This window comes from Furipterus horrens, unplaced genomic scaffold (assembly GCF_987537825.1).
Source record: "Furipterus horrens unplaced genomic scaffold, mFurHor1.1.pri manual_scaffold_13, whole genome shotgun sequence".
Classification (NCBI taxonomy): domain Eukaryota; kingdom Metazoa; phylum Chordata; class Mammalia; order Chiroptera; family Furipteridae; genus Furipterus; species Furipterus horrens.
This window is the reverse complement of record NW_028327183.1, coordinates 19,427,814-19,488,761: the sequence shown is the minus strand read 5'-3', so window position 1 is coordinate 19,488,761 and position 60,948 is coordinate 19,427,814. Positions and strand designations below refer to the sequence as shown.

General features: G+C 41.7%; 1 protein-coding gene, 1 long non-coding RNA gene, 1 other non-coding gene and 1 pseudogene across 3 annotated transcripts; 2 read left to right on the top strand and 2 right to left on the bottom strand.

The window, feature by feature from the left end:
• The first annotated feature begins 270 nt into the window (after positions 1-270).
• LOC149994197 (uncharacterized) lies at positions 271-42,386 on the top strand. The gene is made up of 7 exons (XR_016507859.1): positions 271-516; positions 3,464-3,578; positions 6,415-6,609; positions 36,814-36,918; positions 38,618-38,789; positions 38,895-38,990; positions 42,124-42,386. It is a non-coding gene; the product is annotated as an uncharacterized LOC149994197 (long non-coding RNA).
• On the top strand, positions 4,857-4,991 carry LOC149994199 (small nucleolar RNA SNORA42/SNORA80 family). The gene has a single exon (XR_016507934.1). It is a non-coding gene; the product is annotated as a small nucleolar RNA SNORA42/SNORA80 family (small nucleolar RNA).
• On the bottom strand, positions 8,658-54,801 carry LOC149994196 (leucine-rich repeat-containing protein 37B-like). The gene is made up of 11 exons (XM_090261100.1): positions 54,620-54,801; positions 44,163-44,234; positions 40,533-40,604; positions 35,258-35,338; positions 24,905-24,976; positions 17,803-17,918; positions 15,745-15,885; positions 15,366-15,493; positions 10,959-11,005; positions 8,951-9,005; positions 8,658-8,873 (listed from the first exon to the last, which is right to left on the bottom strand). The coding sequence occupies exons 4-11, from the start codon at positions 35,275-35,277 to the stop codon at positions 8,757-8,759; spliced, it is 696 nt and encodes a 231-aa protein (XP_090117226.1). The 5' UTR covers positions 35,278-35,338; positions 40,533-40,604; positions 44,163-44,234; positions 54,620-54,801; the 3' UTR covers positions 8,658-8,756.
• Positions 37,477-38,711, bottom strand: LOC149994198 (heterogeneous nuclear ribonucleoproteins A2/B1 pseudogene; annotated as a pseudogene).
• Positions 54,802-60,948: the final 6,147 nt, after the last annotated feature.

Genomic DNA, 60,948 nt, shown 5'->3' with positions numbered 1-60,948 from the left:
TCTTTCCCTTGGACCCTTCAGCTGCGAAGAGAGGGGGGGGGTCTGCTGCATGGGCAACAGCAGACCCTCCGTATTACCCTGCCCAGGCTCTGTAGCTTCAGCTTCACGGGAGAGGACACTCCAGCGTCATCGCAAGATGTCGATTCAACACGGGAGGAGACAGATACCGTGTCACTCCCGAGTCGGACTGCACAGCCATTCTCGGAGGTGCAGATAGACTCTTAAGAAGCTACACCATCGTCTCTCGAGACGAACGGCTGCCGACGACGAGACGCAATGAATGTGGCTTTTATTCTGGTTTACCAACTATATTCATGCTCTCTTCTTCAATTTGAGATATGAATATAGTGTAGAAACGGTTCGTCAGTCCTGCGGTGATCCTACGAAAAACATCATTCGAGAGCCTGCATCTGACTTTGAGGTTGGAGAATTCTGGGGCTATAATAGCCTTTTCCGTTTGGACTTATTTGCAAATGAAGGATACTTGAATTGACAAAATGATCCAGTCATTTTAAGGTAGGAAAGATTTGATGCTGCGGCTTTTGTCAGGAGGAAATAATGTCACCTACCAGAAGTTTATTTTAAAGTTTATACCTTTAACAAAGATGAATATTGAAATGCATACTAACCATAACCGTAGCATATGTTCTGAACCATTTCATTTCAGGAGTCCTGTGCAGTTAAGTAAGTCAGTCAGAAATGTGTTTGACATCTAGTTAGTAATTCCATAAAAAGGAAAGTACTTCTAATAAGTACAGTAAGTTCCAATTTACCTTTTGAACTTCTTGCAGCCTCACTATTTGAAAATCAAAGAATAGTGAAAATCACATACTTTTTTTTTCACTTGACATTGTTCATATTTGGGTGACTGACTGGTTTTACAAGGTTAATTTTACAAAATGATTTTCAGATCCTTCTAGATAATAAATTAAAAGTAAGGGAATAGACAAAAACTTACAAAACAAAGTGATAGAGTTGGTGTGTTATTTTCAGGAAAAGACAAGACAAACTCTCAAAGCACATAAACCCCATCGTTGGAATAAACTTTACACGTCAGAAGTTTCGGTCATCATTACAAGGTGTTTTAATTTGATGATAAAAAATGATGATAAAAACGAGGGCTTGAATATTTAAAAGGTCGATTCATCCCTAGCCTGTGTGGCTCAGTTGGTTGGTGTGTCATCCCGGTAATTAACCGAAGGGTTGCAGATTCGATTCACGGTCAGGGCACAGGCCTCGGTTGCAGGTTCGATCCCCGGTCCGGGTGTGTATGGGAGGCAACCAGTCGATGTTTCTCTCTCACATCAGTGTTTCTCTTTTCCTTCCTCTCTCTCTAAAAGCACTGAAAACATGTCCTCAGGTGAGGATTAAAAGAAAAGATTCAAATGTGTTTTGAACTGAGAGGTTTCAGAGTGTTTTAACAGTACAGAAAGTGTTCTTCAAAACAATTTTGAAAGCTTTTTTCCTTGGAGTGATTTGATAAACTCTTAAATGTCACCTATTCTGAGCTTTGTTCTTGAGCATGCTGGGTGAGCTGCTGTTGTATCAACCTTTACTATTCTGTGTTCTTCGGAAGTTCTCTGGGAGAGTAAAGAAGTGGAGAAGGAGATCATTGCATTTTTAATGTAGGAAAAAAGCATGTTTTTGTCAACTTTGGGGGATTAGTTTAGTTCCATTTTAAAACCTTTTAATTATTTTTGTATTTTAAAAACATAATTCAACAAAATAAACACTTTGTTGCCTTTTCACATCAATCTTACCAACCTACGAAAGAGCTGTTTTATACCCTTAGTTCTCTCTTTACTGGAGTATTAGTAATGTTGAATCTTTCTGGTGGGAATCTGTGAGTTTCTTTTTTAATGCAGTTTATCCTACCTCTAGTTTTTTATTCAGGCCATCCCTGATTATAACAACTTTTCTCATACTTAGTACAGAAACAGATTCCTGTTGTGGTGTTTAATTGTCCCTTATTTAGCAACATTTACTGAGTCTGTGCCTGGCATTGAGCTAATATTAAGAGAGAGGAAGATATGGTTTTTGTCCTCAGGAACCTCAAGATGAAATGGGCAGATAAAAACAATTTATTATTCTATAAGGTAGTGCGGTCATAGCAGTGTCAATAAATTGCTGCGGGATCATGAAGGGGAAGCTTTTAATGACCTTGTTACTCATAATATTTAATGACAGATTGTTCAAGATTCTGATGTAGTTTTATATGTACATATTAGAAAGGTACTTAAGGCTTTTCTGTAACTATATATAAAGATATATCTATTTTATTAAAAAAGAACGTTAAAGAATTTTATCTTGTGCTTGCTTTTGTCTTAATGGCACTCATATTAAAAATGTGCAAGGTTGACCATGGTTTGATTAGTCATTCAAAGATACTGCTCTTGAGAAAGTCTTACTGATGTCCTGTTAGTGTATGCTGTCTGGGCGGTGTGCACTCAGGATGGTGGTTGAGTAAATCCCTCCTGCCCTCTGAGGCAGGAGTGTCCTTACGAAAAGCAGATACCTGCCGCAGATAACTGCTAGAAGGTCAGTAGATCCTTACACTAGGAAGAAAAGTGGAATGGTAGCTAACATAAGGCTGGCAAGACTGGGACTAGGATTTAGAGACTTCCAAATTAGTCTTGCCTTTTATGACTCTTTAGAAACCTCTTTACGTTACTGTAATTTTTTTTCACTGTCAGTGGAGTCATGTTTGGCTGTGTAAGAGAGTAGTTCTTTTTGTTTGTTTATTGTTTGCTTTTGCTTTAATAAGTATTCATTTTTTAAAAAACTACTGATAACTCCTGTAACTTATCCATTCATAGACTTTAATATAGATACTTTTTTTCCTTAACTATAGCTGACATATACCATATTATGATATATGGAGAGTTTTGATTTTTAAGCTGCTGTCCGGAGGGGTTGGGATTATAGGTTATTGAAAACACGAGACTCTTGGAGGCTTTAAAGCAGTCCTGGGTGGCTGACCTTGTAATTGATCTTTTTCCTGAGGAGCAGGGAATGTGGGAATGTGAGATGCAAGAAGGAAGGGAAGGGAGCAGGGCCAAAAACACACCGCCTGTTTTGCTCGGGTCTGACCTAGTTAAGAAAAGGGAAAGGGAGCGTTAGCTTCCTCCCTCCTGCGTAGTTGGTCCTGTTCTTCCTGACTGGTGATCAACATTGAATTTCCGCCTGGTTATTGTAATAAATAGGCTTTAATAAGTTAACCATGATGGGTAATGTTAAGTCTTTAGAAAACTACAGTTTAAGTTTAGACGGCTGACTTAAAGATGACTTCAGAACCTAATTTTATTATGATTTATGAACTATATGTATAAATGGCGAATATGAGGAGCTCTGAGTTCATTTTTAACTTTGGCCTTACAATGCAAAATTTTAGAATTTGTATAGATTCAAGGCTTGGTTGATATATTTTACTGTTTTATTTTTCACGTGCAGCTATTCTTTTAAGGTTTCAGGTTCGTTCACCAACTTTCTTTCAAAGATGCTGGGACCGGCATTGGTGTATTACTCCACTGGAGGCTGCACAAACTCGCTATGTCCAACAAATCAGTAATCTTAAAGAGGTAAGCAGAAAATATGTATTTTGGTGGTTTAGTGTTTCCTTGTCTTCTTGGCCTGTTTAGCTTTGTGATTAGATTTTGGATATTTACTGCTGTTTGTAATTATGTAGAAAAATCCAGTTATCTTGTTCTTCATGCTTACCTTCCCTGAACCTTTATTTCTCTACTGTTCAGTAGTCCCCAGTCACATATGGCTGTGTAAACTTAACTAAAACAAAAAAAAAGTCAGTTCTTTAGTTCCACTGGCCACATTTTTAAAGGCGTGAACTGGGCATTGCAGGTACAAACACGTGCCTCGTTGCATGCCGTTGTGTGGCCGCGCTGCGGCAGTGTCTCCCTGTGCTTCTCTCGGGCGTCTGTGTCCTCCTCCCCGTGCTGCCCTGAGTTTAGGGGACTCAGCGTGGTAGGAAGCCTGACAGGTACCCATCTTCAATGCACACCGTTGGTGAATTGAACCCTGGGGAGCATCAGTTGATTAATTTTTGTTTTACAGCGTTGAACTCAATTATGTAGGAACGTTCCCTTCTGCCAATGGAAAGTGAGGTGGGGTGGAAGGTTGGAAGTGCCAGGGGCGGCTAATAGGTGACGGAGGAAGGTGTGAGTAAGTACGTGCTTTCGGGGATGTTCCCGTTAAATGTGCTGTTTAAAGCCCCTCTATTTATATAGAGTTTACTAACTGTATGTGTACGTGGGCCTGGTAGGAGAAGTATGAGAATAAATTGGGGAGTTTTGCATTGTCATAGATCCCCCGTTAGCAAAAGGCAGCAGGTTGTGAGGGAGATGGTCCAAGAAATGGTTTTACGAACATACAAATATATTGTATTATTTAAGTATTCTTTTTGCCCTGGCTGATGTGGCTCAGTGGATTGAGTACCAGCCTGCGAACCAAAGGGTCACCAGTTCGATTCCCAGTCAGGGCACATGCCTGGGTTGCAGGCCAGGTTCCCAGTTGGGGACACGCAAGAGGGAGCCTCACATTGATGTTTGTCTCCCTCTCGTTCTCCCTCCCTTCCCCTCTCTCTAAGAATAAATAAGTAAAATCTTAAGAAGAAAATAGTCAAGTAGATCAGTGCGACATTTTAGCAGGATTAATCTGGGCTGGCGCAGGAAGGGAGGAGCCTGTAACTGATCCATTTGCTTTGTTATGAGACGTTTGATATTTTCTTCGTGTGCTTCAAGAGCAGTTATCTGCTTTTAAGTTTCAGTAGCTTCACTCTTTATAGCCCAAAGCTCTTAGCAGCCCAGACTCTCTCCCCGCAGAATAAAGAAATGGGACACATTGCCTGGTAATGGATTCATGGGGGGCCCGCCTCTGTGGGCCTCTCAGTGCACCCAGGCCAGAGCACATCGCAGCCTCGAACCGCTGCCCAGCCTCCGTATCTGTGGGCCGTGAGGACCGAGGGGGGTTGTGCAGTGTGAGAAATGAAAAAAGTAAAGAATGAAGAAGAAACTGGATATAGTCATAGCCTAGGATGCTGCATAGAAAGATAGATGAATCTTATAAACATAATGTGAAACTAAGAAGCCGGATATAAGAGCACATCCATACCTTACTTTACGTTTATATAAATTTCAAAAACAGGCAAAAATAACCTATGGTATTGAACTCAGAGATTACCTTGGGGAGGAAGGTTAACGAGCAATTTGAAGAGGTGTGGGGGAGGTTCTGTGGTGCCAGTTCTTGGGGAGCACTCATTAGGCTGTGTACATTGGTCTCAGACACACACCCACACCCCACACCCCACAATGATGGCAGCTTTAGCTCCGAGAGAGGGAGACTGAAATAGATGCTAAAGCCTTTGATGCCCGTGGGTGAGCACCATAGTGGGTAGAGAGGATGGGAACATGGGAGTGAGGGCGCAGACAGGGCTTACAGCACAAAGGAAAGGAGTTTTTGCTCGTCGGTGAGAATAACGGCCTGGAAGGTACTGAGGAACAGGGGACTGGTGGCGCTCCTTTCTGTACTGGGGTTCATTTAACACGGACAACTCCTACATTTAAAGACCCAGGTATCAGGGCATTAGATACCACAGAGCGGGCTTCTGACCTTACTTACTTACTACTCAGAGTCACCTGAGCCCGTTTTTGGAAAAAAGGTCCTGGATCTCACTCCAGTATTTTCATTCCATACATCTGGTGTGGAGCCCAGGAATCTCTAATTTAAAAAACTCCTCCAACTGTTTGATATGCAGCCTGATTTGACAACTCCCTAAAAAGGAAGTGTTAAGAGTTTTGTGGTGGAAGGAGATTGTTTTCAGCCAGTTTTAACAGGAATGCCAGTGGGTACTGAGGCTGGGAAGAAAGATTGGTAATGGAACGAGTATCCTTAGAAGAGGAAGAAGTACGAGAAGGGGACATCATGAGGATGTGACTGTAGATGAAAAACATGCCAGTAAATATTTAGCCTGAGTCTTCTGAATAATCAAACTTTTCTCTTAAGTTGCTTCCTGTCGCATCTCTTTGAAACACTCATAGTTAGAACTCAATTATTTTATGTTATTGTTACAATGCCTACTTTTAAGAGTTTTCTTTGGGTAACATTTTAAATGTTGTGTTTCTTTAGAGTATATTTAAGTTGCTTTAATAAAGATCAATTTTAACCAATATTTTCATACTTACTATTTGCTAGGCATTGTAGGAGGCACTAGAGAAAAGTCAGGTGGTTTCCTTGGTTTAAAGCTTAGTTCAATATAGATGATAGAACACGCTGGAAAAGTCTCCAGGTCTTTTATACAGTTTGCTGTCCAAAGACTGGAGAAGATCCCTGTTTGCTTTGTCTGTTAAGCCTACTTAAGTTTGTGCAAGTATGTAGCATGCGTTTTCTGTTTTTCTCTTGCAGGCAAGAACCAGGGCTATGTGGGTGCCAGTAGCAGAATGTCGAGAAGAGCACATGTATGCTCCGCTGCTACCACTGCTTTATTAGACCTTGATCCCTTCATTTTAATACGTTTGTTGGACCTAAAGGACCGGAGCAGTATGGAAAACCTATGGGGCTTACAGCCTCGCCCACCTGCTTCACTGTTGCAGCCCACAGGTAAAATACCAACAGTGGTTTCCTTTTTGTGTGGCTCCCCAAAAGAACTCGTATTTTAATCCAAGTACATCATCTAATTGTTGGAATATAGTATGTTTCTGTAGCAAATTGATTTTTCGTTGTAAGTCATAAAATGACATTAATCAAATTCATTTTCTATTATTATTTTCTATTATCAAAGGTGTTTTGTGCAAAAATGTCGAAGTGCCTGAAAGGCTTTTTTTCGCATTTGTTCCAAAAGAGGTTTTTTAAAAATACGATTTGCCCTGTAAATTGTATATGTAATTGACAGTTTGATCCATGTGAAGTACAATTTACATCTTTGTGAATGCACTTGTTTTGCAGGCTTCATGAAGACCATAATTTCCAAGTGGAATTGTCTAAATTGAATATAGAAAAAGATGGTTTACTCTTACTTTGATGTTCAGTAGCCTAGAAACCTCTACCAGTTAGCTGGAGTGTTTTAAGTGCAAAGGTTATCTGTTGAAGAGAAAGTAATTTGTGTTACTGTAACACAGTGTATGCACACGTATGAGAGGGGTAGGCAGAGTCCGACTCTGAAACTCTAGGGCTTAGTCATTTTCAAGAGCTAAGGATTTACTTTTAAATCACACATTTGAAAGAATATTTTCATACCTTCTTAACCAATAGTATTGTACAGATTAAGTCAGTGGTTTGGAACACTGATTTTAATGCATCATTAAAGGAGTGCAGCTCTCCACTCTCGCGGGAACACCGCTGTTGCTTATGAAGACTAAGGGTAATGTTTCTTATGGAAGTGTGAAGGTTATTTTAATTCAAGTCCACAGCCTGGGAAGAAATGTTTCCTTCCAAGATAAGGAAGAAACAGCACACATTAAATTCTTAAGTGGTGCCTTCTCTAGAGCTGCTTCCCCGTGACTCCAAACCTTAAGCTGTGGATGGGCTTCAGGTGTGACACTCTGGGAGTCGAACAAATCTTTGAGGACAGGAGGAGCAGGAATGGGTGTTTCTGGTGCATTAGACCTCCAGGGCAAGGCAGAGCCAGGCGGTCGGAGGGTCTGAGGTGGATGCCGCCTATGCACACAGGTGAACGTGTGGAAGGCGGGCGAGCACAGCACACAGCAGCTCGTGGGAGAGGATTTCTGCTCTGGAGATCTGTGTGTGTGTGTGTATATGTGTAAGAAAGGGGTGAGAGGGCATCAGCTGAGGTCTGTCACTTTTTTTTTTTTTTGGCTCCTCTTCACCCCCATAGCTTTGTATTTTATCTTTACGATTTTTAACCTGTTTTCTTTGCAAATAAGGAGCACCGTCATATTCCTTAACACGGTGAAGGTACAAGAACCTTGAAGTGATTACTGCTCTCACACGTTCTTCTTTGCTCTGTCTCTCCAGCATCTCCCTGCTGCCTAGGCAACAGCTGGGAATTTTTTAAATTAAAAAGATAAAAACAAAACAACTAAGTGGTAAGGGTGGAGAACCCGCTACACCAAGACAGGGCACACATTTGCGCATAAGTTTAAGGGAGAAGACAGGCCCCACCGTGAAGACAGGCTCAGGGCTCCAAATATTCTGACAGCCCTAAGACCTGATGATGGGGGGCCCCAATGGGGTCAAGGATGTTGTACATAACTGGCACTTGGTGAGCCAGGGGCCAGAGCACCAAGATGAATTGTTATTTGACTTAATAACCCACAGCCCTGGAGAAGGATGTGTTTTCCAGTTCTCGGGGACTGACAGTATTGGGGGTCACGGGGGACAGGAGCCCCTCTTCACCCTTGTTTGACCACACTGCTGCTTGAGGAAGTGCTGGCTACCCCAGGAGTCCTGCTTCAGCCTTGCTTTTCTTGCTTATGGCTCATGCTATTTGTGCATATATCTATTTATCTATTTACATTTTAATTCCTTCCCTCATGGCTAGAGGTGGTTAGGAATGTACACATTTTAAGAGAAAAAAATTTATTGGTGACTGGTTCACTCTGGCAGGAGTATCAGGTTTCACTTTCTATTGCAACTGAATCCAAGGCTGCAGAGCTGGAGGCTTCCTCTGTCCTCTGTCTCCCTGGGGAGGGAAGAAGAAGGTCAAAGCTTTTCCCTCTTGAAAGGGACAAGGAAACTATTCATTATTTCCTCCTTTTAGACAGAAATTCTAAATAGTTCCCAGTCATTTACATGTTGTCTGAAAGCTCCTCCCCAGCAGATGAACCCTTGGCATGCAGCTTCTGTGCCTCCTCTTTCTCAAAAGGGCCATATGCACCCCTCAGCCGGCTCCAGAGACCGCCCTCCTAGAAAACAGACAGGGAAACGTGAATTCTGTCACCCGCTTTGTCCCGCCACAGTGCTTGATCCTCCTGACATTTACCTCCATCTTGCTTTCCGCCGATCGGGCCTTACGCAGCAGTCCTGAGAAAAAGCCCCTTGGAGGAAAACGCATACCAACAATTAGTGATTTATCCCTGGCCTTATTAGGACTAAATGGGTACCTGGGTCCACACTCACAGGCAAAATCACTACAGACCTGGGACCTTGGAAATGATTCCTTGGAGACTGGGCTTCCAGGGGTTATCTGTGTCTGTTTAAAATGTCCCTGCCATGTCTCTGGGGTGACCTCTGTGTGCGGCTTGGCATGGAGTACAGGCAGGGTTTTCAGCCCCACTCACTTTCTTGGCCCTTGGCCAAGTGCCCTGAAATGCTTCGGGGGGAAAATGCACTGCCATGTTAGGCAGAAGCAGTTTACTCTCTCCAGAAGCATTTCACATCCGTCCCATTTAGACTTAATCCCACATGTACCCTTTGCTGGGGGTGAGGGTGCGGGTAAGAAGGTGCTTTTAACTTTCTACTGCTTTATCCTGTAAGTTAAACCACACAACTAAATGCCTGAGTGCAAATAGCAAAGTTAGCTAAGTCAGCTAGCTTGCTGACTTCCGTACTGCAGGCTGTCACTGCTGAGTGAGTTGTGAAATCAGCTTAGAAGTCACAACCAGCACTAGAATACAAAATATTCTTTTTGACTGAAACAGAATAGAAAAATATCAGAGTGCATAATGATTCTGCTTTAGAAACGACTTATGTCTGTGCGGGACGTGCGTACTGAGCTCTGACATAAAGCGTAGCTCACAGCCCAAGCACGGGGTCATCAATGGAGAGGCCCCAGCTGGAAAGGCACCATCTTCTTTCTGACACTCACTAGCACTGTGACCTCTTCTCTGTTTCCTTCTTATTAAAGGAAAAGACAAACTACTGTGTAAGGTCTCTCCCAGTTAAAACTCTATGAGGTTGGGATGAAGGCAAGAGAGAGAGTAGGGGCCTGAAAACCAGGAGGACGGGAAGGGAAGTTTCCTGCCACCTTACAGGAAGGACTCATACAGTCTGCCTTTCGTCAGCCTTGAAGGAGACCGGCCAGCGCCTTCACCCTAAGGCCACGTGGCTTTCCCTGTCCCTTCCCCAGAGCTCCCACCACCAGCAGGAACAGGTACAACCAAGACCTCCCCCTTTGCTCCCTGTTTCCTTAAAGGACCAGTGACAGCAGATGCACCTGTGCCGGTCACGCTCTCTATCAGCTTTGGCTACGGAGCTCATTTTGCAAAGTCCCGGCAAAGCATCAGAGTTAACAAGTGTTCTTTCCAAACTTAGTGGTTTCCTCAGTGTAAAATGAGACTGAGGCAGCGTTCTAAGTTCTCCTCTAGTTCTTTCTTTCTTTCTTTTAACTTTTCTTAGCATTTATTTTATGATAAATTTACTCCCAAGTTTTTGTTTCTTCAGTTTCTTCCGGCAATTTTTATCTTTTCTTTTCTGTGTAACCTCCTCTTCTGGTTCAGGACCAATCTGCTCTTTTTCAGGGAGGAGCGTCTCAGTGCGGCAGGCCTGAGAGCCGTGTGTGGGTTAATGCACCGTGAGCACCGTAAGCTCTGCGCTGTATCTTGGGAGCTTTGCTCACCTGGGTGTGCTCAATGCCCAGAGAGTCTGCACCTCAACCCTTAAGTTCGCACTACTCTCTGCATTTTAAGCATGTGCAGCAAAAACGTAGCACTTTTTGGGGGCACCAGACTGCACCCAGCCCCAATCTTTGGCCTGGGCACACCTACCAACTCCACTATTGTAAACAGAATGGCACACATTGCTTCTGTAAAGTAACATCCTTTAGCTGCTTGGTGGCTTTTCAGAGACACATACCCTTGATGGCCTGGCAGTTTCCCAAGTGTTCTCAATGTGAACATGAATATTTAAAACTCTTGATTTGCATGATTGTGTGGGGTTTTCTGGGTCAAATGAGTAGCGAACCATTTTCAGAGGTCACCTCGGGCCACTTCCAGGAAGAAGCTCCTCTAGTTTTAAAATCCTACTTTAAAAACTGTCAGACTAATATTTACCGTGGCTTTCCTTCTTTATTGTCCTCAGATGTTCTTCTGCGACAAATCTGTTTTAGGAAGACAACAACATCACAGTTATTCATCACAGTGACCACAGTCTCTAAATCTTTATTTGTTCCCTTCTAAGTAAGGTGATAACTTTCTTGAGGACATGGATTTGTTGAATATCCTTTGACTCTCCTTCCATAGGCCTTAAGTTAGGGTCTTGCAGGGAGCTGGCAGTGTGTTTCATTGGCAGTTTTGGATAACATTCAGCGGGTAATCCCTAATGAAAGCTCTTAGAAGTAGGAAAATAAAAGAAAAATGTCTCCCAGAAACAACACAGCGGCTTTGTTTTAAGGTCAAGAACAAGAGTAGGATGCCTGTTATTACTGCTACTATTCATCATTGTTGAGAAGGTCCTACTCAATTTAATAAGAAAAGTGAAGTACTGGAAAGAGTCAAAACGCATGTGCATAGGAGATGATGCCAAATCTAAAACTCCAAGAGCGTCGACTAAAATTTTAATGTCAAGTAAGATGATAATTCAGTAAGTAAATCCAAAAGCAAATGATCAATACGCAAACCTCAAGCGTTTTCCCACGTACTAGAAAAGACTAATTAAAAATGAAAGAAAGATCCCACTTATAATATCAATAAAAATGCACCAAGTACCTAAAAACAGACTTAACAAAAAATGTGTAAGACCTATGTGATCAAAACATTAAAACTCTTCTGAAGGACATTAGGAAGAATACACGACGTGAAGATACTGTGTTCCTAGAATGTTGTAAAGATGTCCATTCCCTTCAAATGGACCTACCAATGTAATGCAATCTATTCAAATTCCAAGAGAGTTTTTAAACAAAACCTGGCCAGCTGGTATTTGGTAAAGAAAATATGCTGGAATAGCTACAAAATGTATGAAAAAGAAGATAAAAAAGCAGGAGCTTACCTTACCAGACATCAAAATGTGTTATAAAGAAAGTGAAATTACATAGTGATACTGCTACTGGTACAAAAAAAAAAAGATCACTAGATCAACGGACTAGAGTCCAAAGAGATCCTTTTAGATCAGGAAAGAAAGAATGAGTCATTCAATAAAAGATTTTAAAACGATTACATCTTCATGTAGGGGGAAAACAGTCAACCACACTAAAAACAAAACCAATACTAGACAGATTTTTTTAAAAATTATGAATAAAAGAAATATTATAAAAAGGACTAAAAGACAATATCAGAGACTACTTTCATGCCATGAGGTAAAGGGCTCGCTAATGAAACGCATACCCCATAAGCCATGAGATGATTGGCAGACAGGGTGACAGACTGTCAACACACATCCTGCTCCTCACAGCCCTTGCCCTCTTCTCCCCTTGATTGTTTGTTTCCTTCCTGTTGATTTATGGAAGTCCTTTGATATTAAATATCTTCATCCCTTCAGTGGTTTTCATTGAATTTCAAAATTTCAGATATTCCTCAGTGTTGTTGTCTTTAAGCAGACAGAAGAGTCAGGCAAACCATCCTCAAAAAGCTTATCACCTCAGTGGGGAGAGGAAATAATTAAACCACATAATCAAACACAAATGTGAGATTAAACTACATAGAAATTAAATGCATTATAGGAGTTTACAGAAATTCCAAAAAAACAAAAGGCCATACGCCCCCTGGAGATGTAGAGGGTATTGTCTGGACAATGGCCAGTGACTTCTTCCCAGAGGCCTTGGCAAGCTGCCCCCATGCTAGTCCCCAGCTCCTAGGCTCAGAAATCAGACTCTTCACCAAGAGAGGGCTCACTTCTTCCGATCGGGGTAGTCTCACCTTGTCAGTACTGCAGTGCTAATAAAAAATCGGAATGCCAAGATTATGGCCTGACCAAGAGAATTACATGTGCTCCGCAGACAACATCTGTGTCTACACGATCAGGGAAATACGCTCTGTGGAGCTAGGCCACGTGGCACACAGAAGCACAGTCAGAAGGCTGTTTGGGGAGACCAGAATTAGAACACTAGGAATCAGCTGAATCCTGTGTTCAAAAGAAAAGACTGAATGAGCTGCGTCCATGCGTCTCCCCAACAGGCACAGCCTGGCTAGTGGGCCGGACTCCGCACATCTGCTGCCTGAGCTGCCATGTCTACTCTTAGGCACTGCTAGGGTGGGCAGTGCCCATGTCAGACTCTCCCTCACCTTTTCTCTGCCTTTATTGCTGACTGACCCTCCGCAGATAGCCATTAGCAGTTACACATCCAGCCAGGTTTTACTCAGGTCTGGTAGACCAGGATGCCAACTGGTCCGTACCCATCTCTGTTCTGCTGTATGATGTGTTTGACTTGGTGTTTCTCTCTTGGGGAGCCACCTTATAAAAACTTACCATATTTTTAAGTTCTCAGGGGAGGGGAATGCCTCACTACTGCCCACGCCCCAGAAGAGTGATAAATCTCACAGAAGAAGTAGGACTAGCAGGGCTGAAATAGGAACTTGAGCTGCCTTTGGGAGATTCATAGGACTTGGAGCACAGGCGGAGCAAAATAAGGGAATTTTAGATGGGCAAAGGCAGAAACAAAAGTAGAAATGGGCATGCTGTGGCTAGGTTATGGTGGGGGGCTGCCATGACCATTGAAAATGTAAACAAGGTATTAGGTTGGGTTAGTAGGGTAGTCAAGACTGTCAGCTAATTATATCACTTTTAATGTTAGCTCCTGCCTGTTGGGAAAATAAACCGTTGTGTAATTGAAGAAAAGGCACACAGGCAAGCTCCAGGAACAGGTGACTGTAGATACAACATGCTTTAGAGAGGCCTGATGCAGGATTTAGTTTGCAGTGTTGTAACTGAACCTATTTACACCATGCTTTTTACACACTGGAGAAGAAAGCTGCTAAGTAAAATAATAAATTGACAGGATCACACTTCCATCTTTTAGCCATGTCCTTTTTGCCAGGATGACATAACTACGAAGGTGGAGATTCTATATCTCTCCTCATTTCAGCCAAGGAAAGAAATCAGTGGTAGAAAGAGAGTGATTGGTAATACATCAAATCAACATCATCCATTTTGAGTTGAAGAAATTTTGCTGTCATGTCAACTCTGGCCTATCATGAGTTCTCAAAATAGCACAGTGGCTTGTTATCTTGATTTCAGTTCCACAGAGATCTCTGGGAGTGGGCTTCCTTTAAAAATCTCTGGAATATAATGTGTAATAAAATAATAAAGCATATCTCAGCATTCATGACTAAAGGAAAATATCAAGGAGGAGTAGGTGGGAAAGTGGCTTTGATTTTCAGTTTGTGGGTTCTGACTCTATTCTAAAGACAGACTGTATTTTGGGAAGCTGAATGAACCGTTGTCTTACCGAAATGAGATTGGCAATTAGAAGACATACTGTTACTACTACACTAGTAACAATAATGGCCAAAAGGCATTTCTCCTCGTAGCCATATCCTGGCACATTTTTGATGACCTTAAAAGAGAAAAACAAGAATTTTAAAAAACCAAAGAGATGGAAAAGATAAAAATAACTATTCTTAAGCCTGTGCTAAATAGCTAACTATCCTTTACTACTCTAAAATCCCACTCTTTCAGGTGAATGGTGAGGAGGGACCCCCCAAAAAACCCAGAATATATTTATAAAATATTGTGTATTTATCCTTACATGCTTAAACTTCAGTCCCCTTCAGAGTACTCTCTATTTGATGCAATGCACCTATTGAGACGTTTTTTCCACTGCTCACAACAGTTTTTGAACTCGTTGATTTTGATGCCTTTTAGTGCTTCTGCCGTTTTTTTGTTTCATCGATTCCACATTGGCAAAACAAATCCCTTTGAGGAATTTTTCATCCAGGGAAACACAAAAAGTCACTCGGGGCAAGACTGGGTGAATACGGGGTGTGGGGTGCGGGGGTCATGCCGTTTTTGCCCAGAGCGGCTGAACACGCAGCAAGGTGTGGGCAGGTGCGCTTGTAAATTACCCATCAACGATGCTGAAAAAGTCTTCAAAAAAAAATTCAGTAAAGCCTAACACAGCCTCTCACAACAAAACCAGCTGGTACACTCTTACAGATGGGTTTCTAGAATACTCCCCTAGTGGAAGAAACCTGTACTACAAGGGGACCGCCCTTTCAGAAGACAATTCTGGGTTTTTTGGGGTTCCCTCTTGTATAGGTTCTTAAAGAGCATACCATATCTAACGTGTTATGCAATCTTAGTGTTAGCATTTTCTTGTGCAATTTATTTAGCTTGTGTGTTAGGTCCTCTTAGCGTTGACCCCAGGAACAGTGGCACCACTGTCTAAATGAGCAAAGTGTTGGCCAAAGTCACATGGCTGAGACAAGAGACAGTCTGGGCGCCTCTGGTCTTCCTACCTCAGTGCTTTCATGGCAGGTCCTCACTGACTCACGGCCCAGGCCTTGTGCCTCAGGAGCTGTCCTTACCTCATGTGGCTCCTGCTCTTCCTCTTCACCCTGGGCTCCTCCCTTCTCAACTTTCCATTCATTCATATCCCGGTCTGCGTTGGGGATGTTTGCTTTTCGTTGCTCAGTAAAAAACTCTTTCAATAGATCTGTTCCAAAAAATAGTTTCCTCAATTTATTTTTGTAACTTGAATTGTAAAATTTAGGTTTAAGAAGGGTCCCTCTATTGTTTTTCAAATGACTCAGGGGCATACCTCCATCCTGTACATTTGGAAAAGGGACTTTAATGAATGGTAATAACATTGATTTTACATCTGCTTTTTAATCTCCAAGAAATAAGGCAGTCTGTACTGTAGTGCCCTAATGGCATCACGGTTATCATTAAAGTCTAGCTGCTTACCCAGAATGGCTGACAATTTCTTCTCCTTTTGGCCTGAGGAGGCCTTTCCCAGCTCAATTGTCAGCTCAGTGCTGGCGTTCTTATTTCGGTGTTGTAATGCTCTTATGATAGAGCCTTCTGCGTTTGTTAAATGTAGTTCATCTGTCAAAAAAGAAGAGACCACTTTTGATAATGAAGGACTCATGGGACAGCTTTCTGTCAGTCCAAAGCCCTACATCCCAGTCAAATAAGTTGGGAATCAGCAAATATCAGTGTTGTTGAGAGAGGAGAAAAATAACCCCCAACTTAAACCTGATTGGCCACACAACAAAAGGAGAAAAGGTATGTTTTTAAAGGGCATTATTGACTCAGAACATTCCATAGTGTGAAATAGAGCAACTATATTTAGGATGATTCCCTTGATCCCCAGGGACCCATTGCCAGGTACTGAAGAAAAACCAAGGCTGGAAGACCCCACTCAGCTACACTCTCCAGATCTACTGCGATTCCTCACATTCATGGTCCCCACCCTGTCCTGCTCAGATGCAGAGGGAGCACAAGGCTTCCTCCCTCCACCTCTTCGTGTGCTCGTGTTCTTGCTACCATCATGGGTGAGCATGATTAAAACCCATGGCTAACAGGTCTTCATCTGGACATGCCCTTCTCCACTTACCCACCAAAGCATCAGCTTGGTCACTGCTTTCACACATCCCCGCCCCCAGAACAGAAGGCTCTATACAGAAAAATAACTCTTGCTCTGTGCTTAAATTTAGGCACGCATCTGGAATGTGGGTTAATAGACTTGGCAGGTTGTGTGCCACTGTGCAATGTTCAATACATCTATGGAGTAATACTTTGGGGTCCTAAAGTACAGAAGGGAAAAGGCAGCTGTTGTCAGATGCCTACTTTCCTTAACTTTCATGTCTTTTCTTCTATTTTTGGCTTTACTTGGGGAACCATCCAAAGCTTCTGACTGCATAAAGATCAAGTGTATCATTGTGCAATTGGGTTTCCATTCCAGAAGAATGAAAGTGTTGCTGGTGAAGGTGAGGGTCAAAGAAGGAGTCGAGGGTCCCAAAAGGGGGAGCTTGTGGAGCTCCAAAATGAAAGCCAGAGACCTGGGCACTAGGTGACAGCCCTTAACACTCTCTAATTTTGTTTTTACTCTCCTGGCAAAGGAGATTAAAATGCCTATTCTGCCCACCTTTGGGGTAGAGGGGAGTAATATAATGGGCCAAAAAGTTGTATTTGAAAAATGGGCCACACACTCTTTATGTAAGTAGCACAGCGTTATTATTTATGATGCGCCCCAGATCACTGCCAGAGACCCACATTCACGCTGTCTAGGCATGAAAGCACATTTTGGAAGTTATCAAATAGGTGCCAATAAGCCTAATTTGTAGAAAAATACCTAAAAGCACCCAAGTGTTTGGTGGATAGAAAACCGTGAGCTTCGGAGCAAGTTCAGAGCTGGACAGTCTAAGAATACAAGAGGCCTCCCACCCGGTACAAGGATTTGGTAATAAAACCAGAAACTCTCAGTTTCCAAATAAAATTTTCATTAAAAAGCATCACTCAAACTCTTTTTATAAAATTGCAAATATAAACAAAATAAAAACACATCTCTACCTGTCCAATGAGGCAAAGCACAAATGAGGCCTAACACATCCAAAACGCGTTTACAAACTGTGACATTGACCAGCAAGTTCTCATTTGGACGGAAAGCACCAAACTGAGCACAGCGTGCGCCATGTGTTCATTACTGTTAATCCCCTGCCCCCTTCCTTTCCCTTTTTCCTTCATCTAACTTTTAGCAAGGAAGCAATTCTCAGAAATATAAGGAGTTAAACTCTGGATGAATGAATAAAAATAACACGGTGACCTTATTTGTTTAAAAACTTACCATCACTGGGACAACTGTAATAGAACAACAGCTTTAAAAAGAAAAAAACAAAAACAGCAACAACAGCAAACCTTCAAAAGGTATTTCCAAAGGAAAAATACTTACCATCATCAATTAAAAATGAAAACAAATAAAATGAAAATTAAAGAATTTACCACTGGGCAATTCAGACTCACCACAAGCTGGGCGTGTCTGACAGTCAGCGGGGCAGTGCAATTTCACTCTCTGGCCGACGCGCTCAATGTTATCTCTGAATTCGCAGAGGCAGCAGGCCAGATCATGAGGGAGGACCCTATACATGGAAAGAAAGAAAATTAACTTATTGGCAGAAAAGTTATTTGAGCGGGTAGAAGAGGTGGGCAGAGGCTACCAGAGGGCTGTGCAAAGAAGAGCAGTGGGGGCTGATCACCTGAACAGCGTGGTGAGCATCAGCTGGCCATTGGTGATTCTTTTGGTAATCCTCACGGGGGAACATGCTTACCGATTTTAGAGAGAAGGGAAGGGAGGGAGAGAGAGAAGGAGAGAAACATCTGTGTGAGAGAGAAACTAACTGGGAATGTCAGCCAAACCCTAGGGTGGCTGGAAATGGACCCGCGACCTTTCGGTTTACAGGAAGACTCTCCAACTGACTGAGCCACACCAGCCAGGGCACTATTTGTTCTTCTTGAATATTGTCAATAAATTGAGGAGAGGACAGAAGAGTAAGAATGGCAGTGGGTATAGTATGCCTAGACTAAAGGTGATAGGCACTAGAATCGGATGACACTGATCTGTAGTTTTAATTCAGATGTATCTCCTTCTCCCAACCCAGAAGTCTCACTTTGGGTGGAGAGTACACTAGGAGGGGGAAAACTTCTAAGAAGACTCTGGATAAGTCCGCAACTTATAAATCCCTAATTGTGAGTGGTAAATGTATTAGAAATTACTCTGGGCATAAAGAAAAACATGGTGTAGTTAAATAGGAGCAGATTGCATTGGGCAAATCTGGGCAATATGAACATTCAAAAGAATAATGATAATAAAGTATAACATAATTAATTTAAAGAAGAGCCCAAGAGTTCACAATGATACTCAAAAATAAAAGAGGTAAACTACTATTTATAGAATAATTTCAGCTAATAAATGTATTAGGAATAATACAATTAGAAAAATAGTGTCACTTTGTAACCGCCAATGTAGTAACAGATCAGACACAAATTATTACTGATGCACAGTTGGGTAAAATGTTAAAAGAGTAGAATGGTCACTGATCTTAAAGCATCATTCCACAGATTATTAATTACCAAGGGAAAAATAACTTTACAATGGGGGGAATCTGGAAAATACCATGTTCACCAAATCATCAAATTTAGCATTATAGGCCACTTGAAATGATGAGGTAGAAAGGATGCATCACCTGTGTAGTATTCTTTCCAAAATATTTTACTTTGAATCTAATCATGAGCAAACAGACAAATCCAGACTATGGGACAATTCATAAGACAACCATCTTAAGACACATCAAAAATGCCAGTGTCATAAGAGACAAAAAATAAAAAGGGTAGATAAATGTTTTAGATTAAAGGAAACAAAGATATGTGATGCCTGATCTTTGATTCGATTCTGGATCAAAACAAAACAGACTTAAAAAATATTATTTTGGCAGGGGGGAGAATATAACTGGCTTTAGACCAAGATGGGATCAATTTAACCTCCTGCCTAAAACAATTTAAAAACCAGACAAGATATATGTAACGACAGTTTTCAAGAAATTGAAATTCAGATAATGAAGGACAGTGACTCCCAAGAGATAGGAAACAAATTAAGTAAGCCCTGTGATGCATTGTTCTAGCTTACTGCTCTTGAGCTTCCAGGTCATGATGTAAGGAAGAAAAAACCCACACACAGACTGGTTAACTCCCTAGGGGATGGATATGAGAGTCGGGGGAAACCAAGGTGACTAGAATGCACAAAGCAGAATACTAGTTAAGAAAAGAGGTGCACAGACAAGCCCTCTGGGGATATGCAGACAGATCTCTTGAGTATTCAACAAAGTACTGGTTGGAGCCTGTGTGTGAAGAGTTGTTTGAGCCCAGGAAGAGAACCACTTAAAAGGATTAGAGAGAAGAATAACTGGATATCACCCAGTGTTAGGAATAGTGCCTGCTCCAAGAAGCTAGGGATTAAAAACTACAGTGTCTAAATGAAAAAGACACTGAATGCGGGATAAATGGTAATGGGGGAAAGATGCAATAAATAAATAAATGCAAACACCAAAAACAACAAGAAAAAGACACTGGGTAGGATTACTGGCGTATTAGACACTGCAGAAGAAGAAAAGACCAGTGACTTTTAAAATGTAGCAATACAAACTGTACAAAATGAAACGCAAAGAGAAACAAAATAACAAAGATGAACAGAGCCGCAGTGAGCTGTGCAACAACAGGTGGCCTAATGTATGTGCGCTTGAAGTCCACGGAAGGGAGGAGACATAAAAATCTGCATAAAAGCCCCAAATTGTTCCAATTGGTGAACACCGAACACTCACAGATCCAAGAAGGGCAATGAACTCCATGCATAAGAATTATGCCCAAAACTCTACGGAAGCACATCGTAATCTTATTGCTCAAAACAAGCAATAAAGAGAAAATATTAAAATCAGCCCAAGGGGTGAGGGGAAACTATATAAGAAGAACAAAGATAAAAATTACAGATTTTTTTTGTTGGAAATAATGTAAGCCAAAACTCCCAGTGCAAAGAAGTCTTTGAGGTAGTCAAGTGGGGAAGGGGACCCGACAACTATCAAGCTAGAAATCTCTACCCATGACCTTTCAAAAGCAAAAGCAAAATAAAGACTCTCAGACAAAAGCTGAAGAAATTTACCACTAGTCGGTCTGCACTGTAAGAAATGTTAAAGGAGGTCGTTCTCAGCAAAAGAAAAATGTTACCAGATGGAAATACAGATTATTACAAGAGACTGAAGAACACGTGAATTGCTAATGACTTAGGTGAATATGTAAGATTTTTCTTATTAAATATCTTCATAGATAATTGATTATTTAAACACAAAATATAGTGTGGCGTTTATAATGTAAGTAAAAGTAAAATGTATTGAAAACAATAGCAAAGGCCAGGAGGGACAAATGGAAGTACACTATTGCAAGGTTCTTATACCACTAATGACACTACAAAATATCATTGGAACATAGACTGTGATAAGGTAAAGATGTATACTATAAACCATTGAGCAATCACTAAAATAACAAAATCTGAGCTATAGCTTTCTAGCCCACAAAGGAAAGAAAATACGCAAATGTACTCAATGCAAAAGCACAAATGAAAAGAAAGAAAAAAACAACAACAAGCAAACAGATGGGACAAATAAAAAATAGCAAGACAGTAGATTTAAATGTAATTGCATCCATCATTACATTAATTGGAAATGGCCTAATACAACTTCAATAGAAAGAAACACATAGGCTAAAAGGATAGAAAATATACTATGCTAACACCAACCAAAAGAAAGCTGGAGTGACGATATTTCCATAAGACAAAGTCAATGTCAAAGCATATTACCATGGATAAAGGAGGCTATTTCATCAAAATAAATATGTCAAATAATGAAGACATAACCTAGAAACTTATACCCCTGATAACAGAGCTTAAAAATAGATGAAGGAAAGTGAGAATGACCAGGAGAAACAAACAAATCCACAATTATAATTGGATACTTCAACATTTTTGTTTCAGTAATTGACAGAACAAGAAGATAGAAAATCAAGGATATAGAAGACTAGAAGAACACTATCCACCTACGTGATGTGTATAAGACACTCCTCCCCAAATCAGCAGAATGTACACTTTTTTTAAGTGGACGCATAAGATTTGCCAAAATAGACCATATTCTGGCCTACTACCAAAATTTACTGGCTATAAAATCAGTTTCAGTACATTTAAAAGGATTTTAGTCATTCAATATACGTTCTCTAACAAAAGTGCAAGTAAATCAGAAATTAACAGATCTATAAGAAAAAAGCCCACAGTTTTGAGAACTAAAAAACACGCTTCTGAATAACTCTGTGGGTCAAAGAAAAAAATCATAAGGGAAATTAAAAACTATTTTGAACCGACTGATACGGAAAACATGAGATGTCAACATGTGGGATGTTGCTAAAGCAATACTCAGCTTCTGCAGCTTCCATCTTAAGAAACCAGAGAAAAGACTTCAGGTCAAGTTGGATGTATAGGTAGACCTGTTTCAGCAGCCCCTTGCACGAGCATAAGAAAGATCACAACTATCCTCAAAACAAAAAACACCCAGAACTGTCAGAAAATTGAACTGCATGGAAGTCCGACAACCAACGATTTAAAGGAGCCATATTCATCCAGATGGGTAGGAGGGGTGGAGCCGGGGAGCCAGGGTGGAAAGGACACAGTGTGGTACCGGTGAGGTGGCACCAGTGGTTGGCAGAACAGGCAGTCCTACATTCATGTGTGGCGCATTAAGATCGGGTGATCCCTGTTCAAGGCCAGACTGCGCAGCCCAGGGCTCCAGCACCAGAAAAATAAAGCCTAATAATTTCGGGCTATAAATACCAGTGCGGGTTGGGTGGCAGAAGAAACCATCCATCATTCAGGAGAGTCTGCTTAGAGGGCCCCCACAGTCCTAGAATGCACTCAAACCCACCCACTCTGGGAACCACCACCATTGCAACAGGTAGAGGGGTGCCAGTGAGTGAAGTGACTGGAAGCAGGGTGAGTGCAGAGCAAGCCTCCAGCAGCCAGGCAGCGGCGTTGTCCCCTCTCTGACACCTCCTCCACAAAGAGAGCCACAAAGTGGTGAAATGGGTTGCCCCGCCCAGGCAAATACCCAAGGCTCCGCCCCATACAACTTAACAGATGTGCTAAGACACGGAGTCAAAGCAGCTCTACCTAATACACAGAAACAAACAGGGAGGCTGCCAGATTGAGGAAACAAAGAAATATGGCTCAAATGAAAGAACAGAACAAAACTCCAGGAAAAGAACTAAACAAAATGGAGATAGCCAACCTATCCGATGCAGAGTTCAGAACACGTGATCAGGATGCTCAGAGAACTCACTGAGTACAACAAAAGCATAAGGGAAGAAATGAAGGCTACACTAAGTGAGATAAAGAAAAATCCACAGGGAATCAACAGTGAAGGGAAGGAAACCAGGGTTCAAATCAACAATTTGGAACATAAGGAAGAAATCAATAGTCAACCAGAAGAGAATGAAGAAATATGGAAGTCAAAAAAGTGAAGAGACCTGGCTGCTGTGGCTCAGTGGATTGAGTGTCGGCCTGCGAGCCAAGTGTCACTGGTTCGATTCCCAGTCAGGGCACATGACTAGGTTGCACGTCAGGTCCCCAGTTGGGGGTGTGAGTGAGAGGCAACCACACAGTGATGTTTCCCTCCCTCTCTTTCTCCTTTCCCCTCTCTCTAAAATTAAAATAAACAAATAAATAAGTTATTATTATTTTAAATGAAGAGAGAATAAGAAAACTCTGGGACACCTCCAAAAGTACCAACATCCGAATCATAGGGATGCCAGAAGCAGAAGAGGAAGAACAAGAAATTGAAAGTCTATTTGAAAAAATAATGAAAGTAAACTTCCCTAATTTGGCAAAGGAAAGAGACATACAAGTCCAGGAAGCACAGAGAGTCCCGAACAAGTCGGACCCAAAGAAGACCACACCAAGATACATCATCATTAAAATGCTAAGTGTTAAAGGTAAAGAGAGAATATGAAAAGCAGATACCTACAGAGGAGTTCCCTTAAGTCTGTCAGCTGATTTCTCAAAAGAAACTTTGCAGGCAAGAAGGGACTGGCAAGAAGTATTCAAAGCAATGAGAAACAAGGACCAAAACCAAGATTACTCTATCCAGCAAAGCTATCATTTAGAGTGGTAGGGCCAAAAAAAAAAGTAGAAACAACTCAAACGTACATTAACTGATGATGACTGCTTAAACAGACTGGTATCTTCACACAACTGGAAAATTACACAGCAATAAAAAGGAATTAACTACTCATAGATGCAATAACATGAAGGAATTTCAAAAGGATTGCGCTAACTGAAAGAAGCCAACACAAAAGGCTACACTCTGTATGATTTCATTTACAAGAGACTCTGGGAAAGGCCAGACTATTGTGACAAGAATCAGATTGGTACTTGCCAGGGACTAATGGTAGGAGGAGGAACTGATTGCAAAAAATCACGAGGAGCCTTTTCAGTATGACAAAAGTATTCTGTATCTCAAATATCACGGTGGCACATAACTACACATTTCTCAAAACTCACTAAACTGTATACTTTAAAAGAGTGAATTTTATTAAATAAAATCTGACTTAAGAAAATAATAAGGCATACCTCAAAGAACTAAGTGAAAATAAATATAAGAAAAATCAACTTACAGTTTTTCCAAATTAATATTCATCATGAGGATGCTCTCAACTGTTGTAAGTGGCACATATGTTTTTCCCAGGTCTCTGAAGGAGAAAGTCCAAATGTGCATCGAGTGAACCCAAAGACAAAATTCTGCACTTAAAAGGACACTTAATATCTGCTTACTTCAGTTCTGGCTTCTTTGTCAAGCCAGCTCAAAAGTTTACTTGCCATAGATCATAATTTCAGAGAGCTCTTCTTGAAGATATTTAAATTTACTTGCATCATCAAATTAATGATGTTGGTGAACAGTACAATCTATTTTTTTTTTTTTTACCATTATTCTACTTCTCATTCTCAGTAGCATTCACTTCATTACTCTTTAAAAAATATATAATGTACTAATTATTCCTTTTTCCTTTCTGGGATCAATGGCATTTCTCCATGCTTCTCAAGTTACATATCAGCATGTGTTCTTTAACACTGCTCCCTTTCTCTGCTGGCTACCTGCATTCTCTCTTAATCGTTTTTCTGTGCCAATAACTTTGTTTTTTTCAATAGGGAAAGATTTTTTTTTTAAATATTTTAAAATTTATTTTTAGAGAGAGGGGAAGAGAGGGAGAGAAACATCAATTTGTAGCTGCCTCTCACGCAGGCCCAATTGGGGACCTGGCCTGCAACTCAGGCATGTGCCCTGACTGGGAAGAGCCGGCGGCACTTTGGTTCTCAGGCCAGTGCTCAATCCACTGAGCCACACCAGCCAGGGCCACTGTGCCAATAACTTTTATGCAATAAACCAGTTATAATTTAAATTACGACTTTTTAGTCAAAAAAAAAAAAAGTAGAAAAAAGCAGAAGTCATCTCATGAACCAAGAGATTGTCGCAATACTTACAGATGTTTTAATGCTGGCAATTTAAAAAGATAGGGATCGTCAAGACTCGTCAAAGGATTATCACTGAGGATTCTGAAAAAAATGCAATAGAATAAAAATTATCTGCATTTTCAATAATTACCATGAAACTTTATATTCATTTTGTTGGTACAAAACTAGAAGGTTAAAAAATATTATTTTCTGTCTTTGCTTATAGATCACCCAGAGAATCTGTAAAGCACTCTTTGTTGGGAACTACCCAGGTCTCTAAATGATAAAGTGGGGAAGAGAATTTTAAAAACAAAGAAGAAGAGGAGGAGGAGGAGGAGGAAGAAGAGGAAGAAAAGTGGACAGCAAAGAAAAAAATATGCCAAAGACCTTTCAGATGGAAAACCCTGGAAGTGACTATGCTGACAGGAGGCTCTTGCTCTACAGAAAATACCTATTGTAGCATCCTCGATAATTCAAGTTGCTTTTCTTTCATCTACAGAAATTTTTTTAAATTCCAGTTTAAACCACCCAGTTAAAAATAAAAATAAGACAAACTCCTTGGGTGTAGAGCCAAAGAAGGGAAAAGTCTAAGAGGAGCTGGTGAAAACCACACTCCCATCACATACTCCCATGTGTATTCTTGTATCACAAGCTTCCTTACATATCATGTAATCACCTGTTTACCTGTCAATGTCTTGGACCGTTAGTGCCGAAAATTTTCTAGGTATTTAATAAATGTTTGTTTAATAAATAAATAACATTTTAACTACATATGAATAAAATGAACAAGTGTGTATTTTGACGAAACTTTTTTTTCCAAATGCTGAAATAAATTTTATTCTCGACTATTTAAAACAGGCAAAACAAACAAAAATAAGAAAGAAAAGAAAGTCTGATTTTAGGTTAACTCTTCTCAAGAATCATTAGTGTAACCCTCACAATAATCTTACTGATAAATATTATTACCCGATTTTACAAATGGGGAAACCGAGGTACAGAGAGGTTGTATTACTGGTCCTAGGTCATCAAGCTAGTAAGAAGCAGAGGTAGCATTTGAACCCAATTCTGACTCCAAAGTCTGTTTAACTTCTATGAAGAAAAGGGGTTTAAAATAACTGGTAATTTAACTTTACTTATGAGACCACTAAATAAAGAAATACATTTTCAAATTTCATGTACCCATCTGGGAGACCCTCGATGAGAAATTGCATGTTCTGTTTTTATTTGTTTCCTAATCATCCCCCACGATTAAATATTTAACTAATGTATAGTCAAGTTTAAAACCATGTTGTAGGCAAATTAGTAAAAATGGTGAAGTAAGGACACCCAAAAATTCATTTCTAAAAAAGCAACAAAAAATACAACTGGAAAAAATACTCAATTTTTTTAACTGAAAAATTTAACCAGCAAGCTTGCAGGAATCCAGGGAACATTTATTCAAGAAAAGTGATTAATTAGTTTCTGTAAGATCAGTGATCTGTGTTGCTTTAATTCTTCTTAGACCTTTGTTCTCCATCCCAGGAGTAACCTTGAAAAACAGCCCACATGACCAGTACCACAGGGAGCAGAATGGAATACAATCTCATTCCCAAAGAACTGTCTGGTAGTTCCCTGAAGACTCACTTAAAAGGTTTGTCTTTGACCTGACTGAGAGCTAGGTAGCGCCAAAAGCCTCTGTCCTCAGGGGCAATTTTGTGAAAACAATTGCAGGTAAATGTTTTAACAGGGCAGCTGCTGAGGCAACAGATAACAGTTGGTGCAAAATTTTAAAAAAAGCCTAACAAAAAAGCTTAAAAGTCAAAGCTGAGAAATGAGATGTCCATAGAGACTCCGGAGGGCTTCAAAATATGCTCAGGAAATTGGAAGACCATGGGACACATTCCTGAGAATCTAGGAAAGAACTATTAGAGCTAATAAATGAGTTCTGCAAGGTTGCAGGATACAAGACCAATATGCAAAAATTAGCTGTATTTCTCAACACTAGGAATGAGTAATCCAAAAATGAAATTAAGAAAACAACTCAATCTATAACAACATCAAAAAGAATGGAATACTTAGCAAAAGAATTTACCCAAAGAAGTGCATGACTCATATACTAAGAACTACAAAACACTGTGTAGAGAAACTTTTAAAAGATGTAAATAAATGGAAAGACATGCTGTGTTCATGAATCGGAAGATGACACTGTTAAAATGACCCTCCTCCCCAAATCAATTTATGGTTTCAATGCAGTCCCTATTAAAATTTCAAGTGACTTCTTTCTAGAAATTGACAAGCGATTTCTAAAATCACATAACAATTCAAGGGACCGAGAATAGCTAAAAAGCTCTCGATAAAGAGGAACAGTGTGGAAGGACACACACATCCTGGTTTCAGAACCTAAATCAAAGCCACAGCAATCACAGTGTGGTACTGGCATAAGGCTAGACATAGCAATCAATGGAACAAAACTGACAGTCCAGAAATGAACCCTTACATGTACTGTTTATTGACTTCCCACAAGGGTGCCAAAGGTATTCAATGTGGAAAGAACCATCTTTTCAAATGGTGCTGGGACAACTGTATATCCCCATGCAAAATAATGAAGTTGGACTCGGCCTGCACTTCACACCATAAGTACAAATTAACTCAAAACAAATCAAAGACCTTAATGTAAGAGCTAAAGCTGTAACATCCTTAGGAGAAAACGAGGGGTAAACCTCCATTACCTTGATTAGACCAACAGTTTCTTAAATATGATACTAAAAGCACAACGAAAGGGAAAATAGATAAATTAGACTTTATAAAAATGAAAAAAAAATTGTGCCTCAAAGGACACTATCAAGAAAATGAAAAGACAACTCATAGAATGGGAGAAAATATTTGCAACTCATATATTTGGTAAAGGCTCACATTCAGAATATCCAGAATATGTAAAGATCTCTTACAACTCATCAAAAAGATAATACCCACATTTTAAAATGGACAAAAGATTTGAAGAGACATTTCTCCAAAAAAGATATACAGATTGCCAATAAGCTCATGAAAAGATGCTTAATGTCTGAAGTCAGTAGGCAAATACAAATCAAAGCTGCCGTGAGATACTACCTTACATTCACTCAGATGGCTATAGCCAAACAGACAGTAGCAGACGCTGGCAAGGATATGGAGAAGTTGAAATCCTCACACATTGTTGGTGGGAATGCAAAATGGTGAAGACACTGTGTACAACAGTTTGGCACTTCCTCAATAAAGGTAAACGTAGAGGTGCTATATGACCCAGAAATTCACTCCCAGGTATGCACCCAAGAGAATTAAAAACATGTCCACAGAAACACTAATGGCCAAAAGGAATAGGAAATTCCTTGCAAAGCTCATAAGTGGATCTACCACTTATTAACAGTGTATGAACCTAGGTAAGCTGTCCAACATCTATCTCTGAATTCCAATGGGGATAATAATATCTGCATCACAAGAGTTGTTGGGAAAATGAGATACAGCCTTAGGTAACACGTGATGAGCATTTACCATGTGCAAAGCACTTTTCTAAGAGCTTTAATCACAGTATCTTACTTGTATCATAACTAAAAGTACTAAGTATACTGCCTGAAACATAAGCACCTAATAATTGTAAGTACTAAAGAAACGGGGCAGAGGAAGAATTACTATGCTTTCGAGAGAAAGAAAATATCTTGTTATAAATGAGAACAATAAGATGCAGTTGGAAAAAGAGAAGTATCATCGTAACCTGCTGGGTTTGACAAACTCAAAACTTTTGTACTATTACAAATAAAACAACCACCCTAGATCATCCTAAAGGACAGATTCCCCACTGCTATTTTCAGTTTCGTGTTTATGCCTTTCTGAACCTAAGAATAAGCTGCCAAGATTCCAGTCTCTACCAAAAAGAGCATCCTTTAGTTGCTCACAGCTATCTAAAGGAAACCAGTTAAGGTTAGTTGACTAGGGGGGGCATTAGGGTGTCTCCGTGATCACTGCTCAGTTTGCCTTCTTAGTGTGGCCTGACCTACCTCACTGATATTCTCAAGAGTGGGGTCAATAATTCAACAGGGCTAAGGCTTGGATTTTCCTCTTATACCCTCTTAGTGCCTATGATCTTGGCACAATATGGATGTACCACAGACAAGCCAGAATGTGAGTGGGCTCTACCTGGATGAGGTACAGCTTTTCTACATTGTAGAGTCCTTCGTTTTCTAAAATCATGGAGCTTGTGTCGTTAGAATCAATGAAGTGAGCTAAAAGCATTTTTAAAAAGATTTTATTTTTAGAGAGAGGGGAAGGGAGGGAGAAAGAGGGGGAGAGAAACATCAATGTGTAGTTGCCTCTCGTGCGCCCCCTACTTGGGACCTGGCCTGCAACCCAAGTTTGTGCCCTGACAGGTATTTGAAACAGCGACCCTTTGGTTCACAAGCCGGCGCTCACTGCACTGAGCCACGCCAGCCAGGGCTAAAAGAATTTTTTAAAACAAGCCATCAACCCTGGCGGGTGTGGCTCAGTGCATTGAGTATTTATCAATAACATAAAGACTTCATTCAAGGACTTCTGGACATGGAATCCTAGGCAGACACGCTGCATATCCCTGCACAACTAAGAAGGAATACAACTACGTACCTCAAAACTAGAGACTACCAGAAGTTCCAGAAAATCAAGCTGCATGGAAGTCCAACAAAGAAAGATATAAAGAAGAAATACTCATCCAGACAGGTAGGAGGGGCAGAGAGGATGCAGTGTGCTGGTGGCAGCGCCAATGGCAGGCCGGCAGAAAGCGCAGTCATATGTTTTACAAAGCAGGGAGGGACACCCTGGGGAGTGTTCCCAGCTCCTGTCCAGACCCCGCAACTCAGGGTCCCAGCACCAGGAAAAATCAAGCCTCATTGCTTCTGACTGTGCAAACCAGTGGTGGCTGGGGTATAGGAAGAAAGTGCCGGAGTGTCAGCAGAGCCTGCTTGTTTAAAGGGCCCCCATGGTCCTAGAATGTCCACAGACCCACCCACTCTGGGAACGACGGCCAGGGCAACAGCCAGAGAGGTGCCAGTCCCATACAAAAATGGGAGAAGTGCCTGGAAAAGGGGCAAGTGCTGAGCGAGCAGCCTTGTTCCCTCTCGGACCTCTCCCCCACATACAGTGCCACAACGTGGTAAAACAGATCGCGCTGTACTGAGGAATTTCTAAGGCTCCGCCCCTTACAATGTAACAGAAGTAACAGCACTATCTAAGACACAGAGGCAAACAAACACAGGAGCCTGTCAGAATGAGGAGACAGAGAAGTATGGCCCAAAGGAGGAACGGATCAAGGTTCCAGGGGGAGTACTAAGTGACAAGGAGATACCCAACCTAACAGACGCAGAGTTCAAAACACTGGTGACAAAAATGCTCACAGGCTTGACAGATATGCTTGATTACAGCAAACGCATAAGGGAAGAAGGGAAGGCTATGCTAAGTGAAACGAAGGAAAATCCACACAAAACCAATTGTGAAGGGAAGGAAACCGGGGTTGAAATCAATGATTTGAAACACAAGGAAGAAAAAAACAGTCAACGAGTACAGGATAAGGAAACAAGAATTGAAAACAATGAGGAGAGGCTTAGGAACCTCTGGGAAAGATTTAAACATGCCAACATCTGAATCACAGGGGTGCCAGAAGATGAGGAAGAGCAAGAAATTGAAAGCTTATGTGAAAAAATAATGAAGGAAGACTCCCCAAATTTGGCAAAGGAAATAGAAATACAAGTCCAGGAAGCACAAACAGTCCCAAACAAGCTAGACCCAAAGAGGACCACACCAAGACACGTCATAATTAAAATGCCAAAGGTGAAAGACAAAGAGAGACTCTGAAAGCACCAAGAGAAAAACAGAGAATTACTTACAAAGGGGTGCCTATAAGACTATGCGCTGATTTCTCAAAAGAAACGCTGCAGACAAGAAGGGACTGGCAAGAAGTATTCAAGGTGATGAAAAGCAAGGACCTATAACCAAGATTACTCTAACCAGCAAAGCTACCATTTAGAATGGAAGGGCAGATAAAGTGCTTTCCAGACAAGGTAAAGCTAAAGGAGTTAATTATCACCAAGCCATTATTATGGGACTTATTTAAGAAAAAGAAGATAAAAACTATGAACATTAAAATGACAACAAACTCACAACTATCAAGAACTGAATCTAAAAAATAAAAACAAAATCCAACTAAGCAAACCAGAATACGAACAGAATCATACGTATAGGGATCATTTGGAGGGTTATCAGCTGGGAGGGGGAAGAGGTAGAAATGGAGAAATGGTGCAGGGATTAAGAAGCATAATTGGACACACAGGAGACTTCCGGCCAAGATGGAGGCCTAGACTGACACGCTCTGTCTCTCTCCACAACTAAGAAGGAATACGACTACTGCAAAACCAGAAAAAACCAGAAGTTCCAGAAAATAAATGGAAGTCCAACATATGAAGTTATAAAGAAGCGGTGCTCGTCCGGAGCGGTAGGAGGGACGAAGCCAGGGCAGAGAGGTCAAGCCGTGCTGGTGGTTGCAGCATTGGCGACAGCGGCGGGACGGCGGTAAGCTCAGACATCTGTATTTAAGGGGAGGCAAGAAGCACCTGGGGAGAACCCCCAGCTGCAGACCAGACTCGTCAGCTTGTGATTCTAACGCCAGGGAAGGCAGAACCCCATTGCCTTGGACTGAGAGCGCCGGAAAGGGTGGGGATTGAGGAGGAGGCTCCCGGTCTCTCAGCAGAGACTGAATGGCAGGAATCCATCTTGGACCCCCATCCCCACAGAAAATGCCACAGCGTGGTGAGAAGGGTCGCCCAGTTGTGATGAGTGCATGGGGCTCCGCCCCCTATAGTGTAGGAGGTGTGACAGCCATACGCACGAAGCAAAGGTAAAAACAAAACTGTCGAGATGGCACAGATCATGATAGAAACCCCGGCGATGCAGCTGACCAGACAGCAAACATCTAATCTAACGGCTCAGCAGTTAGGAAATCTTTCTGAGGAACAGTTCAGAGCTTTAGTTATAAAAATGCTTACAGACCTAACAGCAGATCTTAAACAAGATGGGGAAGGGATGAAGGCTAGTCCTGCTGAAACGAACAAAAACACATACGAAACTAGTGGTGAGGGAAAGAAAAGCAGGGGTCAAATCAACAAATCGGAACATAGGGAAGGAACAAACACTCAACCAGTGCAGAAAGAGGAAACGGAAAGTGAGGAAAATGAGGAGAGGCTCAGAAACCTATGGGACAGCTATAAGCGGGCCAACATCCAAATCATAGGGTTGCCAGAAAAAGAGGAAGAACTAGAAATTGAAAAATTATGTGAAAAAATAATGAAGCAGTGCTTCCCTAACTTGGGGAAGGAAATGGACTTACAAATCTAGGAAGCACAGAGAGTTCCCAAAAAAAGAAAATGGACCCAGGGAGAACCACACCAAGACACATTATAATCAAAATGTCAAAAATTAAGGATAAAGAGAGAATCTTAAAAGCAGCAAGAGAGAAGAAGAGAATTACATACAAAGGGGTCCCAATAAGACTATCAGCTAATTTCTCAAAAGAAACTCTGCAGGCAAGGGACTGCCAAGAAATATTCAAAGTAATGAAAAGCAAAAACCCACAACCACTATTACTCTATCCAGCGAAGCTGTCATTCAGAATAGAAGGGCAGAGAAAGTGCTTCCAGGACAAAGTAAAACTGAAGGAGTTCATCAGATCCAAACCACTGTTACATGAAATGTTAAAGGGATTTATTTAGGAGAAAGAGGATCAAAACTATGAACATTAAAATGAAAACTATCACAACAACCAACAACAGAAGCTAGGGAACCGAAACAAAGACAAACTAAGAAGGCAATGAGAATGGGAAAAGAATTATACGTATGCGGAACATTTTGGGGAAAGGTTAGCAGGGAGGGGGAAGGGGGGAAAGGGAGGGAGATGGTACAGGAATTAAGAAGCATAGTAGGAGGGAGTGGAGTAGACTGGAAGATGTCGAGAAGAACTATATGCACAACCAATGGGCATGGACTAAGATGGGGGACAACTGGAGGGAGGAGGGTCATTGGGTGGGGGGGAACAAAGAGAAAAGAAATTGGGACAACTATAACAGCATAATCAATAAAGCATATTTAAAATAATAAAAATAAAGAAGCATAATTGGTAGGTACAAAATAGACAGGAGGAAGTTAAGAATAACATAGGAAAGGGTGAAACCAAAGATCTTATATGCACGATCCATGGACATGAACTACGGGGGGTAACATTGCTGCGGCAAGCAAGGTACTGGGCAGAGGGGAGCAAAGGGGAAAAAATTGGGACTACTGTAACAACATAATCAATAAAATATACTTAAAAAAAAAAAAGACTTCATTCAAGAAACTTAATTATAATTACCTGAATCCCAGGGGTGAATCAAGACTTTGTGGAGCTTGAGCATCATCTGTTCTGGGAAATCCTAATACCGACATGCCAAACTAGAAATATGAAAATTGCTAGTGCCTCTCCTAATACCTTGAAGGGGGCCCATGCAAGTGAAGAGCCTTGAAGCCTAAGTTCCATTCAATTCATGGTAAGTCTACCTCAAACTTGTCACAAACTTGTTTAATGCAGAGAAAAGTATTGTTTCAACATATAAAAACACCAGTAATACATTGTATAGATGATCAAATGACTCAACTTGAGCGGTGGCATCTTCCCTGGGCAAGTAGCCTTTGGAAAAAGATGCGATTTAGTTTGTATCTCATTACGGCAGATGTTTCCTGAAGCAAATTAGCCTTGTCCCTAACAAAGCTTTGGCCCCAAACAAAGGAGCCCAGCCCCCAGCACACACGAATGGCATTGTGACAAGCTTTTGAAAATAACTGTGCATTAGTTCTAGCAGTACAGCTCTGGACAAACCACAGGAGTATCTTTATTTCTAACACCTTTTCCTGTCATTTAAGATGAACCCAGAAACTCAAGAACAACAAGTTGGTGCCTCCTGGATGACAAATCTGTCCTGGCCCACCCCTCGTTTCCCACTTAGTCTCCCTCCTCTCCTGTTACCCTGCTGCAGAGATGCTGCGTGGGTCTCCCATGTTCTTCCCAACAACAGCCATCTTCCTCCTTCCAGTATCAAAGTTTCTTGGGGGTAAAGTCCCTGCCCAATTCTCCCTTGTACCCCAGCACTTAGGACAGTGCTGATACGCAGTGGGCATGGCGCCCAGGAAACCTTTTTTCTTCCTGTGCTGCCTTCCTAACTATAGTGAAACTCAGCTTCTTATAAGAAACTCTCCGTGTTACACAATGCTGGGCAAAGCTGCTGAGTTTAGGGCATTGCACTGACACCACCGAGACCTCTGGGTGGGAGGGCCCCAGAAGCCTGCTGCTCTCTGATGCGCGGGCCAAAGGGAAACTGACCCTCAGCCTTCTTTCCCCAAGTTAGGGATCAGCAAACTAAATGGAAAAGGAAGGCTGCCACAGATGGGACACCTGCAGGAACTGTCAGTCCAGCTCCAGACACACCCTGAACACCCGCATCTAAGCTGAAATGAATTGTGGGAAGTTGGGTTTCTGAACCATAAGACAGTAAGACAGCCTTTTCAAAGGCAGGTGTAGACAACAGTCTTCACCAGGAGTCCAAAATCCTTTTCAGGCCACTGAACATACGCATTGTGGTTTGCTCATGTCCCAGAGAAATCACAGAATTTTTGAGCTGTGAGAGAATAAAACCCACACTTCTCACTGAGGAGAGGTCAGGAAAGAAATTGCAATTAGGCTACAGTGATGTATTTTCTTGATGACTACTTTTTCACAGCACACCTTCACATAAACAGCATATTTCCCCATACCTCACAGAGTCCCGTTGCCACAGACAAATCACTTCAGACTGACATCCTTTCTCAAAAAGATAACATTCTGTGCGATTGAGGAGAGACGTGCCCTGTAGCAGGTTTTTAGGAAGACTTCCTGCTTTACCGTTTAAGAGACCCATGGTTGAGGAGAACTCTGAGCTAAGCTGAACCCTTTCAGTCCTATGTTCCATACATTTACGCAGTTAAGACACTTTGCACGTGAGCAGGAATCGAAGTTAAACTCACAAGTGGAATTTCAAGGACCATTCACAAGTCAGAGCAGCAGCACCGCTGGGACAGCCATGATGCTACATTGAACGATATTTGCTTGCTGCCTTTTATCGCCCCCGCCGAAGGTCTGTGCTGGGGAAAGCGGGGCCTGCGTGTGAGTCAGACAAGTCCTTGGCCTCTTTGTACCTTTGTTTCCTCATTTGAGAAAAATGAATGGCTCCTAAGCCATACTCTTCAGAGTTCAAACTGGGCTTACACCCAGCCCACCAATCCCTGGATGATGTGTTCACATATAGCTTTTTACATGTATTTATCTTCTATTTCACTTACACCGTGTGTAAAAATTGCATTCCGTGCCAGGCGTTAAATGTTCCGGGGCTCAGTGACTCAATGGAATTGCCGCCAAGATTTCTTCAAAAGGAGACACAAGCAAAAGACAAAAAAGAAAAACAAAATTCAGATCATTTATCCTTTGGCAGTGATTCTTATTTATATATGAAAAAACAACCTCAATACTCCCTCTATACATTAAATAAATCTCACTGTGGGAGATATCTCATATGAGCTAGGCTTTTATGTGTACACATGCAAAACAGTAAGTGCTTGAAAAATACTTGCATTAAGTGGTCTTTATTTCTCTAGCACAGGGTTACACAACTTAAAAACTATTGACATTTTGAGCTAGATAATTCTTTGTCATGGGGGCTGTCCTGTGCACTGTAGGATGGTGAACAACTCCGGCCTCTGCCCACTACATGCCAGTAGCATATCTACAGTCCTGACAACTAAGAATGCCTTTGGGTATTGTCAAGTGCCGCCTGGTGCAAAACCACCCTGGCTGAGAATCACTGCTGTGGAATGCTTCATTCCGATCTGTGAGGTAATTCTCACACTAGTCTGGGCTAGAGACAAAAAGGACTGGCTACATAACTTTAGCAGCTTTCTACTCATACAATTTTAATCTTACTTCAAAAGAAATAACAAAGATTTACAATTAAGTTTTATAAAAATTCTAGACACATGAAGTTATAACTTACATATATTCAACGAAAGGGAGTGCTTCAAATGTGTTCTTTTGAATAAAATTTATGTTATTTCCAGATAAATCTCTAGAAAAAAGTAAAAGAGAAATATTGGCTGAATTAGCTATTAGATACCAAAATAGTAGAAATAATTGGTAGGGGTTGGAATGATAATATTGAATACATAGCTTTAGTCTAAGCTCTAAACCTTAGGAATTGGGATTTGAACCTTCCAGAGCCCGTAAACTTGCCCTCACTTCCCTGAACAATCTCACCCTCATGATCTTCATAAATAAAATATACAACTATAGATCTTGATAAATTCTGAAGATAATCTTTCCTGAGAGCAGAGTTGATGAGATGATATTTTGTGGCCTCATCAAATTTAAATTATGAGCTGAAAGCTTTTATCTTTATATATTATAAATTTCTGATATGAAAAAGAAATAGCCTCACACTTACACACTTTCCTGGCTTAGTTCTGTTTTTCTAGGCCAATTCAATACCAGAAGAAATAAAAGATCCCTTTTCACATAACTTAAAAGGAAGCTGCCACTTTTTAAAATTCAGAACTTTGAACTAATTCAGAATAATACTTCCTACTGTTTTGGCAGAAATTCATTTTTTATTTTACATTGCTTTAATAACCCATGAATTTAATTGCCTCGGTTGTACAGTGGTGGGAAAACAAAAAACCAAAGTGGTACTGGATTTTTATTTGAAAACACCCATTCTTGTCTATAGTTACTCTTATTTCCATTGATCCCAGCTGAGTCCCTCAGTGTTCACCTAGGTGAGTATAACCGTCTTCTGACTGGTGTTTCCATCTCTGGTCTCTCCCTTTCTAATCCATCCTGCACACAGTCACCAGATCAACACTCTGGAAGTGGTTCTCCAATACCAGCCAGCATCACTTGAGAACTTACTGAAGATGCAAATTCCCAGCCCTACTCTGGACCAACTGAATCGGTAACTGTGGGTGTGGAGCTTGAGTTTTAACGGGCTCTTCAAGTGACTCTGTTGTAGGCGAAAGTTTGCCCTCCAGCACAGGTGTGATAACATGGTAGCCTGGCACGTTATCCTTGGCTTGGCCTTCAAAGCCCTAGAAGATCTGGCTCTAATCTCCTATTCTTCTGAGGTGTACTCTACAGGTACTCAAGGTATTTTTTCTGTATTTTGCCTTTCCTCACGCTCCTTTTGCAAGCTTCTTCCATCCACAATGTCTGTATGATGATCCCTAAGGGCCCTTCAAACAGCATTGCTCTAGTAACATCTTTTTTATTCCCTTTAGAATTATCTTACTAAATCATAAATGTACAACAGCTTCTTAACTCTACACACACACTTAAAATTTTTTTAAAGGAAAAAACGTTTTATGTCTTATTACACCATCATCCTGGCTAATAGCTTTTCAGAACTTTTGAGAAAAATCTTAGAAAAGGTTTCACATGTCACCTGAAACTTACAAATTTAACATGATCAAAGAAGGAATGCTTCTACACTCTTACAAAGACCACCAGAAATAAACAACAATTAGAAAGCTAAGAAACTGTCTCAAAGGCATTTTTTTACAATCCTTCCTCCACAGTAAGGTACTGTTATTAAATAATCCAATCCATTCACAAAATGGCTCTCTGCATCTGCTCTGGTGTCTTCTGCCATATCACTGCATACTTATGCATGACTGAGATAAGAGTTTCCTTAACGTTGTTATTTCGATACCCTGAAGCTGTTCTGTTACGTCTGGGTTCTCATCCTCTCCTATTTATACAGTGAAGCCCATGGCAAATAGGAAGAAGCTCAATATCGGCTTCTCCCTCCATAGCCCCCACTTCCTCCACTTCCTCCAGGACCATAGTTTCCTCCACCATATGGTCCACCCATGTTCCTGCTACCACCAAAATTTCCACTCTTCATTGGACCACAGTTAGAAGGTTGCTGGTTATAATTTCCAAAATCATTATAATTCCCACTTCCATTATTTCCTCCACGTCCTCCGCCATACCCATTATAGCCATCCCCCAATCCACGACCACTTCCACAGCCGTCAGATCCTCCTCTAAAGTTACTTTCCGGTCCTGGTCCAAAATTTCCACTGCCACAGCAGGAGTCTCCAAAACCGAAGCTGCCTCCTCTTCCACTTCTACAACTTTGAACCTCCTGCATTTCTTGTCTAGACAAAGCCTTTCTTACTTCTGCATTATGACCATTGATGGTATGGTATTTCTGCAACACAATCTTATCCACAGGATCATGGTCATCAAAAGTAATTACCTCAATGGTATCAATTTTTCCATATTCCTCAAAGTAATCTCTAAGATGATGCTCCTCAGTGTCTTCTTTAATACCACCAACAAACAACTTCTTCACAGTTACATGTGCCCCTGGCTTTCCAGATTCCTCTCTTGCAACAGCACGTTTTGGCTCAACCACTCTCCCATCAATTGAATGAGGTCTTACAGCCATGGTGGCATCAACCTCAGCCATGGATGAAAAAGTTACAAAACCAAATCCTCTTGATCTTTTGCTTGCAGGATCTCTCATTACCACACAGTCTGTAAGTTCCCCCCATTGCTCGTAGTAGTTCCTCAAACTTTCTTCTGTGGTTTCAAAGCTCAAGCCGCCAATAAAGAGTTTACAGAACAGTTCCTTTTCTCTCTTCATCGAGGACTCAGTCCCTTCAGCCCGATTTCCCGCAGCCGAGCGAGATGAGACAGCTCTCCGCGGTCGAACGCGAGCCGGACTCGTCCTGACGCTGTAGTGAGAACCGCCGCCGCGGGAGAAACAACAACGCTGAAGGAGCCTCCACACGGCAAGCCGGCGCTGCTGCTACTCTCTAAGTAACATCCTTGCCGATCCAACTTGAAGTGTCTTTTCCCTCTGCTGTGTTCCAAAAGCAGTTTATACTTCTCATTGCCCATCTCCATTTCTTCTTTTTGATACAGTTATTTTTGCATCTTATTTCCTCTGAGCATAAACTCCTTGAAAGGATGGACGAGGCCTTGCTCACCTGCACTGTCTCCCATGTTTAAAACTGGCACGTGAGTATATGTAAACTCAAGTATTTATAAAATAAACAGATAGCTGGGGAGTAGAGGGAGAAAAATGACTGTTGTAAAGGAAATGTGGTTTTATTATTTTATGGCTCCCTCTGTGAGCCCTGCAGCGCTGTCTTCTGTTTAGTACCGGTGCATTGTGGTATGAGCTTGCATGTTCATTTTCCCTGTGAGATCATGAGTTACCAGAGGGTAGAAGCCATGTCTTACCCATATCTGTGCCTACAATACTAGTTGCAGCGCTTGGCATATTCTTTTTTGGCTTGTTTGTTGATTGGCCTTTTTTAATGAATGGGAATACTTAGGCTAGCATGGAATAATTAGCTTACAAAGTATTTCACAGCAGAAGGGATGAATGACCTAATCTATTGAGCAGTTAGTTACCTCATTTGTTGCCCTGAGGTTTGAAAAATTTCATAATTCAAAGGGCTATTTCTAGTGTCTCATGAGGCTCTTTCTACCCACTTTCCTTAAGCCTTCTACATTTGCAAAAATAATCTATTTGCTAAAGAGCATCATTAATTAGCTTTAAAAAAATAATGACATACACATCTCTGAATGCCATGGACAAAGGATACGAATTGAGTTCTTCTAGCAAAGAACATCTCCTTATCTCTAAGTAAGTGGAATCACTAGGCAAGCATTTCTTCCTTGGCAAGAAGGCTGGAGAGATCTTTATTTTGTAATTAGTGAAGGTAGGGGCATTTCTGATATGCTTATTTAGTGTAGACATTTCTAAGTATACCACTTAACCATCATTTTAAACACGGAAATCCTGAACACCAAGTCTGCTCTCTTGGTAACTTAACATGTTCATAACAATACTGTTTACATAATTCATCTGCTTAGTTAAACATTTGATATGTAAATGTTAATCTAATTTAGATTAAATTATTGAAAAATTCTGGGTTAATGGCATTCAAATTAATGTAAGTGTTCTATAGTTTCTTGTCCTTTAGAAGACAATTTCAGGTTAACCTCAGTTCCTCTCATTTTACTAAATTAACATTTTAAAACCTTTTCTGTAAAGGCAGACAGTAAATATTTTAGGCTTTGCAGGCCACAGTCAGTCTGTCTTGCATATTCTTGTTTGTTTCTTTCTTTTCTTTTTTTGTTTACAGCTCTTTAAAAGTGTTAGAAGTATTTTTAACTTATGGGCTGTATGGAAACATACCATAGGCTCTATTTGATCCACGGGCCCTAAATTAAATGTAAATACAGGCAGATGATATATGAACACTTATATGACCAGGTTCATATGGGTGTGTATCACTACTCAGACATTATTACCACTTTTCCTCTATAACTGGAGACAATTTCCTACCTATGTCTTGTCTCTATGATTAAAAAATTGAAAATGCATTGAAGATAATAAATGCTCAAGATAGGCTGGAAGCCCTATCCACACTTACAGAATTTGTAGCATTTTATTGGTGAGAGAAATTATAGAGATTATCTAATTTGAACCCCTTATGTATTTTATAGATAATATAACTAAAAAATTATAAATAAATACGATTAACTTACAAATACTTGAGGAATGAAAGACCTTCAAACGAATCTCTAGGCAATTCTTTTAAGTTATTGTCACTGAGGATTCTGAAAAATAAAAAGGTTATTTCTGGATCAAAATGCAAAATAACTACAATTATTTACTACACAGAAATATATATGGAGAAACCTGGACAGAAAACAGAAACAAACATAAGAGTTTATAGCCAATGATACAGAGTTCACGGAGGAAGCACAAGAGGACTTCAGGATAGCATCATTAATATCTTCAGAGAGCTGTAAGCAGCTAGCACATCCACTGAAAAGAATGAACTCAGCCTTATGCAAATGAAGTGTTGTCATTCATAAAAATAATGCTCAGTATATGAGCAGCAGAAATGACAGTTGAATAAATTAGGAAACTGAGCGATCTGGCCAATGAATTCTCCATAATGAAAAAGGATGGGAACGGGAATGATCCACAGACAGGTCTGACACCTGGTCTGCCCAAGGAATGTTAAGGCCTTTGCTTTATCTCGTCTCTCAGTAATGACGAAGGACATGCTTGGGGTAGGGGTGGGCAGTGAGGGGAGTTTCACTCATTTCCTACATGTGAGGAGCAGAAAGGCACAGAGCCAGTGTCTCCAAGAACGGAGCGAGGGAGTGGTGGAGAGTCAGCACGGAAGCAGCTCTGCAAAACATCAATGTTAGTGTCTCTTGCAGGAGATTCCCCCCTCCATGCACATAACATTAGGTGGTGCCCCCTTCAGGAGCCTTGGGGATTGGAGAACGTGCTGTGTTGCCTTGTGAAACTATTTCCATCAAGTTCAGCATTTGAAACACTCTGCTTTCCCTCAATGCCTGTTGGCCACATATTTTTATTAACCGCATCTCGTTGCATGATTCTACCCCAAAGCTTAATTCTTTACTCATCGCATACGGAAAAATATTACGGCCCAGAAACTCAACCACTGAAATCAGGGACGGGTCTCAGTTATAAGGTAGTTCAGATGACACAGAATATAGTTACATTTTTTTTTTTAAAGAACATGAAAATAAAAACGCAAAGACTTTAATTCCCACAAACAAGTCTTGGAGTCCTAAGAAGACATCAAAGACCCTGGCCTCAACTTGAAATTCACCACATTGTAAGGCACAGCAGTGATGGTCAGAATGTGTACGCAGGGGGAATGGTCAGGGCTGATGCTCTGATTCATTGTTTTCTCACCTCCCTTAGGTAACACTTTCATATTTCCATAGAAATGGTCCAAAAAGAAAAAGAAAAAAAAAAAAAAACCCACAATGTCCAACAATGTTTATAGTAAACCTTTTCATAAATATAAAACTTTGGAAAAAATTATACCTCCCCAAATCATCACTTAAAACTGTATGCATATTTTCAAATCACGTATTTGTTGCAGATGTCATTTGCGTCACTACTTAGAAGTTATAACAGTTATTAGATCTACCACTATAGCTCGTTTCTTAGTATGTTAAGAGAAGCAGATTTATTACTATGTCAATTAAAAAATATTTGAAAACTTCTTTTAGTAAGTTTTCCTTTATTTTCTTATATATTTTTTAAAATTTATTTTTTATTGTTTTTCTATTTCATTTAAAAACATAGTCCCCAAGAACAGAGGCTTCTGCCGATCACCAAAGAGACTAATGGAAAAAAACAAAAAGGTGAAGAAATCCTGCTCTCGGGGGTCTGTTGACCCTAAGTTAGAGACCTCTCCCTCATAAGGTAGAACTCTCAAGTTGACTTAGAAATCTTCAACATTTACCAGATTCATGTTGTTGTGTATAAGATCCCAAATACATGTTATGAAAAATATTAATGTTTAATTTTCAACTTAAAAAATGTGTAATGTATATTTCTCATGGCTCAAAATTCCATAGGTATATAGTTAGACCATCCAAAAATTTTTTCCTACACCATCTTTCAGACTACCCCTTTCTCTCTACTTCTTAAAGAAAACTAATCTTATTTATTTCTTGTGCTAAATGACTTTCATTTTTCTTACAAGTTTGGAAAATAAAATTTCCAAGTCAGATCCTATCATGGAAAATATACACTATATATAGTTTCAAAGAAATTCATAAATTAAAAAAAGAACACCTGCCTGGTTCTAGCATTTTTCTGTACCAATGAGATATCTTAGAGGGTGCTCATAAACCCTATTTTTAGATTACTGTGGCTATTTTGTCTCTTATTATTAACTCAGAGGTCATTTATGACATCTATTCAAGTTGAACTAATAATACGACACACAAACTGTCATGAAAAATGCCAGTTAATTACTTTGAATGTAAATATTTTTTCCAAACTACTTGTGTACCTAAACTGACTTTTCTACAAATTGATTTTAAAAAGATAAAAGGAAAATAGGCAATAAAGGACAGGGCAAAGTCAGAGAAGAAATATAACTGTTCAATATTTAAAGATTTCTTACAATTGTTGTTCTATTACAATTGTCCCCATTTTCCCCCCACTGCTCTCCCCTGGCCTGCCCACCCCCAGCCCTCTCCCACAGTCAGTCCCCTCCCTGGTGTCCATGTCCATGGGTCATTTACACTAGTATCTTGACTAGACCCTCCCCCTTTTTCCCCTCTTTTCCCCCTCTTCCCTCTCCTCTGATCACTGTCAGCCTGTTCCCTGTTTCCATGTCTCTGGTTCTACTTTGCTCATTTGTTTGTTTGGTCATTAGATTCCAGTATGAAGTGAGATAATATAGTATTTTTCTTTCACCACCTGGCTTATTTCACTAAGCATAATACTCTCCAGTTAAATTTACAAGTAACCAGAAAAATTCAAATTCAGATGGGACCCCTTTTATTCACTCATTGCATCAGCCAAAAAATGGAGACTATCAGTGCTGGAAATGCATGCTGTCGTGGCCTACTGACTGGAGCATACGTTGGCACAACGTCTTTGAGGGCAGTTAAAATGTTATATCAGTATACTCTTCAGCCCAACAATTCCTTTTCTAAATATCTATTCTGCAGAAAACCTGTCCATATTCACAAAATGCATGTATAAGAATGTTCGTTTCAGCACAATACATGCAACAGGAAAATGACATAACCTAAACACCCATCAATAGGGGGATTTTTAAACTGTAACACACCCATACTATAGAATATTATGCAGAAGTTTAAATGAGTTGGTTAACCATCAAGGAAACAAGTCTAAGACACAGCAAGAGGTGGAAGGACCAAGTTGTTACCATTTATGTAACAATAAAAAGAAAACCACACAACATGCCTATTGTGCTATCAGTATGTAGGCAAACGCCTGGGAAAGGTCTGCCAGGGTGTATAGTCAACAGCTCAGAACAGCCTCACCTTCAGGGTGGGGGACGAGGGCAGAAGCGAAGTTTTCACTGTACCTGTACTTCATTTTTATATACTGAGAATATAATCATGTATTACTTGTTATAGTGAAAAATAAGGTTAAATTGACTCATTTTAAAGAGGGCCTGCCAATTTAATTTTTAAAATAAACACAGAATTGGAATCAATAGAGGTTGATTTGGGATACAGAGGTGAATATCTTTTCTCAGAGCTACTGATCTCAAAATTCAGGACCAAGAAGGATCTTACAACGCAGTCAGGTTTGTTTGTTGGTTTGTCTGTATTCATTTTTGGAGAGAATATACTCACAGTTTCTCAGTTGTATGGAAGGACGTCCATGAATCCTTATCAAGGTGAGAAATATAGTTGCCTTTTAAATTTCTGCAAAGAAACACAGTTAATATCTTTAAATAAGCAGCAAAAGAATGAACAGAGTAAGTAAAACAATCATGGCAACCTGACAGGGATTAATCAAATGCAGAAAATACCAGCTTTCTAATTCCCACAGCTGTCAGCCTTCCCAGTCTGCACAAATTAATAAAGACGTAATGTAGGGCCCCTGGCACAAACCATGAGGCATCTCCTCAGAACCTGAACTTCTTATCTTGGTTAGGTAATGCCAGTTAATTACTTTGAATGCGTTTTCTCCAAAACCACTTGTGTCTAAAATGACTTCTTGTACAAACCAATGCAAAAATAATTCAACTGAAAAATGGCAAAAATTATCATTATCAGCAAATTAACATAAAGAAACCTTGTGCCAGGCCACAGCAAAACTTTGGGTCGGTGCCCTCTGTGGGAATCTTTCCAGGTGTTAGAAGGATAAGGGCAATTAGAAATGAGAAGGACTGATATGGAAAGATCTCACAGACATATGTGACAGGGAAAAGCACAAATCACTGAGCAAGGAGTAAGCTACTACCTCTTTGGGGGAAAATTGCAAAACAAAAGAACAGAGAAGAAAAAAAGAGAGAGGTTGGAAGACTAGACCACACGCCAAAATGGTAACAGGAGTGGTGGAAAGCGCTGCGTGGGATTTTCACATTTATCCTGTGTGTTTCTGTGACATTAACACCAACACCAGCAACGCAGGGGGGCTGCACCCATGAATTACAAGTGTTTAAGAGAAGCTGTGAAATTCCCGAGGTTCAGTCTCAACCACTAACTCCATGGGTGACTTTGAATCTTCACCTTTAGCTCTGTCCTCGTCCCTCAGCGACAACTTACCTGTCCAGTTTATATGCGCCTTTCCCAGGAAGGTGAGAGAAGTCCAACAGGTCCCTGTCTGTCCCTCTGCACAGTGGACACTTCCACCCAACCAGAACACTTCTGGTTGCTTTTGGCTCCCCAATAAAAAAATGCCCAGTCTGAGCTCATCTCCTTCAAACTGGTTCTCCTCTCCAGCTGCTCTTTGTCCACCTCGTGCACCACTGTGGTCCTCCTCATCACCCAGGACAGAAACTTTACAGAGTCGTATTTGATTTTTATCTTTCCTGTACACCCCATTGCCCCACTCCAGCCAGTTACTACAGCCTGTCAGCTTTTCCTTTACACTGTTCCCAGGGTGTTCTTTCTCCTCCTATCACAATCACTCTTCTCGCTTTCCTGCTAGATTTTGCTCAAGTATTCTATTGGTCTCCCTGAATCAAGCTTTCCTCTTGAGATCGCTCTACATATGGAATCAAAATTAATCCTGTCTCTCTCACTTGAAAACATTCAGGGGCTCTCCCCAGTCTCAGTGCAACTTCCAAACTCCGAGAGCCAAAGTTTTTCATAATCATATTTTTCACCGCTTCCTAAACCAATTCTTGACAGCCCAGACTAGCCTAATGAGTCCTGATCATTCCTGCCGCCATGCCGTTGCCAAGACTGTACTCACTATGTTTCCTCTATGTAATAAACCACAGGCACCTTCAGGTTCCAGTTAAAGTTAGAGCTTAGCCATGCAGCCTTCCGACTTCCATAGCCCAGTGACTACAGACTCTGCTGAATTATAGCACCTTTGGTCTGTATCTTTTTCAGTACTCAATTATATATCATCTCCCTTTTTAGTCACATTCCCTTTCTTCCCACCTGTCATTGTCATGTTTCATAAACAATGTCATACCTCTGAGGCTCCCACAGTACTTAGCCCTGGTTGGACACAAAATGGGTGATATATTTAGAAAGCCAGGTGGCAAATATGAGTTATGGGTATAACTGCATATATGTTAGGCACTGATATAAGTACTTTACACATATGAACTCATTTAAATATCACAACAATCCTATGAAATGGTAACTATCATAACCTTTACTCCTTTACTTTGCAGATGACGAAATTGAGTCCAAAAACTAACATATGGCATAACTGCATTCAAACCCGGGCACTCTGGCTCTAGAATCCCTTCTTTTAACCACTTTGTTGTATCACCACCAATGAGATGCAGAGAGGGCCACGAAGCTGTAAAGAAGGTGGCACAAAAGTGGGAGGAGAGTAGAGGTTAAGGAATAAAGTGATGGGGTAAAGAAAAATCAGTAAGGAAAAATACGTAGGAGGGAACAATAGTAGAAGGAGAAGGAAGATAAGGAATAGATGACAGACAAAATATAAAAACAGAAAGTCAGTCAGTGTGGGTCTGAGGAGCTGAGGAAGGCCCAGGAAGACCAGGAGGAGAAGGCTGGCAGGTCAGGCAGGTTGCGGAGAACAAAGGAAGAAAGGCACTTCTTACAGGACGGTGAAGGCGTCGTTGTACGAGTTGGGGTCCGGCACGGGCACTCTGTGGAGCTTCTGCGTTGGGCTGAGACCAGAACAACAGAGCGTCTTGTTCCTGCAGGTACAGAGCTCACACACGTGTGTGATGGCATTCTGTTCGGGCATTGGAGGCCCGGCCGCAGACGACACTGGGTGGTGAGCTCTGGGAGACTGCTGGTCCGAAGAGTGATCTGTTAGCTCAGACCAGGTTAGCTGCTGAGGCTGAACAGTCTCTGGCTGTGAAAGTGTTGCCTCAGGGTGTTTCGCAGGAGCCGTGGCCTGCCGGAGAGGTGTTGGACGTTCAGCCTTTGCAGTGGCTTCTGGCTTTACCGTGAGCTGGGGCCGAACAGTCTCCGGATGTGGTAGCGTCGCCTCAGGGTGTTTCAGAGGAGCCGTGGCCTGCTGCAGGGGTGTCGGACGCTCAGCCTCCACAGTAGCGGCTGGTGTTACGGTGAGCTCCAGGTCCAAGTGTTGACCTGTTACTTCAGGCCGGGGTGGACGCTGAGGCCGAAGAGTCTCCGGATGTGGCAGTGTCTCCTCAGGGTGTTTCGGAAGAGCTGCAGTCTGCTGCGAGGCTGTAGCATCAACCTCCCAAATATACTGGGATGAAGATGGTTTCAGCATTTCAATGGGCTTTGGAGGGGTCTCCTCCTTGCTTGCTGGTTCAACCACCTCTGCAGATTTTGCTAGATAAGCTGAGATCGCCTTCACAATTGCCAATAATTTCATTTCTTTAGGGGGCTGTGGTGGTATCACAGCTGTCAACACTGGATTCTCAGCTTCATCTGAGCCCGTAGGTGAGACTGTCACCTTCACATGTTTATTAGACTTCGGAGGCTGAACTGGAGACTTCTGCAGGCCTGTGGAAGGTTTGGCACCATCCCGTGGGTCAAGAGGCCATTGGAGCAGAGCTGAGCTCTCTTGCTCCGTCGTCGCTTGAGGAGGCTCTCCCGTCTCAGGGGCTTCTGGTTCCTGCGCTGGGATCTGCAGGGTTGGAGATGGTCGCATTTCCTCAGGGTACACAGAGTTGGGCATGACAGGGTCCAGATCCAACTTCCTATCAGGAATTGGAGCTGCCTGGACCAGCAGCCACAACAGCTGCCATGGGAAAATGACCCACGGGGCCCAGAGGTGCAGCCCGGACATGCTGGCAGAGGTCCGGGCTACACAACTAGCGGCCCAGGGGAGCCGGGGCACAGCAAGCGACCCGGGATGGGGGGTTGGGGGCACAGTGAGCGACCCGGCGGAGCCGGGGCACAGTGAGTGATATGGGGCTGTCGGGGAACGCTATACAAAACAGGGAAATGAAGCACAGCGATGAGACCCAGACAACTGAGGTGCGGGCACACGCAGTGAGTGGGAGCCTACAACTGGCCGCAGTGTCACAATTGGCAGCCGTGTCACAGCTGGCAGCTATGTCACAGCTGGCAGCCCTGTCATGCACGTGGCCCTTAGCAACAAAGCACCCCTCATCCACCTCAGGTTCCAACCCTTATTTAGGCAACTGTATTAGTCTCGGGTGAGAGTACTGCAGGATAGCGAGACTTTCTCCCAGAATCCCCGGGGACCAAGGGGTCCTTTTCCCTGCAGAGGGGACAGCTCCCTCCTGACGGGCCTCCTCTCCCCCCTCAGTGAGGCAGAACTGGGCTGCACACCTGGGTGGCCCCGGACTCCAGCAGCCCAGGGGCGGTGGGATGTGGGTGTTAAAGAAGGTGGGAAGTTGCGGGGGCAGGGGTGCCTGCTGCAGAGCTTCCCAAGGGAGCTGCAGGGCCTGGCAATCCAGGACATTCCCAAGTGCTGGTCAGGCTCCTGCAACCTGAACTCCTTAAAGCTGAAATCTGAGTGACATTCGTCCTCCCTTTGGCCACACGGCTCTCAGAGAAGTAGCTGACCTACAAACTAAACACGAGTGTGGGAGGCCGGGAGGGGGACACACTTTATAGTTCTAAAATGTTGTCATTTGCTGGGAATTCTCAGAATCCATGTCTGATTCTTCACTGGCCACTCTGTTAGGTGGGGGCTACCACTGAGGCAGGGATGACTCCAAAGTTTCTGCAGATGGGGTCTGAGAGTGAGCAATTCACTCTGGGAAATAGGGTCTGAAACCCAGGAAACAATCCTTTACAATGGTTGGGAAACAGTGCCCCTCCCACGTGGCTCAGCACAGCCATTAATCTAGAAAAGCAATGACGGCCCTTTCAGAGGTCTGCCCTGTGCGCACACGTGGAGAAGACTCTCAGGTGTGAGAGCTGGCACATTAAACCGTTTTCTTCAGACACTGTAACTAGCACCCAATTTGCTTCCCTCACAGCCCTTTTTATATTCTATTTTATAAATTACTGTCTGGCACAACCTCTGGCCCATAAACTCCAAGAGAGAAGAGGCTGCATCTTATTCCCAGTGTCTAGCACACAGTACTGGTTTCTAAATCAAACTGATTCCAGGATTGGCCTCATGCAGCGATGACTCTCTTGCTAGAATTAGGTTTCTGAAAATTTAGCGTCAGTATGGAATCCCTTCCTCACATAATTCAAAGGAAGACAGGCTTCTTCAAGCCCAGGACAACACCAGAGCTTTTGTTTCTGTAGCCATCAGAGGTTCCAAATTCAAAATTCCACAGAAGTATTCTCAGCAGGCTCACACAAGTGAAATGCAACAACTATTCTATTTCAACTATGAGTTAATTTTTCTTTAATTAGCGAATGCTTGATATCAAGGTGCTGTCAGTACTTTACTAAATACCTATTCTAAATAGGTTTCTAGACCAGCCTTCTCAAGGTACTGGCAACGTATGTCATAAAACCTATAGGCTGAAATAACTTTGAATTTTAACAAGAAAAATAAATAAAAGCCTTAGTCAGCCAAGTACCTCTAGCTTATGCAAAGCAAGATGATTTTGATTTTGTATTAACAAGTTGGCAGCCATACATACAGTAATGTCATCGGAGTACTTTACATACACATTTAAGTTTTTCTCCAAAAAAGGAAAACACTTCATCTCCAGTTAATAAGCCTTTTTAAATCTATAATTTTAGAAAATTAAGCTAGTAACATCAGCCAATGTCTCTGCACCATCAACAGCTATATTAGCTGCAAAGTACTCCATAGATGACTAGAGGAATGAGTTATTTCTTATACTAGGAATTTACTATGTTAGTACTTAAACCATCATTCTAGTCTACAGAATAAATATAAAGTACCAAGAAAGTATATTAGTCTTTTAGCCTTGACACTACGCAGGAATCCAATCCACCAATCACATTTGTTTATGTGCTTTTGGAGTATCTTAAACCAGCCCTAGAATATTTTACTTACAAAGTGTACACACATACACACATTTACCTGACAGCCTTCTTCCCAGTCTATTGTCTGGAAGTACACGTTACAAAAAAACAAAAATGAAAAACTAATGAAATGCTGTTTAGCCTAGACAACTCACTCTCATGTAGACATCCAACAAGTTAACACCACATCCAATGAACAAAAATGCCTGGCAAGCAACATGAAATAGCAACTCAAAGCATACTAAGTCTGCTACTCAAAACATTCACAGGTCAAATTGCCTATAAAATCTAATTAGATAAAGTTTTAGTTTCCCAAATCCAAAATATTTAGAATTGTGGCACTCACAGAAGAATGGTCAAAACTTCATCTGTTACAAGTTATCACCTACTAACAATCATTTATCCAACCAGTCTTTGATGAGCACCTGCTACTGCTACACGCAAAACATTTTGCTAAAAATGTAGGGGACATAAATTAACATAAGGATGTAGAACCCTTAATTTCATATAAAGATAGGACAAGGTATATACAAGGTAGACTGAATGTCGTTAAGAAAAATAAGATGCCATGTGTGCCTTTTAAAGTAAACCCAACCACAAATTGTAATCTCAGTATATGCACAGCTAACAGTCCTAAATATTATTTGCTAGGCCTTCAAAGGGAAGTGAATGTTAGCTTCACACTCATGATCTCATCTAACCCTAATTACTTGCCAAAAGAAATAATACTATTGCGTTGGGTGGTCAGGTTTCAACATATGAATTTGAGGGAGAGGGACACAAACATTGGACCGTAACATTTCAATTTTGGACTTCTATACACCCAAACTGTGAGAGAATAAATTTCTGTTGTTTAAGCCAAGTTTATGGTATTTTGTTACAGCAGTTTGAGGAAACTAATAGACTCCAACTACCCCTCAGGAATGGTTTTGAACTCCAGTGATTAGTGCGTATGAGAAATCTTCTCTCATCTCTTGATAATAAAAAGTTAGCTCTCACGTCCGGCCAAGATGGAGGCATAGGTAGACACGCTTCACCTCCTTGCACAACCATAAGAAGGATCACAACTAACCTCAAAACAAAGAACAACCAGAACTGCCAGAAAATCAAACTGTATGGAAGTCTAACAACTAAGAATTTAAAGAGTAAATACTCATCCAGCTGGGTAGGAGCGGCAGAAATGGGGAGTTGGGGTGAGAGGACACGGTGTGGCAGTGGCAAGGCAGCAGCAAGGCAGTGGTGGCGGCTGGTGGAACGGGTGGTCCCACACTCACATGTGGTGGGTAGAAGCTGGGAGGGACACCTGGGGAGTGATCCCAGCCCCAGGCCAGACCCTGAAGCCCAGGTTCCCAGCGCTGGGAAAATAAAGCCTCATAGCTTCTGGCTGTGGAAACCAGTGGATTTGGGGGTGTGCGGGAGAAGAAACCACCCACCTCTGTCTGTTCAGAGGGCCGCCACAGTCCTAGAAAGTACTCAGACCCACCTGCTCAGGGAACCACCACCAGGGCATCAGCTAGAGGGGCACCAGTCATATATGGAAAGTGAGTGAAGTGACTGGAAACAGGACAAGTGCTGAGCAAGTAGCATTGTTCCATCTCAAACCCCTCCCCAACATACAACACCACAAAGCAGTGGAACAGGTTGCCCCACCCTGGTGACCACCTAACGCTCTGCCCTTCACAACGTAACAGGTACTCCAAGACAGGGCATTAAAGCAGCTCTACCTAATACACAGAAAAAAACACAGGGAGGCTGCCAAATTGAGTAAACAAAGAAATATGGCCCAAATGAAAGAACAGAGCAAAACTCCAGGCAAAGAACAAAAGAAAAAAAGATAGCCAACCTATCGGAAGCAGAATTCAAAACACTGGTGATAAGGATGCTCAGAGAATTCATTGAGCATGGCAAATAAATAAGGAAAGAAATGAAGGCTACACTAAGTGAAATAAAGAAAAATCTACAGTGAAGGGAAGGAAACCAGGGTTCAAATCAACGATTTGGAATGTAAGGGAGAAATAAACAGCCAATAGAGAGTCCCAAACAAGTTGGACCCAAGGAGGACCACACCAAGACACATCATAATTAAAATGCCAAAGGTGAAAGGTAAAGAGAGGATCTTAAAAGCAGCAAAAGAGAAGATGAGAGTTCCCTGCAAAGGAGTTCCCATAAGACTATCAGCTGATTTCTCAAAAGAAACTTTGCAGGCAAGAAGGGACTGGCAAGAAGTATTCAAAGTGATGAAAAGCAAGGGCCTACAACCAAGATTCCTCTATCCAGCAAAGCTACCATTTAGAATGAAGAGCAGATAAAGTGCTTCCCAGACAAGGTAAAGTTAAAGGAGTTCATCATCACCAAGCCCTTATTATATAAAATGTTAAAGGGACTTATTTAAGAAAAAGATCAAAACTATGAACGGTAAAATGACAACAAACTCACAACTATCAACAACTGAATCTAAAAAGAGAAAAACAAAAACAAACTAAGCAAACAACCAAAACATGAATAGAATCATAGATACGTGGTTCATATGGAGGGTTATCAGCAGGGAGGGGGAAGAGGGAGAATGGGGGAAAAGGTGCAGCGATTAAGAAGCATAATTGGTAGATACAAAATAGACAGTGGGATGTTAAGAATATTAAAAGAAATGGAGAAGCCGAAGAACATAAGTGCATGACCTATGGACATGCACTAAGGAGGGTGATTGCTTGAGAGAAGGGGTGTACCAGGTGGAGGGAGGCAAAGGGAAAAAATTGGGACAACTCTAATAGCATAATTAAAATTGCTTTGAAATAATAATAAACGACTGAGGAACTTAAAAGAAAGTTAACTGAAAATGATATATACTTTGGAACTTTTCTTAATCTTTAGCAGATGAAGGAATTACTTACTACCTTTACAAATGAAAATTTCGCAGCCAGATCACACAATTAACTCACAGTCTGGGGCTGGCAGAACAGAATCTGCATATTTTGAACCATGCCCCCAGGGAGTTGTGCTATTGGTAGGTGATCCCCAAACCACCAGAGAGGAGGAACTTGAAGAGCCCCAGATGAGGTCAGTTAATTTTAAAACATAAATAAAATTTATTACATATCACATACCACGAATGCAAAAATGATGCAATTAATCAAATCAATTATTTTCTAGGGATCTGTTAGGCAGGATAGCCAATCAAGGCAGGGAGTGGGAGGGAGACATGTCTCACCCACTAACTCCGCAGTCCCGAGTCTGGTCCAGTAAGATTGCCAGGTGTTCCGAAAATCTCAAGGAAAAAAACATGAGAGCGCAGGAGGGGAGCCCTTGAAATTCTTTCTGTATCGTTCCCACTATCTGGAAAAGGCTTTTAAACTGTATATTAATCCCAAGGTCTGAAGATGGGACGAGGAGGGGAAACCTAGAAACTGGCTACGAGCAGAAAACCCCTAAAACCCCGACAGGCAGTACACTCAGACTAGCTGGGTGCCCGCTTGCAGTTCTGTGCTCAAGTGTATTTCATAAATGAACTTGCTATCCACTACACACGTTGTCTCTCGCCTGAATTCTTGAGAGTGAGACAAGAACAGAGGAGGGGGACCCCCCCCCAACTATATTCCCTATACTGTACTTTATAACACCATGACTATTTTTATAACTGCCAATTTGCACTTTTTAAAAAAATATTTATTTATTAATTGATTGATTGATTTTTAGGGAGAGGGGAAGAGAGGGAAGAAAGAGAGAGAAACATCACTGTGTGGTTGCCTCTCATGCACCCCCAACTGTGCACCTGGCCTGCAACCCAGGCATGTGCCCTGACTGCGAATCAAACTGACCACCCTTTGGTTCACAGGCTGGCACTCAGTCCACTGAGCCACACCAGCCAGAGCTAATTTGCACTTATTAATCAAAACTTACATAACTGCTTTAAACTATTAGTAAGACATATTATGCGAATGTTATATTTCATATATATTAAGACTAAAATCTCCAATTTTATTTGCCCAGCATTTCAGAATCAATGTGTTTAGGAAAATATAAACAATTACACTAAAACTTTGGTATGTTAACTCATTTTGCACATTTATCTAATCGGTGATATATCAGTGTTACCAGGTTGATGCTCGTGAAAGTTATCCTAGATTAATAAGATCTGTATCACTTAAAAGTTGTTTCACAGTATTGGAATTTTTAAAGAACAAAGTGTGTAATATTTTGGATTGAAAAGATTTAACTCAGATAGCACTCATTTAAAATAAGGTATTTCAGCAGTCCAAGAATAAAATGGTAAAAAATAAAAAATAAAAAAGAAGACGCATCTAACTCAGGTAACAAAACTGTAAACCAAACAACAGGGCTTGTTTCAAGATAGTTTCAGGAGCAGCATCTTAAGGAAAATCCCAGTTGAAACATAATTTTAGCAGTAACAAAGTTCTGACTCAACACGATTATGCAACATTTAGTTTTGATAGAAACATGTTTTATTATGGACGGTGAAACAGGCACAAGAGAAAACAGGTACCAACCATATATTTTAAGTCCTTTTCTGGAATGACCAATGTTTATTAGAAAGTTGTAGCCTCATCGACAATAACTATCAATGATATCATGAAACAGTAGAACAATTATTGTCCGAATACTGAGCTTCTGTAACCAAAACCCACTGTGGGTTCAAGAAAACGCTGTATACACATACCAAATCAATAACTCCACATACACCGAAAACAAAAACCAGCTCAAGTCTAGAAATGAACTGGCTGGAACACACTTACTGTGCTACTGCTTTAAGAATCCCTTGTAACTCATTATGTGCACGTTTTCCTTCAGGGGCAAACACGGTCCTCTCTCTGTCACGTATGCATAAGGAAATCTCAAAACCCAGAGGCCTTCTGGTGGGAGAGTGATTTCTTGTTTTCCTGGGTAGAATACTGGATGTGGTGGTGGGCCTGGTTGTACCTGAAAAACAGATAATATAATAATTTTTTTCATTTTTCAATAAGAAACACCTGAAAGGTAAACGCCTAAACAATAGGATTGTAGGTAATGGGTACACTCATAATTTTAATCATATCTAATACGTCATTAATGAGGCTCAAATATTATCCTGCTTTTCTACAAATTTTAACTTCAAGTTCTGCCTCAACCAACTGATGTGAATTGATGGCATGAACTGATTAACACACAATTTATTTTTCGAGAAAAAGAATATTAGGTATAAAAAGTATTTAAAATTAAGGCCTGCTTAATTAATTACTTTGCTATTATCCTGTACTTTTTAAAAATAATCAAAACAAGCATCAGGCCCCGGCCAGGTGGCTCAGTCAGTGTTGTCCCAACACGCCAAGGCTGCGGGCTTGACCTCCGGTCAGGACACACGAGAAGCAAACAATCAATTAATACACCAACAAGTGGAACAACAAATCAGTGTTCCTCCTCCTCTAAAATCAATAAATAAAATTAAGAAAAAAAAAATAACCCAAACACTAGCAACAGTATTTTTGTTGCTGAAGACAGAAAGGACCAATTTCCTACCTGAGGCATTAGTATGATCTGCAAAGGAGCATGAGGGACCACAACAAAAAGCCCCGTAAGTTGAGCATAACGTGGTTTTACCCTCCGCCCTGAGACAATGACAGCATGTATAAGGGCATATCACCATTCAGGGCTTTTACAGCTGATTCCTTTGGTCCACTTCCTAGTACTTTCACTACTTTGTCAGGCCCTGAGCACATAAACCTCTGACCTCGACAGTCTTCATATTCAAAGCCAACAGACGCTCGAGCCGTGTCATCTCGCCGACCTCCTCTTCCCATTATAACTGCACTTCTCTTTCCAGAAAAAGCTTTATTTGGAGCATGACGGAGTTGCCTCCAACACCCTAGGCTCGGCTGGAAACTGCTCTGTCCAGCAGAGGCTTCGTGACCATGGTGGGACAAATCTATCCAGGACACTGTATTTTGTCTGGGGGATAAGGGAGGCGGCTGTTCCCTCTAGTGGAGGAAGTGCGAGTTCTCCATTCCCTCATGCTTTTTACTGAGAAGGGTATGCATGGGAGATACAAGGTCAAAATTTATGAATCATCAATAGCTTTTAGGCACTTGGATTACAGTTGACAATAACAGATTACAAGTACCAGTACACAGGGCACAGTGACCAATCTGTGTCAGGGTCTGTTAAACATCTTGACGCCACACTGGCACTAGGTGCAAGGTTTCATACATTCCTTGCTAGAGATGGTTTATACTTAACTAAGAGACAAGAAAAGCAGAGCAAGTTCTAAAGCATAATAAGCATTCTTTAAATCCAATTCCCACGGAAACCCTCTGAGTGGCTTTCAGTTATGTCTCCTGCGCAGCCTTTTGCTGAGACTTAAAGACAAACTGGGCGGGGGTGGGGGGGGGTAAATCAGGCTGACGGCCGGGGCTACAATTCCCTAAACCACAAGGAGCGGTTCCCCACAGGAGCAGGCCAAGAATTTGTGTCTAAGTCTCCTTCATCTTCAGCTCTGGTCCTGATGACAATGTCCCAAAGCATAAGAGAGTTCGCTCCTGGAGTGAAGCCCTGTTTGCCTAAACCTGTATGAAAGTTGAAAGACTTAGCAAGGCCTAGTTTAACCAAAAACCGGATTGAGAATTTGGGTAGCAGACCTTTAGGGAAGTTTGAATGAAGCATGTCTGGGAGATACTCAACTGTGGATGCCTGTCGATCAACCGATTAGAGTTTGGTCTCTTCTCAGTTTTTACTTCTCTTTGACCATGAACTTCTGGATTTATTTCCCCCTGCTTATGGATAAACCGGATAGGTATCTAAACTATCTGTGGATTGGCCTAAACTCAAAGCTAAACTCAGGCTTGTGCTCCCTCCTTGGGTCTGAGGTTCTTTTTCTTTGAGTTTGTCAGCTCCTGCATCTGGAGGGACAGAAGATTCATTTTTGGCAGGTGCAGGATCTGGAGTACTTAGTTCAAATATTGGGAAATTGATACGATCCAATTTTCCATAACATTTTTCTTCCAGAAGCTATAAAGGAAGAAGTGGGCGGGGGGAAGGAGGGGTGCTATGAGTTTTTCATTTAAAATAACACAAAAAACTTTTCATTCAAAGAAGATCAACAATTAATGAGTAAGCAAAGAAGTACATGTCAAGAACTTTCCCTTGTTTACATATCACACAGCGGTCACTTTTATTTTTCTAGATATTTTACCTCTGAAAATATGATTTTACTCAATTGGTAGTTAACAGAAAAGAAAAAGAAAAGAAAAAGAAACAAGAAAACAATCCAGCCCACCTGATAAAAGTCAGCTGCCTTGACATCAGAGGGCTCATCGCGAGGTGCTTGTCTCCTCCCGCAGGCACAGGCACCAGTGGGTCGAGCGCGGCCACCGTGACACAGCACAGGAGGGTTCCTTCCAGCCTCTGGTTTTCTCCTGGAAAAAGTAAGTCACTAATAATTTCACACGCACAACGCAGAGTCAAATTTATTTTGCATTCTTTAGCTTCTAACCCCCAAATTTCTCCAAACAATATTTTGGAAATAAGGAAAAAAGAGAACAAACAAACAAACCCAAACACCGAACCTTGACTAAATACACATAAGAGAAACAAGTGACAATACATTAGGCTTCCTAAATAAATTTTATCATTATGGTGACCTTACACTTCATTATATTCATTTTAGTTCAACAGAAACGACAATATGAAAATTTTAGTATGAAATTTCCGGAACTGTCTTCTTTAACTAAGCCCTCAGGGCTCGCTCTCTAAATGCCCTGGTAGTGCTCTCAGGGAAGAGCCTCTGCATTTGTTAGATGTAGTACATCTCTCAGAAAAGGAGAGTACGTTTGATCATGAAGGACTCATGGGACAGCTTTCCGTCAGTCCAAAGCCCTACATGCCAGACAAGTAAGTTGGGAATCAGCAAATATCGGAGTGTTGTTGAGAGAGGAGAAAAATAACCCCAACTTAAACCTGATTGGCCACACAACAAAAGGAGAAAAGGTATGTTTTTAAAGGGCGTTACTTACTCAGAACATTCCATTGTGTGAAACAGAGCAACTGTATTTAGGATGATTCCCTTGATCCCCAGGGGCCCGTTGCCAGGTACTGAAGAAAAACCAAGGCTGGAAGACCCCACTCAGTTACACTCTCTGCAGATCTACTGCGATTCCTCCCGTTCATGGTCCCCATCCTGCATGGTCTGCATCCCATGGTCTGCATCTGCTCAGATGCAGAATTGTTACAGAACCCCTGGGCTGCTCCAATTGAAACACAACCCACGGGCTCTTTACTTAGGGGCCCGATTGCCCGCCGCCAGAATTGTAACTCTCAACACCAGAGTTTAGTGAAAAGAAAAAGAATTGTTTATTTAACAGTTATATAGATTTAGTTATTTGTGGATTTCTGTTGTTAAGTCTTATGTTCTTTAAAACACCCATAAACACATATCCTGCCTCCCCGCTACCAAACCAGGCTAGTTTTAGAAAAGTTAGAGAAACCGTTTCCCTACTTTCCAAACATAGTTCAGCTTTACCAGTAGCTGCCAATCATTCAATTCTGATTGGGGAGACCTTGTCTGTGTTATGGGGTCCACCAGCTTTTAATCCAGAACCTCATGGATTCTCAGCCTCCTTGTAAACTGCATAGTTAGTCCTTTGTAATCCACATGGATATCCTTCCTTTTCAAAGCAGCAAGGTACGTCCCTTCCTTAAAACTGCATCGGCAGTCCCAGTGAAATTCACATGGCCAGCCTGTCCCCAGTTAAATCCGCAGTCAGCCTCAGCCTCAGTTAAAATGTCTGCCGCTTATTTTTAAATCCCTGACTACGTCCTCTGATGCAGTAGGTGCGGTAACCAGTTCTCACCATTCACAGAACCTCACGCAGGCTATGTGTGCTTTCTCCATAGCATCCCCTGGTCCAAGTCCCCTCCCAACTACCTGAGGCTTTGGATGCATTAAAGCCATTTTGCATAAGAAAGACACTAGCCACCAGCCTCAGGCATGTGGAGGCATTCTGAAAGCTGCTTCCTTCTCCCCATCCCCCAGCCACAAGCTCTGGGGATTTTTGGAGCACCCCTGTTTCTGTAACAGAGGGAGCACAAGGCTTCTTCTCTCCACGTCTTTGTGTGCTCGTGTTCTTGCTACCATCACGGGTGAGCGTGATTAAAACCCACGGCTAACAGGTCTTCATCTGCACATGCCCTTCTCCACTTACCCACCGAATCATTAGCTTGGCCATTGCTTCCACACATCCCAGCCCCCATAACAGAAGGCTCTACACAGAAAAATAACTCTTGCTCTGTGCTTAAATTTAGGCACGCATCTGGAATGTAGGTGGGTTAAGAGACTTGGCAGGTTGTATGCCACTGTGGAATGTTCTATGCATCTATGCAGTAATACTTTGGGGTCCTAAAGTACAGAAGGGAAAAGGCAGCTGTTGTCAGATGCCTACTTTCCTTTCCTTCCCTGTTTTTTCTTACATTTTCAGCTTTACTTGGGGAACCATCCAAAGCTTCTGACTGCATGAAGGTCAAGTGTGACATCATGCAACTGGGTTTCCATTCCGGAAGAATGACAAGTACTGCTGGTGAAGCTGAGGGTCAGAGAAGGAACTGAGTGTCCCAAAAAGGGGAGCTTGTGGAGCCCCAAGCTGAAAGTGAGAGATCTGGGTACTAGGTGACTGCGAGAAACTCTCACAATAAAAACCGGGACACAGGACTTGAGCAGCAAAGCGAGGCGTTTATTCAGGAGTCTGCAGAGCTGGGCGCACCCTCACAGCCAGGAGAATGTGGGCGCCAAGTAGACAAAGGAACCTGGGTTTATAGTCTTAGCTTCCCCACCCTAAAGTGAAATTGATTAGCTTCCCCACCCCTCTCCTTCTTCCCCTTTTCTCCATGACTGGTTACTCCCAAGTTACTATCTAACCCGATTATCTAACTGCCCCTATTGTGATCTGTAAATATGCTAATACTGTCAACTCCCTTCTCAGAGACCCTTTAATTACATTTGCCCTTTGTTATTACTGATTTTCTACTGGTTTGGGAGTCACTATTTCCTTGTTTCCTACAATAGCACTTAACACTCTCTAATCTTGTTTTTACTCTCCTGTTATAAGGAGATTAAAAAGCCTGCTCTGCCCGCCTTTGGGGTAGAAGGGAGTAATATAATGGGCCAAAAAATTGTTTTGTAAAATGGGCCACACTCTCTTTATATAAGTAGTGTAACAGAACCCCTGGGCTGCTCCAATTGAAACAGAACCCAGGGGCTGTTTAGTTAGGGGCCCGACTGCCCGCCGCCAGAATTATAACTCTCAACACCAGAGTTTGGTGAAAAGAAAAAGAATTGTTTATTTACACATAGTCCTGCCTCCCTCTCCCAGACCTGGCCAGTCTTAGGAAAGTCAGAAACACCATTTCCCTACTTCCTAGGCACAGTTCAGCTTTACCAGTAGCTGCCAATCACTCGGTTCTGATTGGGGAGGTCCTTTCTGTGCTGTGGTGCCTCCAGCTCTCAATGCAGAACCATCTGGATTCTCAGCCTCCTTGTAAACTGCCTTCTTCCTGTAAACCGCATGGATCTCCTCTCCTCAAAACCACATGGCAAGAGCTTCTTCTTAAAGCACCCTGGAGACCCCTGCTCCTCCAAGCCACATGGAGGGAGCCCACGAGAGCCAGAGCCAGCCAGAGCCAGAACGAGAGAGCCCCAGAGAGCCAGAGAGCGCCAGCCTCAGAGCCCCAGCAAAAATGTCCACAGCTTCTTCTCTCTTCCTCACTGCCTCCTCTCCCTCACTGCATCCTTTCACCCAGTGGGTGTTGCAAACAGTTTTGACCATTCACAGAACCCTACGTAGGCTCTGTCTGCTTCTTCAGTACCATCCCACAGTCCAAGATCCCTCCCATCTTCCTGAGCCTTGGAAGTAAAGCGGATCTTTGCAACTATGTTTCCAGCCACTAGCTCCAGTCATGCAAGGGCATCCTGAAAGCTGTTTCCTGCTCCCTATCTCCCAGCCGCAAACTCTGGGGTTTGTTTTTGGACTCCCCTGTTTCTGTAACAGCAGCACAGCCTTATTATGTATGACGCGCCCCAGATCACTGCCAGAGACCCATA

Bases quoted from the DNA above. Each gene is read 5' to 3' on its own strand.
- LOC149994196 (XM_090261100.1), bottom strand. From the start codon at position 35,277: ATGCAATTTTTACACACGGT. The intron at 17,919-24,904 runs GTAAGTATTGCG...TTCCATGTATAG, and splicing joins TTGCCAGCATTAAAACATCT to GGTCCTCCCTCATGATCTGG. The intron at 15,494-15,744 runs GTAAGCAGCTAG...TTTTTGGAACAG, and splicing joins GAAATTGTCAGCCATTCTGG to ATCTATTGAAAGAGTTTTTT.